General features: G+C 47.3%; 1 protein-coding gene across 4 annotated transcripts; it reads right to left on the bottom strand.

The window, feature by feature from the left end:
• Nucleotides 1-27,415: 27,415 nt before the first annotated feature.
• On the bottom strand, nucleotides 27,416-68,936 carry PLEKHO1 (pleckstrin homology domain containing O1). Of its 4 annotated transcripts, none has more exons than XR_003997714.1 (7): nucleotides 68,096-68,295; nucleotides 67,740-67,886; nucleotides 42,370-42,510; nucleotides 41,280-41,384; nucleotides 38,549-38,650; nucleotides 27,579-38,027; nucleotides 27,416-27,429 (listed from the first exon to the last, which is right to left on the bottom strand). XR_003997714.1 is itself a non-coding variant. In XM_030542571.1 (6 exons), exons 1-6 carry the CDS (start codon nucleotides 68,696-68,698, stop codon nucleotides 37,275-37,277), a joined length of 1,278 nt encoding a protein of 425 aa, XP_030398431.1. In that variant the 5' UTR covers nucleotides 68,699-68,936; the 3' UTR covers nucleotides 27,508-37,274. The 4 variants fall into 4 exon arrangements, 2 of the variants coding, with proteins under 2 accessions (XP_030398431.1, XP_030398430.1); XR_003997713.1 differs by lacking the exon at nucleotides 27,416-27,429 and having other exon boundaries at nucleotides 27,508-31,420; nucleotides 31,454-38,027; XM_030542571.1 differs by lacking the exons at nucleotides 27,416-27,429; nucleotides 68,096-68,295 and adding an exon at nucleotides 68,669-68,936 and having other exon boundaries at nucleotides 27,508-38,027.
• Nucleotides 68,937-71,635: the final 2,699 nt, after the last annotated feature.

Raw genomic sequence — 71,635 nt, 5'->3', positions numbered from 1 at the left:
AAAGCATGCAGCACTTGAAAGCCTTTGCCCAAACAGACTCTCTCCCTCTCCCGATTTCAGTGAATGCTCAGGCAGCCTCGTCATTTGGATGGTGCCAGATGGCCATAAATATGCTCACAATCCCTCTTATCCAGCTCCCTTCTATCTGGTACCCACATCGCTTTACCCTGTAGCAAGCACCTGGCCTGTTCCAATTCTGCCAGCCTCTTCCCCTCTCGTCTTTTGATCTAAATTGCTTCCTCTGGTTTTTATTTTCAGTGCAGATGTAAAGGGAAGCTCTCCAGGGCTGTGCTTTGTGCAGGGTGGTGTTCAATAAGAATCCTCATCATTATCAATTAATGAATAACATGTTGCCCTCTCTTGAAACTCTTTTGAGGCAAAGATCTCAGGGCTCTGTACAAAGGAGGGCACATGTCATTATCCCCATTGTGCAAGGGAAGATGCAGAGGTACAGAGGGTGAAATTCAACCCTGTGCAGAGAATCAGGAGAATGCTAGGCATCATGTGAATCCTATTTTGAGGACTTAGGTCTCATGCTGTCCTTTCGCATAGGGGTCAATTTCACCCAGAATAAACATGTGACTCATTCAAGATCACACCAAGGGAGTTGCGACAGGCCTGTACTCTAACCACAAGACCATTTTGCTTCATCTATCAGTGCACACTGTTTTTTCCCTGTAAGTTAATTATAGTCACTGTATTGCAACCCTTCCACCGTTAATCTTAGCTCTCATAGGTAAACGTCACTACTACTAGGATGTTTATTGGTCAATGTATCGCTTTCAGGTCCTGTCAGGTATATTTACACGGCAACTAGACACTCATGGCTGGCCCATGCTGGCTGACTTGGGGCTTGTGGGGCTTGGGCTGCGGGGTTCTTTCATTGCTGTGTAGACTTCCAGGCTCGGGATGGAGGCTGGGCTCTTGGACTCTGCAAGGTGGGAGGTTTAATGATCAAACTCCAGTAAGTGGCAGCCCTAATATAATAATAGAAATGTAGGGCTGGAAGGGACCTCAAGAGGTCATCTAGTCCATCCCCTCAAGCTGAGGCAGGACCGAGTATACCTAGACCATCCCTGACGGTGTTGTTTGTCTAAAACCTCCAGTGACATGGATTCCACAACCTCCTTATATAACCTATTCCAGTGTTTAACTATCTTTACAGTTGGAAAGTTGTCTTTAATATCTAACTTTAATCTACCTTGCTACAAATTAAGCTGATTACTTCTTGTCCTCCCCTTGGCAGTCATGGAGAACCAGTTATAACCACCTTTCACATAGCTAAAGACTGTTATCAAGTTCTCTCCTCAAATGTCTCTTCTCTAGCCTAAACATACCCTGCTCTTTCAATCTTTCCTCACAGGTCATATTTTCTAACTCTCTTATTACTTTTTTTTGCTTTCTACTGGACTCTTTCTCTCATTTGTCCACACATTTCTTAAAGTGTAGTGCTCAAAACTGTACACAATACTCCATAAGTCTTGCAGCTCCTCTAATGCTTAACTGAATGTATACGAACCTCTGCGCTGGAACCATCCTGGAAATTTCACAAGAGTGGATTTCCAAGTTTCTCTGAATTCAGGAGCCTTTTTTTTTTTGTTAGGATTACAATATTTGTGCTTTATTTTAGACAACTCTGTTACTAGTGGAAACATTTCAAGCTTGCTAAGCATGTCAGACTAGGAAGTAGGACTGGTGAGAGGGGGTTTAAGCTGTTTAAAAAGTTGTTTTCAAGAAATCTTGAAAGATACACAATTAGTTTTAAAAAAAAGAAATCAAGAGGAATCAAAGGAGATCGCAAGCTGTTTTCGGTGATTCATTATTGCTAAGGAAAGCCATACAGTCATTCAGAGTGAAAATTCATCCCTGTGCTGAGAAGCAGCATAAAGCCAATGTACCACTTAAATCCTCACCAAGGACTATATGGACCACTGGTCAGATCTGGAATGGTATATCCTATTTCTAATAAGCATGGACTTAAGTTAGAAATATGTGCAGAAAATGAGATTCAACTATGAAAAACGCAAAGGCTCAGATGCCCACTGATGGAAGCCATTTAGAAAGAAAGATGGGTCTAGGGATTGAGCATCTCTACAAAACCATAGAGATGCTGAAGAGAAAGAAGAAACCCACAAAGCATAAATAACGGAAAAGACCTGAGTGATAGCTGACCTGTTCACCTAAACTCCCCTTCCTGTTTCAGTTGGTTGTGGGGTTTTCCTTTCATTCCCACCCTCAGCTGTTATCAAACATTGTTGTGACCTGTTAAACAGCTGCCATGTCCCACCCCAGATGGGGCTGCAGTCCATTCTTAGGTGAATAAGTAGGGCATAGATCTGGTGAAGGACCTCTGCTCAGGGTTACAAAAGAGGTGAAGGGTGACCAGCATGCTGGAACAGACAGCCATCACCCTGAGAACATGTACTTTTTTGCTTCTTGTTGCCTAGCTGGTAGCTTAACTCTTCATTGCAAACTGTGGAGACAGCAGAGGGCAGAAGGGGAATTTGCTTCATGTACTTGTGCCCAATGAGACAGATACATTGATTTCCCTGGAAAATCACTAGGAATGTAGAGTTAAAAAGTTGTTTTGATGGACCTAGAAAATAAATACATAGCTCCTTTGGTTTGGGGAACATTATCAGTCTATTGATGCATATGAGTTCATAAACTCCTGTGTTTAAAAGTCACTATCAACCTCAAAGCAACACCTCTCTCCCCCTAACTAGGAAATTCTAGTCCCCAAGCATTTTAGATGTCATGGATTACAGGACTCCCCTCAACTCTGCTCTAATCAAAGGGAGACACCTCACAGATATCCTCCCTCCAGACTTGTCTACACCATGCAGCTTTTAGCAAGGAGGCTGTTTCGACACAGCCTTGTCACTAAAAGTCAGCGTGTGTAAACACACTTTGTCAGTACTTTGTCGGCACTTTTGCCAACAAAATACTTCCAGCCCCGTGAGCGGTGTTAGCTTTGTTGGCAGGAGAGCACGCCTGCCGACAAAGCTGTGTTCATGCTGCCACTTGCGTCAGCAAAACTTTTGTCTTTTGCGGGGGGGGGGAAGAGGGGCTTTTTAAAGTACCCCATGAAAAACAAAAGTTTTGTTGACAACTCTGCAGTGTAGACAAGAAACCTAAGAAACCCTTTTGTGTATGAGTAAATTCACTAGCTATACTATTGCTAATCTGGCTGGAGGAGCAGGGAAAGAGGCTCCAACTTTGGCCTAATAGGGGTGCTCGACTAAAAAGCTGTTGGGAGCTGGGAGAGGTACTGCACTAGATCTCAGGAAATATGAGCTCAGTTCCTGGCTCCGCTATAGACTCCGTGTGCAACCTTGGACAAGTCACTCATCTTCTGTGTGTCTGAGATCCTCTTCTGTAAAAATGGTGATAACAACCCATCTTCTGTCTTGTCTGTTTAGACTGTACGCTTTTTGGGGCAGAGACAGTTGCTCAGTCTGTGTTTGTACAGCTCCTAGCACAAGAGGGCACCACTCTTGAATTCATAGAGCTTAAGGCCAGAAGGGACCATTAGATCATCTAGTCTGACTTCCTGTACATCACAGGCCAGAGAATTTCCTCGAGTTACCCCTGTATTGAGCCCAATAAGTTGTTTGACTCAAGCACATCTTCCAGAGAGGCACTTTGAAGACATCAAGAGATGGAGAAGACATCAGAGGTTAGGGAACTTCCTTTCCTCGTTCTTCAATTTATTTCCATGAAATATTCAATAGGGAACAGAATATTTTATTATTTGTACAGAACTTTAAATATGAACCGAGCTTTACAGATCATTTAATAGGACTGTCACCTGGCCTGAAGACTTTATCCTATAATCACTTAGCTAGCTCATCTCCCACTGAAATCAATTGAAAAGCTTCCATCAACTTCAGGAGGAGTTTGATCATGCCCTATCTAAGAGGAATATGTCACATAGGGCAACCTCTGAGAAGGTGCAGAGACCTTGTCAGAAATAAGATGATAATGTTGCCAAATCTTGTGGTTTTAGCATGAGTTGTGCAATATTTGGTGGTTTTCTTAAAGCTCCAGCTTCTGGAGTCCTGTGAATATGTGAGATTCTCAGCTTTCATTTAAAAGAAAGTAAATTTCTAGCCTTCCTGATTGTGGAGAAAAGCTTGAAAATGTGACCCCAGTTGACCCCTAAAGGATCAGGAACCAGCAGGCAAATAAAAGAAATCAAAATGTATTTTATTTTTTTTTAAACAGAAGACTGTGTGATGTTTAATGCAACCTCATGATTTATGGGAGCCTGACTCATGATTTTTGACCACAGAGCGTTGGCAATGCTGAGCTTATATAGAACCAAGTGGGTGTGAAGGAGGAAGGTGAGGGTGCTGGGTTCACCAGAAGTGGGAGGGCATTTCAGAGAAATTAAGTGTATTTCCCATCTTGCACAGCCAGTCAGTACAGAAACCAGTTCTGACTCCCAGTTGTTAGCTCTACCCACTAGACAAGCAGTTCTTAATCAGGGGTCCGAGTCTGCCTGGGGGTCTGCGAGCAGATTTCAGGGGGTCCTCCATGCAGGGCCAGCGTTAGGCTTACTGGGATCCAGGACAGAAAGCCCCACCACCCCAAGCCCCGCCATCTGGGGCTGAAGCCGAAGCCTGAGCAACTTAGCTTCACTGGGCCCTGTGTGGAGTAGAGCCCCAGGCAATTGCCCTGCTTGCTACCCTCTAATGCTGGCCCTGGCTTTTATATGCAGAAAAACAGTTGTTGTAGCACTGGTGGGCCACTAAAAAGAAAGAAAAAGTTTGAGAACCCCTGCACTAGAACATACTGGTTCTCTCTCCTCCATTATCCAGTGGTTGTAGACAGTTTAGACTATTGGCCTATTATGATGTGTTATTAATTTCTCTTGGGAGGAGCTCAGATATTATGGTAATTGGCACCACTAAAATAATCTAGATGATATCCTGATAGACAGGAAGAATGGTTGGTCCAGTGGTTGGGGGTAGGGCAGGACTAGCTGGTTTTGGGACACTCAGGTGCAATTCCCAGCTCTGCCACCAACTTCCTGAGTGAGCTTGGGTAAGCCCGGTAGCCTCTCGGTGCCTCAGTTCCCCATATGTGCAGTGTGGAGAATAGCAGTGCCCCGATGAAAGATTGTGAGGTGCTCAGACAGTCCACTAATGGGGTTCTACAAGTAGACTGGACCAGAATCATGCACAGACAATGAGGAACTTAGCACAGAAAGAAGATGTTCTCGGTCATCAAATCATCCTTTTCCTATAGCCAGTCACAGAACCCAAACTGGTGTGTAAACCCAATAGAATTCATAACTTGGTTCCCGTTCATCGGTTCAGAGATACCTGGAAGGGATCTAGCTGAGCCATCTGCTCTGGGAATTGGATTTCCATTTCCTGATAGGGAGAAGCTAAAGTACCATCTTGTCCTGAAGCACCTTTCAGCTGAGAGATCAGCTAAATCGCGTGACTGATTGAGCCTCCTGGAGTCAAGATGTCTGGTATGACAGCTGTTGGGTATCTGTGGTCCTGACCTAGCATGGGTATGGCAAAAACAGGAGGAGAAAGCCTGTCTCCTTCCCACCACCAGAGATATCCAAGCCTCAAATTCACAGGCTTTTTAATTGTATTATCTATCTATTTTAGATACTCATAGAACCCTCATTACCATATTTGAGAACCTCACAATCTTACCTTGCTTCTAAGGATCTCAAAGCATGTAATTAAGCCATATAATAGCATGGGTAGTAAATACGGGATATGTGGAGATCAACTTCACCCACTGTTAAAATGCATCCACCTCTGAGGTACAACACAGCAGCTGGTGAACAGCAAAAAGCAACAGAACTAGTGTTTGCATTTCTTCTCTTACAAAAAGAGCCAAGGAACCTCCAAAGACTGCAAGTGGTCAGCATCTTCATTTTATATCTCAGCCATAGCATGGCACCTCCAATAGCACAGCACCTATCATCATCACGATAGGTCAATACTGACCAAGACCACTATGGGCGGCAACTTGGGTTTTCCTTGGTGGTCTCATATTCAGGTAGGCTCTTGGCCTGACCCTATGTAGCTTGTGAGATCCAATGTGACCATAGCACAAGGTGATAAGGTTTAAAAAGATATATACATGACTTTTAATATCATCCTTGGGAGGAAGAACAATGCTCATCCCCTAAAACGCAGAAGCTGGCCACTTCCCTGAGCATAATCATTCACTTCCAATGTATTAGCATTTTCTCCTTTAAAAAGCTATGATAAACATTTGCCGCCACTGGGCCCATTTGTTGAAACCCAGTCCCTTGAAGTACAATATCCACCATCTCCCCCCAGCAGTTCCAGTCAATGCCAGCACTTGTGCACTGTTCAGAATTATATTGTCAGTCACTAATTGTTGCAGCTCCGAATAATCACCCTCTGTCTGTGTGTGACGCTCGTATGAATCCTTTATTCTGACCACAGAGCCATAGAACGTCTCCTTCTCTTTTTCAGCCTGAAGGGAAGAATTTCCAGAAATATACAGCTCTTTTAGGAACAGGCAAAAGTCATTTATATGCATAACTCCCGTGCCACTAGCGTCATAAGGGTCGACCACCGACATTTAGAACTCTGACTTGTCCGACCCCTCCCATGCACTCAGGAAATTCAGGAAGGGCAAAGAAATTTCATTCGGTTTCCTCTGAGTTGAGAGATTTGGAAAGAGGCAAAACACAGCATTGTTTGGCTTTCATGTCATCAAAAATTAATTGAGTGGAAGACTCTATAGGTTTTTGAGTTAAGTAGTTTGTAGAAGTGCTCAAGAGACTCTACATGCCCAAAAGTATAGCAGAGGATTTCCTGTGCCGAGCCCTGTTGGTATAAATATTTTCAAAGAGAATAACCAACAGCAGTAGTTCTCAACCTTTTCTGTACCAGAATACCACGTTACAACAGAAGTTTCAGAATTCCCCCATCTAACCATAAAGCAAGAGAGAATGGTCATGATGCCTTGAGACCTGTTAATGACTCCCAGGAACAAGCCTTGAAAAACAACATTAGCATCTTCAAAGTGCTTCTTAAATGGATCATTCCCCCTAGGATCCCTGCAAGCTGGGTAAAGGATCATCCTAATTTTATAGACATGGAAACTGAGACAACTGAGGTCAAAATCTCTTGTCCAAAGTTACAGAGGGAGTCAGACATGGTTAGAATTTAAGAGTTCCTGGCTAGAACTGTGGAAATAATGGATTTTTCAGTCACTGGCAGTTCCAAAAATCAGAAAGAAAAAAAACATTTTTTTCAGTTCGACCCTATAGTGAAATGTTTCTGAATTTTTGGCAAATTTAAAATTTAAAAAACTTTCATTTTGAGTCAAATGAAACATTTCATTTTGATTTCAGTTTTTTTCCTCTTTTACATTTTTAAAAACTGAAAATAAAGTTAATATTGAAACAAAAAGTCATTTAGGATTGAAAAACCAAAACATTTCATTGCAAAAACACTTTGGGTTTTTTCTATCAAAACAATTTGCCAAAAACAGCACAAATTCACAAAATGTTTCAATCAACCTGATTCTGCATATTTTTCCACAAAAAAGTTTTGGTAGAAAAATTGCAGCCAGCTCCCAGTTCTATGTCGTGTTGTAGGACCACTGCCACCAAAGCCTACGAAGCATTTTGAATGCTAACTATGAACATCGGACTGTGGAACTCATTGCCACATGAAGCTGTTGTGGCCAAGAATTTTGTCAAATTTCAAAAAAGAATTGAACATACAGAGAATATCTGGGGTTATTGTAATTAATTTCAACAGTTCTAGAAGGGATATTAAACTCATGCTTCAGGATTTAAGCCAACCTCTGACTATAAAGAGACATGGATGAGACCTAATATGGGAGGCAGATTATTTCCTATCTACCTATTGATGAGTTCTTATACCTTCCTCTGAATTATCCTTTGGTCAATGTTTGATATAGGACATTACAAGGGAGTTGGGCCTGATCCACTCTGGCAATTCCTACGTTCCGATTAATTATCTTTTAAATTGTTCTCAAATTAGAGGAGTTGCTGTTTTAGGGCTATTGAGGTTGTAAAGAGACTTTTATCCAAAGGTTGCTGGTTTGAATTCAGTCCAAGTTCATACTATTTGAAAGGCAGAGGCTGTATGATGGCCGTTTGGTGGCTTATGTGAAATGTGTTCTTCTCAGTCCAGTTTGCAGTAGGAAGGCATCTACATCACAAAAGCCACTACTACTAACTAGCAGCCTCAGGGAAGAGCCCAAGGATCTGAATGGGTGACAAAGACTGTCTAGACATGTCTAGAGGTGCTCCTTGCAGAACAATGACAGGAGGACGTGGGTGGGGCTGGCTGTGGAGGAAGCATATGTTGTACCTCTTTTATTAGTAAGGGACTTGAAGATGGGCCAGTGGTTAGGGCCCTAGCCTGGGCTTTAGCAGATTAAACTTCACTTCTTTTCTCTGCTACAGACTCCTAGGTTATGTGTACGCTACAGCAGCACATCTGTAGCAATGCAGCTGGGTCACTGTCATATATATACTTCCTACATCGACATAAGGAGTTTTTCCGTCAATGCAGGCAATCTACCTCTCCGAGAGGTAGTAGCTAGGTTGATGGAAGAATCCTTCCATTGACCAAGCTGCATCTACACCAGGGATTAGATCAGGGGTTCTCAAACTGGGGGTCGGGACCCTTCAGAGGGTCGTGAGGTTATTACATGGGGGGTTGAGAGCTGTCAGCCTCCACCCTAAACCCCAATTTTATAATGGTGTTAAATATATTAAAAAGTATTTTTAATGTATAAGGAAGGGTTGCATTCAGAGGCTTGCTATGTGAAAGGGGTCACCAGTACAAAAGTTTGAGAACCACTGGGTTAGATCAACCTAACAACAGTGCTCAGAACACAACATTTTTCACAGCCCTGAGCAACGTAGCTAGGTCAACCTAATTTTTAGGTGTAGACCGGGCCCCAGTATCATGTTGACCAACTTGCTTAGGACCAAATGCTCAGAAGAAGTTAGGAACCTAACTCCTCCTGAGAATTTAGTCCATAATACACAGTTTCTCCTCTCTACCATGGAGATAGTAGCACTTCCCTATCTCAAAGGGGTGTATGAAGGTAAACACATTACAGAGTGTGAGATGCTCACACACTACAGCAATGATGGCTGGATAAGTATCCAAAGCCTTTCCTAGATGCTACATTCATTCCACCAGTTGTTAGACCAGGGTCAAATCAAACCAGTGATTCTCCTAACTTTTGTTTCACTCCTTTCCCAGACACACCTCAACTCTGTAAGCGCTCTGTATCATAGCTGGTTTGTAGGGACACACAGGATTACATATCACTGTCTATCTAGGCTGTGATCTGGTGCATTCAGTTAGGTTGGTACTCTGTCTCTCTCTCTCTCTCTCTTTTGTATGACACATGCTATAGATACAAAAATAAATAAGTCCGAACTATGCTTTTCTTCACCCGAGAAATTACCCTACCTGTATTTGTCCACAAAAGTATTAGCAAAAATGTCAATCCTAACCAAATCACTGCCAGCTTCAATAACCTGTGGTGTAATGAGAGACCCAAGCACACTGTTAAAACTGAGCCCAACAATGGGGAATTATAACAAAAGATGAATCAGTGCCTTTTTGCTTATGATGCTGTTTCCTTTCCTATAGCCCTGATTCAGGAAAGCACTTAATCACATGATGACAATTAAGCATTTGCCTAAGTGCTCTCCTAGGAGGTTTAGATTGGACATTAGGAAAAAGTTCCTAACTGTCAGGGTGGTTAAACACTGGAATAAATTGCCTAGAGAGGTTGTGGAATCCCCATCTCTGGAGATATTTAAGAGTAGGTTAGATAAATGTCTATCCAGGATGGTCTAGACAGTATTTGGTCCTGCCATGAGGGCAGGGGACTGGACTCAGTGACCTCTCGATGTCCCTTCCAGTCCATGAAACTATGAATCTATGAAAATATGGATGCTTTTCTGAATTAGAGTTTATATGTAGAAGCCCCTGATATAAAATCTCTTATTCTGGTGTAAGGCTAGACTAGGGATAAAAATACCCACTCAAATGGAATGGAAGCTCTCCACACATTGATTTACTGCATTTATTATTAATTAATTATTAAGTATTATTATTATTTAGATTCCAGTACACACCTGGAGGCCACCAATAAAAGACCATGGCCTGCTTGTGCTAGGTGCAGTACAAACATACTGAAAAGTTCCTTCCTAAAAAAGTTTACAATCTAATACCCACACAAATATCTATGCACATAGTCTGTATGTACACACATTCACACATCTGCTATACACAAATACACACACACGGACATTTGACATTTAATAATATTGTCATATTGGAGATTTTTTCTTTTTTAAGGAAAGGGAAGCTGTTCTCAAGGGAAGCTGAATCATCCACATTAATTCAGGAAACTAGTTAGATCTTGTTAAGTCAATAATTAGCACTTGTGAATATAGGTCAAAGGATCTCAGGAATATTCTCTCTCTTTCTCTCCCTCCAGACTGAGAAGAGACTTTCATTTGCCATTAGTCTATGGCATTAATCAACGAGGTTGCATAAGGATTCTCTACAGACAGAGCTGCTATCCTTTCCCTGAGTAGGGTGACCAGATAGCAAGTGTGAAAAATCGGGACGGGGCTGGGGTGTAATAGGAGCCTATATAAGAAAAAGCCCCAAAAATCGGGACTGTCCCTATAAAATCGGGACATCTAGTCACCTTATCCCTGAGAGGCTGCCTATCCCCTATCAATCAGATATCTGAAAGATCCCAGGAGTTCAGATAAATACTGTGAAATCCTTTTATAATTAAGTACTTTTTCCATAGGCCAGTTTCTTTCTCAGCGTGATATTTACTGCATATCTGCGCATTGCAGGCTCTTGAAACAAGCGGGGGTTTTCATAAAACTTACTAAAAAATGAGTTCCAGGACATCTGAGTTCAAATATAAGCGGATTTCATTGTATTGAGTGCCTTTCTCCATGGCAGCTAGGTGCTAATTTACTTATATTTAACATGATGCAAGAGGCCACCCACAATGGGTAAAATCGACTGTCCTTTTATCAGCAATCTATCAGCATATATTCCCAGCTACCTAGGTCTATCACTGCGGTGTTACATTCACAGAGCTAACACAGTGATTAAGAGGGGTAACCAGCTATAGAGGCCCGGTTCCAGAGATAGGCGAGCAGCTTGCTGACAAGGGGCACTGTGGCACTTACTTTTTGTTTTTCCTGCACTCTGATTGGCCTGTGGAGTTTGCTTGTTTGTTTTGTTTTCCCACCTGCTCACACGGAGGGGGTAGGAGGTGAGTTGCCGAAATCATTTCCCAACTTGGCCAGATGTCAGGAATGAGGGCCCTGCAGCTGCACCTGCCCAGTTGTCAGAAGGGCCAGCTCCAGCCAACAGCGCAGCAAGCAGGTGCCTGGGGCAGCCAATGGGAAGGGGTGGCACATTTGGCTCTTCAGTGGCAATTCAGTGGCGGGTCCCTCAGTCCCTCTCGGAGGGAAGGACCCGCCACCGACTTGCCTCCAATCGTGATTGCGGCTTTTATTTTTTTCCCGCTGCTTCGGGTGCGAAAAACCCTGGAGCAGGCCCTGGTTGTCAGGCAGCCAAAGGGCACTGCTGGGCCACAGCAGAAACACCTGGTCGGCTAAGGCAATCAGGTGGCTTGTTCTTAAGCTTTGCAGTTGCACAGAGTACTCAGCCCGTGCATTCTCTGCCTCCTTGTGCTCATCTCAACTCTGACTTCGGTTCTGACCTCCTGCTCCAACCACTAGGCATGACTGCCTACAACCTGCTGTCCTGGCTAGGGCCACTCCTGGGGTTCTATGCTTTACTCCTTCTTAAGTTGTATTGTACATCATCATGGATGGTAGTTGTAGTCCATGAGAATAAGAAAAAAAGGGGTTATTAGGGCCATTTTCCAGCGTCCCTCATGAAGGGAAGGCAAAAAGATGAGCTTTGCACTTTAATTTGAAGGTGGTAGGTGGGACCTGGACTCTACCTAAGCTCCAGAGGGAGGGGATTACATAGAAGTACGGGGGTACAGAGGGACTACAAGCAAATGGAAAGTAAAAATCCGATATATGTTATACCTATTAGGAGGAATGTCTTCCAGTGCCCACTCCTGTTGTCATTAGAGAGGCAGTGTATCCAAGTGGTTAGAGCATTAGAGTGTGACACAGGCGGCCTGTATTTCTAGTCCTGGCTTTTCTGTATGATCTTGGGTAAGTCATGTCCCTTCTCTGTGCCTCAGTTTCCCCATTTGTAAAAAGGGGATAATGATACTTCCCTCCTTTGTGAAATGCTTGGGCATCTACTGAGAGGTAGCTATTATTATTTTAATTAAACTTGGGCTCTTCCAGTGGACCATTGGGAGTGGATTACATTTGAAGGAGCCCTGCTGCCAGCTGCCTATTGTCAGGATGTCACAGCAAGAACATCCGAGCTCATTTCACCTGTAACAGTGGGGTATAAAGGGAGAGGTAGCCTTTCAGATTATTTTGGCTGAACCAACTCCACATAGTGGACCAAATTTCGCTCTCAGCTACACCATGTAAATGCAGAGTAATCCCAGTGAAATCAGTTGGGATACTTTAGATATATACATCATAAGTGATACACCATGCATGTTGCTAACCCAAAGTCTTCAAACATCCTGTGTCAGGCCTCCACAAAATCATAATTTAAAAAATAAATTTGGGGTGATTTTTATTTGCCTTCTGGTTTTTGAGCCTTTAGAGATCACATTTTTTTCAACTTTTCTCTGCAGAGCTAGAAACGTATTTATTTTTCTCTTAACGAAAGCTGAGATTCTCACATAGTCACCAGAATCCAGGAGCAGGGGCTTGAAAAACAGCAACACATATTGTGAGACTTGTGATTAAGTCATGAGCTTTGGCAATATTGTGAATGAGGCCAGGTCCCTTGATTGGTGCCTCTGGGAATAGTGAGAATAATAACAATAATAATTAATAATGATGTGGATGGCAGAATTCAAATCCTGCTGAATATATTTGGCATAAATTATTCCACTGTATTCTGATGTCAATGTTTGGAATAAATGGACTCAGAGCTCTTCCCCTGCTCCAGAAATAAACCATCTCTCCATCTTTTCAGCATACCCTGCTTTGGCTAGCAGTATAGCCAAGTAGATAGACCACTGGGGTGGGGACTCAGGAGCTCTTAGGAGTGGTCCCAGCTCTACCACTGACCTGCTAGGTAACCTGGGGCAAGTCACTTCCCCTCTCTGTGGCCCATTTTCCTCATGTATAATATGGAGGTGATATGTCCATCAAATGCTTTGAAATCTAGTGGTGAAAAGTACCATATAAAAACTAGAGATCATTATTGTACCAAAATAAATAAATAAATAAATAATCCCTTCTGGTGCTCTGTTCCCCTCGCCAGCGCACAGCAAGTACTCACAGTCAGATCAGAAACCTGCATTTATCCACCCACCTCGCTCGCTTCAGAAGCCTGATGGTGTGACTCACAATTGTTGATGCTGGGTGGTGGTTGAGTTTGTGTGTGTCTCGTGTTTGCTACTGCAGTGGAAGCCTCACAGACTGAACACTTCTGGAGGAATATGAAATTACCCACCCAAGTTTTATTACCATACACCATATTTTTGTAAGATGGAAGTGTAGGATGCAAAGGGTTTCTATTTACCACTCTAGCAGCGTAAGGGGACTTTCAGGTGGGTGTAACTTCTAGTCACACCCCCCTAAAAGCCTCTTAATGCTATAGGAACAGTGTAAAGGGGCCCTCGGGTACAAAAGAATCAGGCTTCTACTTACAGAGTACACAAAAGCATGACAGACGTTTGCCTCAACGTGTCTGTCTTGCTGTTGTATTCACCTCATCTCTTGAGCTGCTCTTCATGGAACGGACCGCCTGTCTCTGCTGTGTTGGTACAGGGCCTAGTGCAATGGGGCCCTGATTGCTGCAATGTGCTTACTATCTAGTCTAAAATATACTGCAGCACAATTACTCTGCCTTTTTTATGTGTGCGATGGGATATGTATCTGTCCCAGGCCCCGAGGGCACCTGGAGGGGGAATCAGGCCTAACTGAACAAGAAGCCTAGGCTGGATTTTAAAGCCAGGAAATTTTCAGCAGAAGGGGACTCTAGGGAAGGAGTCTGCAGTCCCTCTCTGGGGGCAGAGAGGAGGGGCAGGAGAAAACCCAAGAGGGAGAATAAACCCTGAGGTTGTAGCCCCGGAAGAAGAGTCAACCCCAAAGGAGTTGAGGGGAAAGGAAGCTTGAGAGGGCTAGGTAGGAAGAAGCCCAGGGAAACAGCAGCAAGGAGAAGGACTGTGGAGACCATGGCTGCTTGTTGTAGGGGCCCTGGGCTGGAATCCAGTGTAGAGGGCTGGCATGGGTTCCCCTACCACCCATGGGCAAGTGGCACAGGAATGCTGGAGATGTCAACCAGACAGCTGGTCTGGAGATACTTTGTTACCCCAGATCGGGGGGACTACACAGTGACCTGGCCGGAGGGTCAAGTCACGAAGAGGAAGCACCCCAAGTCCTGAGGAGAGCACGGGGCAGGAGTCACTGCTTAAGTAACCGACTGCAGAGGACACCAGGCTGGGTGAGAGCTGACCCCCAGAGCAACCACAAGGAGGCATCACCCACAGTGAGTGACCCCCTTCACGAGGTGACACATTTTTTCAGCTGTGAAACGTCTGTTTAACTAGGGTGTCGGTTTGAATGTGTTGATTATGAAGTGCAACCCATTGGTGAGCATATGTTATATGGCCCTTATGTGCCACAGCCACAGAGAATATCCGTCTCTTAGGCTATGGGTTGCATGTGAGTAGTTTTAGCTCAAGTTGCAGCAATTTATGCTTTTAGCGCTAGAGGTTCCCTACTTCAGTCTCCGGGGTGTTAGCCAAAGATGGTGGCTGTCACCTTAGCATCCCCAATATCTGAGTCAGAGATCCTGGAACTCTTCCAGCATGGACGCCATTTTAACACAAAGATGGTCACATTTGCCACTTCCGTTCCGAATTACAACCACACAGTATTCCTGGGCAGCGACAACAATGGCTCACGTGGAAAAGGAACATTAGGGGAGTATTTAAAGTGTGTGTAGGTTCTCAGAATGGAATTTAGGAGCAGGGAATCAGGAGGAGTTGCTAGTACCGTGTGGCCAGCCAGCTCTCTGCAAAGAACCCAGTCCCCTTGTGATCCACCAGTGAGTGTGTGGTACAGGTCTCTCTCTGCAGAGGTGCCCCCAGAAATTTTTCACATGGTACACCCAAGGACTCCCTTCCATCTCTTCGCAGGCTGGCTCCCTGATCCGGCCCATACCACTAGTTCTGTGGGCAGACCAGAGAGGACATGGGCTCCTGGAAGCGGGGTGAGGGCGGGCAGGGGGTAGCCCTGGTGCAGCAGCTGTTCCCACAGCACACCAATGAGGAGAAGCAGCACTGGCCACACCACTGGCTGCTCAGGTTTGGTCCTGTGGCCCCTCTGTCATGATGGAGTTGTGGGGCCAAACTCGAGCATTGTTGCTACTCACCGCTATGGGTGCCAATGTTTCTCTGGGATGATCTGCAGAGGATCTGAGTTTATTGCAGCTATGTTTTAAGGAGTTTTTGCTAAAGCTGTAACCACGCATTCTTTTAGCTCTGGAGGACCTGGTACATCAGCCAAAATAGCAGCTGGCGCTCTTAAGGGCCACATTTTGGGAACTTCTCTGCCATCTCATTTATTCTATAGTTTTGCAACTGAACATTTATTCTTTTTAATGAGAATTTAGTGCTTGTGAATTAATGACCCTGGAGACTGAATTCCAGTGGTGGAAGGACACAGTCAACAATACACAATCTAACAATCTTCCTCTGGCTGCTCTCCTTGCACCAATATGTCTCAGTCTGGTCATGGAGCTACCAGTGAAGAGACCGAGAGGAGAATCTTAGCCTGTGTGGTCTAGTCAACCTTGGCTAAATGGCCTAACAGTACCGAAGCTGATGGTGCTTATTGAGCTGTAGATACCCATCCATTGGGAACTGAACTGAGACTCATTAACGCAGTTCATATAGGTCAGGGGTTCTCAGTGCATGGGTCACAGCCTCCCTGTGCTAGGGGGCTGTCCTTCTCACGTTGCAAAACAGAAGAGGAATCCCAGTGGGTGAGAGGGGGAGTCCCCGGGCGGAAAAGGCTGGGACTAGGGCTCATAAAAATGTTCCCATTGAGACTGTTTGTTGATGGAAAATTGAGTTTGTGTGAAAGGTGTCTGCTTTCCATGATGCAGCACAGCCATGTGACTGCTCTGGTATACTCACAAGAGGGGAGACCAGGGTGCACCATGGGTGATGTGATGTAATCTAACCAGGTGGCCTGGCCTCTGGAGAGGAATGGGAAGATAAAGCACCCCAAACTACAAATCCCAAGAAGCACCATGGCAGCATTTCAGAATTTAAATATTTCGAGGTTTTTTTGTTTGTTTGCTTGTTTTTAGTTTTGAAAAACTTGAAATCTTCTGTGGAAAATTTTGCTTAGAAGAATTTTTTTTCCCCATCAAAATCTTCTGTGGGAAAACACCTCCATTTTCTAACCAATGCTAGCTGAGAGCCATGGATGTAGGTCACTGAACAGCCAGCAGATAGTAACAATTTCCATTCACTTCTGATCCAGGCTGAGGTCATGCTGCTGTTGGGTGAGCCCAGTTTCTGATTCCCCTGTGCCACCCCAACCTGTGCCCCAGAATGCTTTTCAAAAGGTAGTATAACTTAATGTTGCTCTAACACCCATGTTTCTGATACACGGCTCATTTCCAGCGGTCCTGACCTGGTGCTGAATACTTCTGATTTTAAAAGCAACAAAGTTCTTGGGTGTAGCAAAAGCCACTCTAGTTCTTTGCGTGAAAATAATGAAATATGTGTAAGAAGGTTTGCAGATGTTAACAAAGGGTTTCACATGTAAAGTTTTGCTTCCCTTCAATCTGGACTGGGCAGAATTTAAGGAATATGCAGTGATGACTCCCCCTTACCTCCCACCTCCCGCACATGGATATCACTGTTGTCTCCATGGCGCTGATTCCACAAGACAAGATGCCGTTTGCAGGAGCGTTCAGTGCATTGCTGACATAAGCTTTTTGCTGTGACAGGAGGTTATTGCCTTGCTTAGTAGATGCACGATTGATGGGACACATGGTAATGAAAGGTGACATTTGGATCAATTCAGCAATCCAGTGATGGGTGGCTTTTATTATTACTTGTGAAATTGAGACATGTGATCTAGGGTTGCTTCTCTTTGTATTTTTCAACCCCTCCGCCCCAGATTGTGTCTCTCAAATAAACCAGACAGTTTCCAGCAATACTGATGGGGGGGGAAACTACAATGAGGCACTGTGTCCAATGGAGGGCAGGTTACAAAAAGTTCTGCTTCAGTTTGCTGCTTGTTAGTGTCCCTTTTGCTGGTCAGGTGGCTGAGTTCTGTGTGTGTGTGTGTGTACATGCATGCTCAGGATTTCCTCAGCATTACTTCTCCTTATATGGTGCGGAGTTTGAGTCAGCCAGCGATTGGCTGGCTGGGCAGACAGACCAGAGGTAGTAAGACAGCAAAAGAGAGAAAAGAAAAGAAGAAGAGGGGGGAATGAGACTTAAGGGAAGTGAACTCACAGGCCACAGAGTGGCAGCTGACAAGCAAAGCAAAACGACCCACACACTCAGAATTTGTCAAGCAAATCCAAGCTATTTTAAAACCATGCACGTAGCCAGCACATTTCAGCTGATATCCCATGGTGTCACCGATGTTTGGAAAGAAGTGACCCTCCTCCCACTCTACCCCTCGTGTGTGGTTTTAAAACACAGTCATAATCATGCTCGTAATTTGTTGGCATGTGGAGATCTACCCAGACTGGCCCATTCTGTGCTATGGTGCCAGGCCGCTCTTTGTTGTTGTTGTTCTAAAACAAATGTCTGTCTTTGGAGCTGAAGTAATAGACAGAGCTGGACAATACAGCCAGCTCCCTGTGGGAACAACAGCCTCTCCTTGCTCCTCTTTGGGCCAAGTGTTGCCTTTGTGTGACTTTTATCCCCACATGTATAGAGTCGAGAAAATGTCAGTGCATGATGTTTTAAAAAAAAAAGTCTGTGCTATTTTTGTTTGCTTTTTTGTTGAGGCTGCATGATGGTTCACCACAAGACTTGAAATTCTTCAAAAATGTCTTGTGTCCATGCAAAGGCTAGGGATGGCATAAAAGGGCAGCATTGCTGAAAGCTCAGAACAAGAGGGAAACAAAATGGGGTGGGGTGGTTAAGAAGGCAGCCTGGGATGGAATAACAAGAGGCTGCAGTGGAGCTGCAGAGAGGTCTTGAAAGCGAAGACCCTGAAAGGAGAAGCCAGTGCAGCGATTCAAAGGATGGGGACAACATGGTCAGCGTGGTTAGGAAGGGGATTTTGGCACAGTCGTACTTAGTGTCGCCAACTGGCACAATATTTCATGCTTTTTTCTTAAAGACCCAGGCTCCTGGAGTCAGGTGATGATGTGAGAATCTCAGCTTTTACTTCAAAAATGCCCACAGGTTCTGGCCCTCACAGTTGCAGAGAAGAGATAGAGAATGTGACCCCTAAAGGCTCTGACACCAGGAAACAAATACAAAGAATTCAGAAGCTGTTGTTTTTAAAAAAAATGGCTTAAAATCATATCTCATGATTTTTTGGGGCCTGGCTCATGATTTTTGAATGCTAATGCTGCACCAATCAAAGCAGCAGAAATGACTTTCAGTTATTTTTCATTTTAGCGCTCCTGGGTTCTACGTGGGATCCAAAGCACTGAAATGCCATGGGGAACGAGTTAATTCCTCAAGTTTCTCCAGACCGTCTTGATGCAGGAAGGATGGGGAAATCTGAGAAGCCTGTTGCACAGACTCCCAGATTTCTGAGTGCTTATCCATATCAGACCCAAACTCTGAACCTTTTGAGGTTCTCCCACCGCTAGAAACCCCCTTTCATTCAGTGAATTGCAGTTAGGTGATGACAGATCTGCTGCGGTCACATGTGCCCTGTGGTCAGCCCTCTTTAGTAGCTCATCGTCTTGAAGGAACTACAGGGAAGCAGCTTATTTTACCCCCAAAATGAAGATGTGCAGAAGCTCCATGAAATCCAGTAGGGACATTGCAATTGCTGGGCATTCCATGTGCAAGGCACTCAGCTACTACGGTAATGAGCATCAGCATAAAAACTAGCTAGCTAGAGGGATGTGTATGGGGCTGGATGGATAACTGGATAAGGTGGTTTAAAGCCACTTTCTCCCCTTGTCGCCAAAGTGTGCATCTTAAACGACAGCTCAGAACTGGGGCATCTGAGAGAAAAATATGAGAACAGGGTTTATAAACTAGGTTGTTTATTGCAACATGGCCTTGCATCCTAAGTGTAAAATGTGGATTTGCAAATCAGGACTTTTCATTTAGGGTAGATTGGTGTGATTTGTAAATCTCTAATAGGATTTGTAAAATCTGCAGCAGGATTAATAAAACTAGACTCAGATTTGTAACTGGACGGGGGAGGATGTAAATCCTACATCCTGGCTCCTACATCTGGTGAATGTTTTTAGCTAAATCTGATATTTGAGAAAATGTTGTTGTTTTTTTATGTCTCTAAGAGCAAGCATAGAAATCTACCTAGCAATTCATGGGTAAAACATGTTTCTGTCTACTCAATATCCTTTTTTACCATAGGTTCTTCATATCTCAGCTTGTGTAAATGCTACCTGTAAAAACAGCCTATGCAGCTTCTTTATGAAAACTCCACTTACTGCTAAAGCAGTTACAATGGACCAAATTTTGCTCCCAGTCACACAGGTGTAACCTTAGAGTAACTCCAATGAGTCCAATGAAGTGAAAGGCCCATTCATGGAGTTGGGAACCTGGGCTTTGGTATCTGGGTCTCAACTACAAGTTATTAAGCTTAAGGTAGGAATCACTGGATGAAACTCACTGGCCTGCGTTATGCACCGGACTAGATGACTGTAATGGAACTGTTTGGCTGTCATATGTATATGGAAAGATTCCAATTGACTTCAATGGACTTGGAATGAAGCCCTTACTCTGGGGTAGCTGAGAACAGACCCCCTCTTTGTAATGGCGGGAACTTACCTCTGGAGTACCCCCTGGCTGTCGGGTGTGGAACTGCAGTTATGTCTTTGCCTCTGTTTCCCCTAGTGGGCTTTCATTAAGTACAGTGAGGCTTGTCCAAAGTGAATAATGCCCCTTCAGGGTATGTAAACAAGCCTTCTCCTTCCACTATAAGACTCACGCTTCTCCAGGGCCTGGAGTTCTGCAGTCTCTTTCCTGCAGACTCAGTGTATGTCTCAGGCCCCGCTACCTGGACAGCTTTGTAATCTCTCCCATCAGGAGCTCTTTCTCTTTGTGATCCATGGGCTGTTCATCTCTCTGGGAGCCTTTGCTCTCCAGGGAGACATCGCGGGGAATAGCTTCCTACCCAGCTCCCCTGAGGAGCGCTCGTCTCAGGATTTTCTCTCTGTGTTTTAACATTTTTATCAGTGACCTGGAGGAAGACATAAAATCATCACTGGTAAAGCTTGCAGAGGACAGAAAAATTGGGAGAGTGGTAAATAATGAAGAGGGCATGTCACTGGTACAGAGCAATGTGGATTGCTTGGTAAACTAAGCGCAAGCAAACAATATGCATTTTAATAAGGCTAAATGTAAATGTATACATCTAAGAGCAAAGAATGCAGGCCATACTTACAGGATGGGGGACCATGTCTGTCGTGGGAAGCAGTGACTCTGAAAAAGATTTGGGGTCGTGGTGGATGATCAGCTGATGTGAGCTCGTAGGGTTAATGGAATCCTTGGATGCCTAAATAGGAGAATCTCGAGCAGGAGTAGAGAGATTATTTTACTCTGTATTTGGCCTGTCTCAGGGAGCCTGGATGCATGATCTCTCCAAGGGCCAGTTCCCATGACAGTCCTGTGAAGTGGTGCAAACTATTATTTGAGTGGTTCAGAAATATTCTGCGTCCTTTAAGTTATCAGGAACATCAAGCTCTATGGTATTATTATTATGGAGTGGTCTCCCAAAAGAAGAAGTGGAAACTCTGTGGCTTGAGTCATCTAACAGGAGTGGACAAGGCACTGGGGAATAGACTGCCAGGATTAATTACCCCTGGAGGATGGAAAAGATGAGCTAATACTGCCACTCTGTTCTGTTCAGGTGCTTATACTGTGGCCTTCATCATCATGGGATCCGAGTGCCTGTCGGGTGGGTCTTTTCCAGCTTTAATGTCTGTGATAGTTGTATGGCATAATGCCAACATCACAATTTAACTTATGACTACATGTATTTCACCAGTGCTTTGAGGCCCCACCTGCAATCAAGGCCCCATTGTGTCAGGCGCTGCATAGACACGGAGTGAGAGACAGGCCTGTCCTTGAACTTGCAATTTAAAAAGTAAAAGCCAGTAGGTAATGAAAAATGCTGCTGTCTGATGGCTGCCTGGAGGCTTATGTGAAATAAATTGTTGGTTCTCAGGCAGGTTTCTATCACTAAATCACAATTGGTATTAACTTGTCTCCTGGTGGGTGGCATTAGAGAGAGGCCAAGGGCTGGAGAGAGATTGGGCTGGGTAGAGATGGAGCCTTCTTAAAAGCAGAGATGATTAGTGGGAGCCAGGCCTGTGGCCTATCGGTAAAGGGCAGCATATGAGTTTGTGCTACAGCCTGAAGGCTACGTATTGCGTGGATGGGCAGAGAAGGTCTGTCCCCAGAGCTGTCAATCCCCCACTTTTGACAAGTACTAAACCCGCCCAAAGCAAAGAAGTCCTGGCTTCCTTGCTGGTGATTCCAGCAGGACTAGTCAGATCAAAGGGGGCTTTGTTCGTAAAACAGAAGAAAACAGAGTATTGCTCCCTGCAACGGTTTTGTGCTTCCAATCGAAACCCAGAGTGAGATTAGCTGTAAAGGATGGAAATAAACATTATAAGTCCTCACTGAGCTCCCAGCTACTGTTTGCCCTCTAGTAACCTCCCCCCTTTTAACCCCCCCTCCTCACTCCCTACACACAATCCCTTCCTCTGTGGAGTTAATGAATCCTGTCTGAAAGGCTGGTCAATGGTGCTCTCAGACTCAGCAGGTACAGAAGTATTACCAGACGCCGATGCCCTTCCATGCAACAATGAGCAAGCAACTAGCCTACCAACCTGCTGCTTTGCAAATCTCCAGCGTGAAACTGAGTTGGTTTTTGAAAGCTTCCAGTCATAGCAACACAGTAATGGGCTGTTATTTTTTATTGATTGATTTTTATTTTTTTTGCTGCTCTCGCAGCTGAAAGCTGCTGCTATGCTGGATTTTCCCCAATAAGTATAAACATACTAAGAGCTTGGACAGCACGGCCGAGTGGAGGGAAATTATTGCTCTGTCCCTGAATCGTGACGGGGCATATTTTGAGGCTTTCCATGCATCAAAGGGGCCTGCTCCATTCAAATTCTGTGTTCCCTTCTGCACTCTTCCCGGGCCTCCAGCCAAACACACAGCAGACTTCCCAATGGAGAAGCCATTAGCGAATAAGCTCCGGCTTTGAAATATGAACACTCTCTGAACCCATGAAGTCGATGCCAGTAGCTGACCCAGCATTTGGATACCATGCATTTGGTTGTGTGGGTGTCCCCAAACCCAGCATCTTTTAGGTACTCTCTGTGGCTGTTAAAGATCCCAAATTCCTTTTCTTAATTGTGTTCATGCCTTGTTTGAAAGCAGCAGCAGCAGCAGCGGTGGTGGGTGAGATGTAGTGAAAGCTACGAGATGGAAACAATCACTCCATCCAGCAAAGGCTCTACCACCTACTGAGCAGAGTTGGATCCAGATTTCAAGCAGCCCAATGGTGCAAGGTTTGGGTGAAGCCCATTGCAAGGAGACGACCATTTTGCACAATTCCAGTCATGGCTCAGGTTTCCCAGAGTTTGGAAGTGTTCACTCTTGGATTTTGGTCCACAGGATGTGGTGTATAAACCCCACACTGGCTAAGCATGGGTTAACAGGAGCCTGAGCCCAATTAGCTCGTTGGGTGGCACCTGTGGAGGGGTGTGAGACATAACTGGCAATCAAACCCAGCTCAGGAGGAGTTGGGGCTTCATAAAGGAAGGAGCACAGGGAAGTGGGGGAGGTCTAGGTTGGATATCAGGAAACACTATTTCACTAGGAGGGTGGTGAAGCACTGGAATGGGTTACCTACGGAGGTGGTGGAATCTCCTTTCTTAGAGGTTTTTAAGGCCCGGCTTGACAAAGCCCTGGCTGGGATGATTTCGTTGATGTTGGTCCAAGGGATTGGATTAGATGACCTCCTGAGGTCTCTTCCAACCCTAATATTCTATGATTCTATGAAAGGCCAGGTGAGAATTAGCTGGGAGTTTCCTCTTTTGGCCTAAAGGCTGAGAAAGGCCTGAAGCTCGGAGCCACAGCTAGTGGGGCCTGAGCTAGGAGGAACCCCTTGCTCTGAAATAAGAACAAGAACGAACTTTGCAGACATTAGGCTGAGCTCCAACAAGAGGCCTGAGGAAGGAGTGGGGAAGAGGGAGGGAAGACCTGGAAAGGAAGCCTGGGAAGATCACTGGAGGGTGAGAAAACTCTGGGCAGTTAAAAGGCAAAGGTTGCAGAAAATGGTGATTGCTGCGGGCCCAAAGTGTGACCTGCTGAGTTGCAAGATGAGGAGGACCACCACAGGCCCATCATGACCATTACCAGGAGTGCTAGAGGAGTCTGCTATGCCACAGCCAGCCACAAGGTCATGTACCAGTGGTGAGTCGACCCCTCTACAGTCCACTATTATGTATTTGTCCTGCAGAAGCACCCAGCAGCCCTAGCCCTGGACCAAAACTCCCTGTGGTGTGAGGTGTTGTACAAACACAACAGAAATGAACAGCAAACAATCTAAGTGTTCGGTCCAAGCCCATATCTGTGGCTGCTGCACAATGCAACGCTGGAACTTCTAAAAGGCAAGTGGTATCAAAGCAGATTCACAGCAGGCTTAAGAAGATATAGTCAGCTCCCTCTCCTGTATGGGTATTGCTTAGACTCAATCTGCCCCCACCCCCGCCAGCGAAAAGAACTCTCTTCTGTTCTCTCTCAGAGGCCTTTTGGGAATCGGTAAGTTATGGGTTCACAGACAATGGACTTGGAGCCCTTTAAGAGCACAGGGCATGCTGCAGTGCTCAGCAAACCGCTTGTTAGATGAAAACCAGTCTCCATGTTTATTATTACCAATTGATCAGCAGGGGCTGGGGAATTCACCATGTGCGCTTCTGAATAAGGCCATATTGCCAAGCCGTTCTTCTCCTTGCTCTGCTCAGTAATTGGATGTCTTTCCATCTACATAGTACAACTACAAGGATAGTTAAGCACTGGAATACGTTACTGAAGGAGGTGGTGGAATCCCTGTCATTGGAGGTTTTTAAGAACAGGTGGGACAAACACCTGCCAGGGATGGTCTAGGTTTACTTGGTCCTCCCACCGCACAGGGGGGTGAGGTGAAGGGGGTGGACTAGAGGATTTCTCGAGGTCCCTTCCAGCCCGACATTTCTATGATTCTATGACTGCAGAAATCAAGTTTGTTTCACATGCTCTACGTTATTGGCATGAAAATGTGCCTCAAAGGGAGCTGCTGGACGGGCACCCACACACCGACATCTCGTTGGAGACGTTCTGGGCTGCACCTGATTTTTTTGGTCTGACACCACAAATAAACACCCGCGGCCTCATTACTTGCATCGACACAGATGGGTGACTAGAAATGGCTTATTGCTTGCATTCACCATTAGTCGAGATCTGCAGCGCGTCACAGCCTCTGACTTCAGGCTGCGAAGGGAGTTGCCACAGGGCATCATTTGGCCTGATTTTTTGAAAAGCTGGATTCCGAAGGGTTACCCTCCATGATATGGGGCGTGTGGCTGTACAGAGGTAGATTCCAGATCATTTGCCATGTCTCCCTTTGTAAGCAATACTGTGTGTTCCACTTTGTTATAATGCCCTCTGTCTAATTACCTGTTCCAAAACAAAGTGCTATAACTGAGAAATGCTCCTGGGAAAGAATTTGATCCATCCATATGGAAAGATGCTACAGATGCTCAAAGTATTATACCTGGAAAGAAGCATCTGTATTAGTGAAGCAGAACTCATTAAAAAAGACACTTCTCCTTTTTTTTTGTTTTCAAATTTTCATTTTATTTTATTTTTTTCGTCACAGCCTTAAAATCAATCAAAGTAAACAGAGCTGCAACAGACTGGAGCAATGTCCCAGAGTCTGTACACGTGGGAGGTTTATTTTACATAAAAATCAGTGCAGATTGTTTTCCGAAAGGAACACAAAAAAAGCAGAGAGGAAGAGGGAGAACTTTAAACACAAAATACAGATGGGGAGAAAAGAAAAGAATTGATCAATCAAGCAACAATATAATCCTATTAGAGAGACACAATTTGGATGAGGTACTATCTGTTACTGAACCTCCTTCTGTTGCTGAAAGAGACAAACGTTTGAGCTTCAGACCTGAAGAAGAGCTCCGTGTAAGCTCCAAAGCTTGTCTCTCTCACCAACAGAAGTTGGTCCGATAACAGAGAGCACCTTACTCAACTTGTCTCTCTCATACCCTGGGACTGACACAGCTACAGCAACACTGCAGATAGAATCGTATCACATTTGTAAATACTTCATTGAGTGGCTGTAGCAAAAGGGTGTAGCACCTTCAAAGCCCCTGGATATAATGCACTCTTAAGATGGCGTTTTCCAAGACAACTAAAGGAGTAAGTGGTGGAATTTTCCTCAGTGCCTAGGGCCCAGACCCTTTATGGTATTTAGGCACCTGATTCCATTGAAATCAATGAGTTAGGTACCTAGATACCTTTTGAGATCTGGGCCTCAATGACTTGACTTTCAATAGGATCTGTGCTCCTAAATCACTTAGTTTGGAAAATCCCTTCTTTACTTTCCCGTTAGCCTCCTTTGAAAATCCCACCCTTCTCTCTGAGCCAGGACTTGCTATTTGAGTTGGGGGCAGAATCATGAGGTTCGTTAGGCACAAGGTATTGTAATCGTGAGGGACTGATTTTCATTCACTGTCTCAGTTCTCCCGCACGTGCGTCTAGGGCAGCAGGTGACAGATGGGAAATACATCGGGGAAGGAAGTCAGCAGAATTTTAATTACAATAGCAGGGATAAAGATGAGATGTGGAAAGTGGTATCTGATTCCTTCAAGTACTGGATATACAAAAATACACTTGTCTGTTAACAGTAGGGTGAAAAAGGAAAAAGCTGCTTTATAATACAAAACACTCTAAAAATGGAAGTTATTCCCAGGAAAGGGAGATCGGGTGGTACTTTTATTAGAGATGGGTCTGAACCAAATCCCAATATCCAAGTTTTCTTGCACTGTGAAGAAGTTACAATGGGATCTAAGCTTTGCAACTGGTCTCTGCTTCTATAATGTGCTGAGCCTAAGTCCTGGAACCGAAACCCAGTTATATCCTCTCCAAACTTGGTTCAGATCAGAATTTTCTCCATGTGGCGTATGATGAGTGGGACTGGAGATAGAGGGTCCAATTCCAGGAGGGACTCTATTTGGTGGTTCAAACAGGTGACCAGAGTATGACTGGACACACACTGGTCTTGATGTAACATTGGCATTGTGGCATGCTCAATAAAGATCTTACCTACAATTCTGCCTGCCTACTGCATCCCTCCCAGCTAGTGAAACACTCTGTGCCTCGTCTCGTCTCTAACCTCAGTTTAGGTTGCAGTACTAGGGGATTGTTTGCAGGGAGGGGTCTATGTCCATTCAGTTCCCCCCTACACACACACACTCAGAATGCTAATAGTTTTCTATCTGGATGCACCACTCTTAAAACAATCTGGGGCCAGATTCCCCAGCTGATATAAAGTGACATGGCTGCATGGAAGCCTGCAGTTCACCAGATGAGAATCCAGCCCATTGTTTTTAGAGCAGCTGCTACATCGTAACCAAAAGAATTGGTCTCTTTATTTACCAGGTGAAGCCAGATCGTGAGTTTGCAACCTGTAAGAGGGGCTGCTGGAAATGTGCAGTGCCCGGGCTGTGGTGGCAATTTGTCATGACCTCAATCAGCCTCTGCTTTTGTAACAAATAAATAAAACTCATAGGGCCCCGAGCAACACCCGCACTTGACAGATGAACAGAAATGGCTCATTGGAGGAGTTCAGCAGCAATAAGAACCTGTGACGAAGTGGGAATGTTCTTAATGTTTTCTCTGAGTACTGTGTGGGTGCCTCAGTTTCCCCTCTGCAGTTCTTAAGTATATAGGTGGTGGGAGAAAGATGTGTGATTGTTGCAGAGCCCTAGAGGGCAGGGGTGTGCAGGGGTCTGCACAGAGAATGGCTGACACCTTGTCTCCTGGCATCTGAAGGCCTGGGCCCCTCCCCTGCAAAGGTGCCAACTGGAGGTGTTGAAGAACCAAGAGATCAGGTGGCCTCCTACCCCGGGAAAGAGACAAAGGCCAGAGGAGGGGCTGGAGAGTGTCAGTTTGGAGCTGGCTGGGGAAACAGAGGGAGCCCCAGGGCTGGGGTCTACAAGATGGACGTGACTGAGGGGGGTCCTGTTGCCTGTACCTACAAGCTCCGTTTTGGACTGTGTTCCTGTCATCTAATAAACCTTCTGTTTTACTGGCTGGCTGAGAGTCACGGTGAATCGCAGGAAGTGGGGAGTGCAGGGCCCTGACGCCCCCACACTCTGTGACATAACTACTGGCCAATCAGCATTGTCCTGGCTTTCCTGGGATAGCCTGGCGGGAGTAGCTGTGGGTTCCATTTGAGGGGCCTGGTTCAGTAAAATACTTAAGCAGGTGCTTAAGCACATCCCTATCCAGCAAAGCATCTGAGAGTGAATTGCTGACTAGGGGTGGACTGCTGCAATGGGACCAAACTTAGCCCTTGGGCCTTGCCCTAATAGATCTGTGTGCGGGTGTCTCCGCTGCTTGGAATATACTCTTAGCCCAGCACTGGCTTTGCCCACTGCACTCAGTTTCCCTCTGTTTCTCTAACCATGAAATGACACCTTCGCTTTCTCTTCCCTTCTCAAACCAGCTTGGATCCATGTGCCTCCTGTCAAGAGATTATCCCACTTCTCCTCTGGCGCTGGTGCTTATTTGTATTCTCGTTTCGTTGTTTTTAAAGAGTCCTATTGCCTTCTCCAAAAGCTCTTCTCTCTCACCCCCAGTGGCTCCCCCACCCCATTTGTATCATAATCATCCTTGTCCCTATGTTCTGTTCCTCCAGCAGCCTTTTGTTCTACTGTGGTTTCCTGCAGCTCAGCTACAACCATCTCCCAGTCCTCTGGAGAGCCAGTCAATGTTTATTGGGAGGGGGAATGGGACCATCACTTATTCCTCAGTTTGAAAATTGAAATTCAATGTCAGTTTAGCAGAGGAGGAGGCGCATATGGGCAGAAAGCTAAACAAATCACTTATGGGTCTGGTGCCTGCCTAGACTGGCAGTGTCCAACACTACCATTGAGAGAGTTAAACAAAAATAAATAAATAATCCTCCACCAAGATTGCTAGGAATACGAGTCTGCAAGAATCAGAGGGGCCCAGTCTGCTGGCAGAGGAAGGAGAAAAGTTGGCATCTTGTTTACTGGCTCTGGGGTATTTGTGTTTGTTCATTCCCACTAGACAGAGACATTTGGAGAGGCCAAAACAGGGATGTATCTGTACTCCACTGGGTTTAAGAGGGATTTTTTTGGAGGGATGTGAGTGTTTAGGAGTTGGGGGGGGGGATATTTCCCTGAAAAAGGAATACAGGGAGCGATTCTCTGAAATAAAAGGATAGACAGCACAGAGTAGGAGATTTAGGCAAACCAGAATCATTCCTAGGGTACTGGTTTAAGGACAGGCAGTTCTCTGAGAGCACCACAGGCATGGCTGTGTGAGGACATCCTAGATTTTGGGTTTTGTTACGAGTCCTGAACCTGAGTCAGGTTTGTTGAAGTTAAGACCTTCTGAACAAGGCCAGTAGGGCTGGGTTTCAGGTGAGATCGGGGCAGAATATGAAGCCAGCCGGAGGGACAAGTTTTAGACAAGCCCAGGTCTGGTTTATTGCTAAACTCAGTGAAACCCACTAGATACAAAACCACAATAGAGCCTCGTCTACACTAGCCCTTAAAAAATCTCCCACTGTTGCTCTAGCATCAGTGGTGTCAGCACTAGTGTACTGGTGTTTTCATCTCCATGCCATGTAGACCTCTACTGAACAGGGGTGGTATAAACCCCTCTTTGTGCCTCAGTTTCCCCATCCCACCCCTTGTCTGTTCACACCGGGGGTTCTTTGGAGCAGGAACTATCTGTGTCTGAGCAGCACCAGGCACAATGGGGGCCTGATCTGGGTTGGGGCCTTTAGGCCCTTGGTCATATACGTCAGTAATCCCTCGCTCTTCACAGCAGCTTTCAACCCTCTTTACCAAGGAGAGTCAGGTTTACAGTGATCTTTTTGCACAGGGTGGGAGAGGGGAACAGAGGCACAGCAGTGACGTGACTGGCCCAAGGTCATGCAGCAGCAAAGCCAGGAATAGAACTAAGGTTTCAGACTCCTAGTCCAGCCCGCTAGCTACTGAGTCAATTCTCTTAGACAGTAGCAACAAGATGCAGGCAACAGTCCCAGCTTTTAAGTCCACCTTGCCCACTTAATGCCTTCTCTCGTGACCCAACGAACACGCTGGTGGAATGGAGGCTGGGGGTAAGATTTCAAAGTGAGCTGCACCAGAACAGAGCTTAAGAGTCACTGCTCTGCCATGACACTCTTCTCAGCTGCGCTGCACAGGAAAGCACCGTGGTCTGGTGATTTTCATTGCTGAAGAGTACAGTAGTCTCTGGTGGTTTGGTTTTTTTAAGCTTTGAGCAGAGAACGAGACTAGCTGGGGAGTGGGTGGTTTGGTGACCAGTAGCTGCCGTACTGCAAAGGGGAAATGTGAGATAGAGTAGTTCTGCAGAGAGCTAGGGGAGATGTAAACAGAGGAACAGCCAGATGGAGAGCTGGGCAGACCAATTCTGATAGAACCATATTCCACGGGAATAGGAGGTTCCCACAAAATGGGATTGATTTTTCTGGAATTTCATTTTGGGAGGGGAAAGCGGGTGGGAAAAATAGCAAAACATCCTGTTTTGACATGTTTGGAATGAAAAAATTCAATATTTCAGTCTGAAACAACTTTTTGTTTATATATAATACAACTCTGCCAGTGCCAGTCCCAAGCCCAGATGAAAAAGGAGGAGGTTTCCAAGCCTGGATCAAAAAGTAGGAGAGTTGATCGATGGGACGGCTTCCCGTCACCATAAAAAAAAAGTTCTAGCTACAGAAACTACTCACATAAACCACAAAAACCAAAAATCACGGCCTGAGGAGGATGGAAAGTGTTGACAGTGGATGATCAAATCCATTGGGAAGTCATCCACTCGGTGGTCCAAATTCTGATGGCCAAAAAGAGTACATCCATAGCTACCTGGAATGTACAAACTCTGAATAGTGCAGGAAAATTAGCACAGGTAATCAAAGAAATGGATAGATATAAAATTGACATCTTAGTACTTTGTGAAGTTAGATGGAAAGATCAAAGTATGATAACATCTGGAGAAAAAACAATGTTATATTCAGGTGGAACCAAACATGAGAGAGGTGTAGGAATCATCAGGAATAGTGCTGAAGGAAATCACTTATGAATTGGCAGCCAATATCAGATAAGCTACTGGCAGCTAGATTCCACTCTTGACACATTAAGTGCACCATAGTCCAGGCATATGTTCCAACAAACAATGCAGATGAAGAGGACAAAGAGCGATTCTATGCAGAACTAAACAATGTAATGAAAGAAACACCAAACCACGATCTTGTCCTGGTTATGGGAGATTTTAATGCCCAGATCACAAGTGAAAGAAGAGGTTGGGAAACAGTCATCGGCCCACATAAAACTAGAACAACGAAAGACCGTGGCATTGTGCCAAAAACAATCTTAGCATCTGTGATTCTTTTTTCCAACATAAAAATATACGCAAAAAGACATGGATTTCACCAGATGGCAGAATTCTTCTGTCGACTCAGCTGCTTCTACACTGGGGGTGAGGTTAACCTAAGTGTAGTGCTCAGGGTGTGAGATTTTTCAGGGACTGCATTTGCCCCAGTTCCAAACCAACCCTCCAGATGCCTCCGCTCCCTGGTGTGTCGCTGCACTGCTGTGCTCATGGGAGCCATAGACATTTGCTGTGGTTTGGCGGTGCTCCTGTCAAGTGCTCTCCTTCGTGGGCTATGCCATTTTAGCCAGCTCAGGGCTGGCATGAAGGGCTCTATGCAAAATGGATCTCGTTTTTTAAATCAAACTTAATAAAAACATTGAATACCCATTTCTTTTTAACCCTTTGACTATACCTAGCCACCTTGCTATTTTCAGGGAGAACCCACCCACTGTGCTGAATGCCCAGGTACATACAGGTGCCCTCCACCTGCCAAACCCAGGAGGCGCAGCCGGGGGAACCAGCAGTGCCTGCCATATATAGCAATGATTTCATTGCAGTATGATTGGGTTTTGGCAGGTGCAGTGAGAATCAAGGAGCTAGCAGTAAAAGATTTAAGAGGCATGCAAAAAAAAAATAGTGATTCGCTTCTGGGCATATTCTCCCCTTGAATTGATCTTAGTGGGTGGGGAGCAAGGATATAAAAGACCCCTTCACGTAGCGTTTTCCATGCTGCTTTGTTCATGACCCCTTTTTTTCAGTGTTAATGAAAATTTGCTGGTAATTAGAGCCATGAATATGTGGCTGCCCGGTGCCGGGGGCAATTCTGGACCCATTTTTTTAACGAAGTTAATTAATTAAATAAAACCACCGTGGAGTTTTAAAGCTGAGCCTGCTGCTCTGTCTTTTTAGCTTAAGCTAAACACAAGCTCGTCTCCGCTGGCTGAGCGCAGAGCTGACAGATGGGCATACCGCCCTGAGTGAAAAACTAGCTTTGAAGCCCCCAAGCTTGATTTTTTTCCCCCAATCATCCTGCACCCCATTTAGACCAGTGTAAAGTGGGTGCAAACACTGTTGTTCTGATTCGGTAGCATTATACACCCACTTGGCACAGGGGTGAATCACACACGGTGCAGGCAATGGAGAACCAGGCACCACGGCCACCACGTTATTCACCGTACATTTTGGGTCGTGGGAGTCACAAAATGCCATTTGAACAGGGGAGCTTAAGCCATATTTCCTCACCCTCCTATTTCATAGGCTCCTTGAGTTTAAGGCCAGAAGGACCATCAGATAGATCATCTAGTCTGACCTCTTGTATATCACATTTCACCCAGTTACTCTTGTGCTGCTCCCAAAGATTTTAGTTAGACCAAAACATTCCAGTCTGCAGGAAACGGAACTGCACCACAGGCAGAGAATGAGTGGGACCAAAGTGCCCCCACTACCCCAAGCTTCTGCAATGGCAGGGAATTGATTAGCTGAGATATATGGATGATCCCTGCAGGCGAACCATGCTACAGAGGAAGGTGGGGGGAAAAACTCTGAGGTTCCCTATTCTTCCGACATACCCCCAGAATAGTTTGCACTGATTTCAGTGGCAGTTCAGTGAGAACAGGAGAATGATTCCCTTCCCTGGACGATTGTTGGGTTTGTCTTTTGGGAGTTACAGTCCTTCAGCTGCAAACCCATTTGTAGCCCTTGGTCCCGTAGTTTGCCCATGGCATTGATGTGGCATGAAGTGCAGGACTGGAATTTGACCTCAGGAGCATGGGATACAGTATAACAGAGAAATGAGCATGCAGGCTTGCTCTGAGGGCCATCTGCCACTGGCAACCTTGGTCAGACAGTCCCTTAGCTGTACAATGAAAACAATGTCCATGCAATCGCTCCAGAACCAGAAAACCTAATACCAATACAAACGTTCCACAGTAATGTGCAATGCCTTATAAACCCGAGAGCAGCTAGTCATAGCATCATGATATGTAGCTCTTACAGAGCACTTTTCATCAGTAGATCTCCAAGTGGTTTACAGAGAAGGTCAGTATCTTTTCCCCCATTTCACAGCTGGAGAAACTGAGGCAGAGAGTGACTAGCCCAAGCTCACCCAGCAGCAGATCTGGGAGTAGGATGCAGATCTCCTGAGTCCCAGTCCAATGTTCTATCCACTAGGCCATGCTGCTTCCCAACATGCACAGCTGGATTGAAAAGATCTGACTATGGAGCATCAGTGAAACTGGCTCAATTTTTTGTTTCTTGATGCACAGAAGGTTTGAAACCAAAAATTGCAACTTGCTGTGAAAGATCAGATGAATCAAAGACACACAGGATGTGGGGCCGGGTTTTCTGTTTGCCCTGCCCCTTGTTCAGTCAATTGTATCAGCGCATAACGGGTATAAAATGCACCCGCTTTGCATTGACACAAATGACTGCACAAAGTGCAAGGGAAGGGAGATCACAGCCATTGGTTTCTTTATCCCCCTCCTCCCTCCGCAGACCCCTAGTCATCCCGAACATTCCTCCCACACATTATCTCCCTTCCCCACCTCAACTCCTCATGCTGTTTTTAACTTGGGAAGATGTGCTCGGGAAGGAAGGTAACAGTGCTAAACTGATTGGCATGTTTTCCCCACACATGCCACTCTCTCTTGTATTTGACTTTTCTCTGTAATCCCACAAAAGGGATTGACAAATGGGGAACATTTGGTGAAATTTAAAATAAAATAAAAGATTAAAAGTGAATGGAGGAAGAATTATGTCCCATGTTGGGGGCAAGGTGTGTCTCTTTGTCTTGTGTTTGTACAGCACCTAGCACCATGGGACTTGACCCATGACTGGGACTCTTAGGCGCTACTGTAATAGACCAACCAGCAATAAAAATGTACCGCATCTCACACAGTGAGTCCTGACACCTGACCAGAGCTGCGTGGGAACTGGAATTTCTGTTTTGCAGGAAATTTGGTGATCTCTAAATTTGCATAGTTACCAGCTAGAACAAAACCAAAGAATTTCAGAATTTTCCAGAAAATGACATTTCTGAAACAGTTTTGGTTTGGGGCCAATTGAAATGTTTTAGAGCTCTGTGTAAGCGCAAAAGCTTCTCTCTCTCACCAACAGAAGTTGGTCCAATAAAAGATACCACCTCACCCACCTTGTCGCTCTTGTTTCAGTGATGGCATTTTAAAATGTGTTTACATTTTTATAATATAAATTTCAAAACTAAATACTGATGTGTTTCATTCTGAAAATGTCAAAACAAAATGTTTTTAACTCATCAAAACTTTTGTTTTCCCCCTCACTTTTTTCCCCCAGAAACAAAATTTTATCAAAATAGACATGTTCCCATGGGAAGTTTTGGTTTCCAAAGGAAAAACATTCCATTGAAAATTTTCCAGCCCGCTCTACAAATCATAAATGATAATGCAAATGTGCTGTCTTACCAAATTCTCTGGCAACGCTGCTGGGTAGGGGAAAGGCCAAAGGAGTGGGACAGGGCTGGCCAGCTTTGGGACCTCTCTTTGTGCCACAGCATGGGATTGTAAGAGCCAAGTGCTCTCTAGGCTCATCGACCAGGGAGGGAGAAGGAGAGATGGAGGTGGGACATAGAAGGGGAATGAGCACCTCAAAAATAACCCCTTTGTTATTGGCATTTTGGAGGAGCCCAAGGCACAGAAAAGTCAAAACCATGGCGATGTTCATGACCCAGGCGCAGAAGCAAGGAGTGGGAGGTGGCCCTTCGTACCTCTTCCCCTTCCACCTCCAACAGCCCCTCTGAGGTCATGGCCAGGGGGGACTTTAGGAATTTGATTGGATGGGGAGGATTCCAATTCCTTTGAGTTGCCACTCATCCCATTTTTTGATTGGGTAATTTTTGCATCCCTACTTTTTGGGATGCTCCAGGGTAAGAGCAATGTCACTGTGGCATGATGAGGAGACCGTGATCTCACAGCATCACATCATGACTTTGTGCTGATGCAGAATCACGGTGTCCGGACATAAATGCCGTGGCTAGAGCTGTATGAAACTTGCCTGTTTTGGTTTTCAGGGGCACTGGTGTGATAGTTTCTTTTTTGAATTCACTTCACCGGGTTTGTATCACAGGAGTTTTGGGTTGAACCAAACCCACAGCTGCCCAATTCGGGGGTCAAAACCATACGGAATGGTTTTGTCCACAAATCATAACTCCACCTGCCCCCATTTGCCCAGAAGTCCACCCTAGGTTAGCGGGAAGGTTGATGAAGCTTGGCAAAACCTGGTCCCAAGCTTAGAATCCGTTGCAAAATATTGCCCAGCTCTAACTACTATGTGACATGTGAGTTTTCATTGTAGGACAAACCTGCTTCCAAACCGACAGGGCACTGTCAGAATGGCTTAGGTGTCTGTTTTTTGTTTGTTTGTTTGTTAGTTATTTGAGGGATGAAATTTGATTCCACTGACTGTAAAAATGCACCCGTTGAGTGGTCCAACGTGTTTAAAAAACATAAATCAAGAAAAGGATACTTGTAAATTCTGTAAAAGCCAAATCTCCCCACTTCTATCATGACAGCATGACTGTGTGACTTTGTGATAAGAACTGAAATGAACCAGAGATTCATCTGCCATTTGAAGGACAGGTTTTGAAAATAGATATGAATAACTTAAAGGGACATTGTCAGATGAAATTGAGCCCCAAATTTAAGCTTTGCAAACAACCAGCTGTTAAAGAAGCTCGGGCCAATAGAAATATTGCCACCAATGTTATTTAATTCCAGCTGGTGGGAGCTTTTAAAAAACACAGATCAACATTTCCTTGCAGCATTTGCAACCCAAACATCACAGCCTTAGCTGGCAACATGAGTGAAACTGACCAGACGCAGACGTCAACATAACTCATCTCATTTCAAATATGTGAGAGGTACAAAATGTAAACAGTGAAAAGGAAATTAGTCATTTAAAACTCAGTTGTTTTTAATATTCTCAAGGGTTCTTTGCAACATAGGCAAGGAAATTAGATTTCTTGGAAAAAACAACTGATGTTAATTTGCCAGTGTACTTTAAGCCCTGAGAGAAATCTTTGCCTATTTCCCTCTTGTCCTGCTGCCTAAGTGCATGAAAGCTGAGCCACCTATTTAGAAAAGTGCTAGACATCGGCGAGGCGAGGATATCTGAGCTGTAATTTGGAATCCGTTTGAGTTTCAGTGGGCCTGATACTGACCTCATGTCAATGTCAGCTAAGAGACAATTGTGTGAGGCTCGATTGTGTAAACGGAGTGTGAGCGAGAGCAGAATCAGTCCCATTAAACCAACGGCAATTCTCAGCTTTTCTGTTGCCCTCAGTGCCAAACCCTGACTTTCCATTTCACTCCAGCCTAAATGAAGGAAAGAACAACAAAAAACAAATAATGACTGCCCGTTGGACTCCAGGCTTTGATCATCTGCACAAGAAGGAAGACATTGTGGTTGCTAAATCTCATTGCACCAGGCCAGGGGGTGTCTCCGAAGTATCGGCTGTCGGCTGACAGACAGGGTTAGTTTTAACACAGATTGCATACCTGTTGCCTCCGTACGGAAGGCTGTATATGTACCACATGTATTAACAGCTGCCTGCCACAGGAGTTTGCAAAAGAGGGTTTGGGATCAGTGCAGGAACAACGCCAGGGAAGAGCCCTGTTAACTGCAATCCAGGAAGGAGCGCCCGATGCCTCACGACATGTCAGACTGCATTCCAGGCTGGGAATCTCCTCGTTCTGACAGCGGAATTCCAACCCTGGCTTGGATGTCACTGGCAAACATCTTCCAAACAGTTTTTGGATAACGGGGACCTCCACGTGCTGACTCTTTTTTTTTAAAGAGGAGGAAAAACATAAACCAAGTTGCCAATGCTCTTGATCAAAGAGCTGTAACGCAGGACACAGAACCACAGCTCTGGGTTCAGAGCAGCAAACCCAGGGCTTCTATAGAGGAAGAATATCTACCCGTGCTGCTGTGCGTATGTCTCCACAAGTGTGCTGGGAGCTTTCCAGGTCTTGGTGATCTTCCATGCTGCAAGCATGACATGAGCAACCCAAGAACGCAGAGAAAGGATACTTGGAAAAAAAGTAGGAATCCAAACTGATTTATTGGAACACCTTCTGTTTCATCTGGGGACGGGGGGTGAGGGGGAGATCTGGGGAGGGGAAGGGATGAAGCTTGAGGAGCAAGTTTTGATGAGAACAGGTACGTTGTACTGTTTCAAACACTGTAAATAATAATAAAAAGAAATCACCACCACCCCACCCTGAAGCACGCCTTCACATCATGCTCTTCCTGTACTGAGACTGTGAGATCTGTTTGGGTTTAGGGTCTGACGGTTGCAATTCTAACTGTTTGTACAGGTCCCTCAGCTCTTTAATCTCCTGTAACACCTTCTTGGCCTGGCTCCAGGTTGAGGAGGCCTCGCCCAGCAACCTCTCTGTCTCCTGCAAGATGCTCTCAGAGTCTGACTTGGAAGAGGAAGAGGTGGTGGTGGCAGCCGCGTCAAAATCTTTTGTCTTTCGCTTCCCTTCCCCATAGCCCTTCACCTCCGCCAGCAGTTCCTGAGTTTTTTCCAGTTTCAGTGCAACCAGTTCCTGTATCCGGGCCAGCTGCTCTGGCTCACCCGAAGCAAACTGAGCCTCCAGCCCCTTCCTCAGCACTGCCCGGTGCGCAGAAGAGTCCCGGCGAGACAAAATCTCCTCCATGGAGGCACATTTGTTCTTTTCTGAGTGCGAGAGCTTTTTGGGGACCTGCGGGGTGTACATGGTCCCTTTCTCGAAGGCATCGTTGCGTTTCCCAGTTTTGTCCCACGAGATCGCCTCCCGTCTCGGTAGGCTCACTGACCGGCCTTTCTCCAAGGACTTGACGTTCTCCGAATCCGACCGGCGCCGGCTGGCAGTGAGGTGCGCCACGGATTTATCCAGGTCTACCCGGAAGCTCTCTTCACAGGTCCCATGATCCTCGGGAGAGGTGTCTTCCTCTTGGATGAGGTCCAGTGTCAGCATGCCATCCGACGTTGAGGTAGATGCCTGCAGACCATGGAGAGAAAGGCGGGAGCTGTGAACAGATGGACGCAGAGGTCGCCCACCCATTACTTTGAGCATCATAGCAACAATGGCATTAATCAGCCTCTCTGTGGATTTCTAATGAGCCCATCTAGCCCATCCCTGCCAGCGTGTAAACAGGCACCAGGAGGAATGGTGTGGGGGGCGGGGGTAGACTAGTGGCTGAGGCGCAGGACATATGGGTCCAGTTCCCAGCTCAGACACAGCCTCCTCCTGTGACCTTGGGCAAGTCTTTCAAGCCACCCCGTGCCTCAGTTTCCCACCTGTAAGGCACTTCTGTACTAGAAACTAGAATAAGACATGCCTTTTCAGTTCACACAGGCCAGGAAACAGCCATCAGTCCTCACCAACCCGGATTGCATTTCAACCCAGAGATAAAAGACTCTGTATCTTCTTCCATCCATTCAAAATAAATAAATATATAAGGGATTGCTAACGTCGGAGATGATCTATCTGAACTTGTGCCCAGGGTTTAGCCTACATACCACAGCCATCAAGTGTCCCCGTGTCGGAGGCCGTCTGGAGTGCTGGATTTTCGCTCTGTCACGGGTCGGATGGGCGAGATAGCTGTCCTCCTCAACAGTCACCTGCAAGGACAATAAAGGTCATCAAGCATCCCAGTGCCTGAGAAATGCAAACCGCAAGCCTGCCTCTGCAACTGGAGCTGGGTCGATAATTCCTGGTGCATAATTTATTTAACCAGTTTTGTCTTTCCATCTGTGATCTGTCCACGAGCTGATGGCAACATTGGAAAAACTGTACAGAAAAATTTGCTCATTTCTTCAGGGTGGAACTCTCGGCCGGCAGGTTGTTTGAATTGCAAACATACAATTTGCAGGTCACCTCTGGCAAATATGCTAGCTAATAAAACCCCCAGCTTTGCATTATGAAATGCACCAGCGACACCCAAGAGCTCTAACGTTCACTGAACACCATTTGAATCAAAACTTGCTTTGAACTGGAATCAATTATTTGGGTCAGGCAAAAGAATTCCACTGACGGTAACTCATCCAAACCTTCCAGACACTGGCAAAGATTCATGGGATGTGCTGTCTGCTCTTGAAAGGATTTACAGAGAGCTAACTGGTAGAGCTTTCGGTGGAGCCAAAGGCAAGAGAATTAGGAGACTCTAACCATCTATCTGAGGTTTTTATACTGCCACCCATCACCGTAGTATCTGACCAGCTTCTGTGTAAAACAATTCACAGTAGGGAAGTCCCTATTTGAATGATGGGCTGGGTTGATCACAGGGCATCACACCTGAGTTCTGGATGAGGGAGAGGCTAATGTAAAACCACCTGCTAGACTATTAAACAATGCTGAGGCCCTCCTCTGATTTGCAGACTCCATATCTGCCATGGCAAGTCATATGCAAGAGCACTGCTTTCCCAGACTGAGAGCTGCTTGTACCAGTTTAGATAAAGGTGCAATTTTATGCTGATGTAGTTAAACAGATGCCACTTTGCGTGTGGACACTCCTATCAATTTAAACCTGGTTTGCATCAGTTTTGCTTGGGTTGATAAATGTAGGCCTTGTTTGCATGGGAAAGTTGGACCAATATATCTTTGCTTTTTCCAGCAGAAACTCCCTTGCATCCTCACACAAACAGCCTTGTTTTGGTTCATCCTGCACTTTAGTTCACAATAATTCAACCACTTTGGAAGTGACCGTATTCTAACAGGATGGAGTGAGATCATATCCCCACGCTGGCCTATGCCACTACAGTTCGTCCTCTTGCTGCTATCACACAGCGTGCTGTTGAACAGCTGGATTGGTCTGTCCAGTTACCTGTGCGCATACCACGCCTACAAGCGCAAGCCGAACGGAGACAGACAGCTTTAAAACGATAGAAGTGCACTGTGAGGTGATGAGTCATCCCGGAACTCCACAAGGGGATGAGTCATTCCTGTGTTAGGCTCCAGCCAATCCCCAAGCAGGGAGCTGGTCAGGTGACTCTCAAGACAGGTATATAAGCCTCAGGGGAGAAAGAGCAGCTCAGTATGCCCAAGGTAGCTTCATGGCTTGGAATCGTCCTGTGCTGGAGAGAGGTGACAGACTTCATGGGCCTTAGCCTGCTCCAGCCCAGCTCCCAGCCCTACTCTTACCTTGTTCCCACCCTGCTCTTGACTCCTGATTCCAGCTCTGACCCCTGGGCCCGACTGCCCCACTCCAACCTCTAGGCCTGACCCATCCTCGCCTCGGTCTCTGACATGCATCCACACATGTTTTTTCACTGGCTTAAAAACCAGCCTGGTGCAAATTCTAGGTGCAGGCAAGGCCTTGCTCAGGGCCTCATTCTCATCTTCACCCCATTGCATCACACTTACCATAGGAAGGGACCTTAAATGGGGAGGTGGGAGGGATGGGGCGGGGAATGCTACTCTCCGGGGAGTTAAAAATACAAGGCCCAAATTCATCCTTGGCTATTAGCTAGGCCCTGCACAGACACTTATCTAGAGCCAGTCCCTGCCCTGAGGAGCTCACAGTCTAAACAGACCAGACAGACAATAGGGTGGATTCCTGTGCACTTTAGTGAGGGCAAGATGGGCCTCACATCTCATCTGTTGCCCAGGTGACCCCCTGGGTGATTTATGGGGCTCTGCCTCAGGAGGCTGTTCTCCCAGGATAGACAGCCCCTGGAGATAACCTAGGAGTTGCTTGAGGCCTATGGAAGTCATGCAGCACGGCACGCAATCACTGCTGGCTTATTATGAGCTAGATAGTCACGGAGCGTCCACCAGAGCTAGCGTTGAGAATGCCGATCCCCCCACACGCCGATTGCCATTAGCCAAAGTCCAGCAGCTCTGCACTATTGGTTTCGAGGCTGAGAAAGAGGGACGTGCTTGCGCTGGGGTCGGAAGTGCGGGGGGCCTTTCCCACAACAGGTTCGTCTACACAGCCAGCGACAGCTCGCAGCAGCCAGCCTCCCGGGCTGACAGAGTCAGGATCACAGGGCTCATGCTACTGTGCTAAAAATAGTTGTGCCGACTGTGCTGTTAAGTCGTGGCTCGTGTTCTGAAGCCCGCTCCCCACCTCAGACTTCACAGCCCGAGCCACAAGCTCTACACAGCTATTTTTAGCACTCTGCTGACCCAGGCTGGGAGACTGGCTGCTGTGCAGAGGTGCCTTAGGCAGGAGAGCTAAAGCCAAAGGCTTCCCTGAAGATTAAAGCTGGGACAACAGAGCTGGGGCCCAGCCCCGAGAGAACTTCTCACCTCATCTAAGATGCGGTTTTTGGCTCTGGTGATGGCGGAGTTGAGGGCGTTGATCCAGGACTCTTTCTCTTCCGGACTGACGGCCAGGAAGATCAGACTGGGTGCCTAGGAGAGAGGGAATTCATGTCAGTGCTGTGTGCAGCGCCTGGCCGTCGGCTCGGTCCCCGGCCACTGTGAAGCCACCAAGAAAAGAGTGTGGGAATATGCACAAATCCCAGATTCTCCACTAACACAAGCCAGCGCAGCTCTACCCAGCCCACGATTTATGGTAGCAGAGAACCAGCCTGGGGGCCTGTTTTATTTCTCGGAAAGAAGCACACCCAACCAGCCAACCCACGACTGCCACTAACAGCTGAAACGTTTCCAGTCTCGCTAAATGGTTCAATTATTGGTGAAGGTTCTGGTCCACGCTGAGACAATCCCAAATGCTTTCCCTGTCCCTTATTTAGACTACATAAGAGTGGCCATACTGGGTCAGACCAAAGGTCCATCTAGCCCAGTATCTTGTCTTCTGACAGTGGCCAGTGATAGGTACTTCAGAGGGAATGAACAGAACAGGCAATCATCAAGTGATGCATCCCCTGTCACTCATTCCCAGCTTCTGGCAAACAGAGGCTACAGACACCATCCTTGCCCATCCTGGCTGGACCTATCCTCCATGTATTTATTCAGTTCTTTTTTGAACCCTGTTATAGTCTTGACCGTCACAACATTCCACTTCAAGGATCTGGAGTTAAATGATTGGCTTATTTAATTAGAGAGGCCAGAGGCCTGATTCTGCTGCCATTACAAGTCAATGGCATAATTCGTCACTGCAGGGTCTACTGCCTCCAACAGGTGGAGGTTCATAGGTCTTAAAGCCAGAGGGGACCATTGTGATGATCTAGGCTGACCCTCTGCACGGCGTAGGCCAGAGAATTCCTCCCAGGGATCCCTGTGCCCAGCTCGATAATTTGGGAGTTGGGGCGGAGGGGACACTAGATCTTGGAGAAAGACAAAGGAGGGAATTGGGCTGTTGACTCGTGCTGCCATAGTCAATACAGCCTGATCTCTTGGTGAAGGTGAGCACCAGCTGCCTAGGAAGCCGTACCGTGTTTCCAGGCTGTTTGGAGTGTGCTAGCATGAACTTGCTGTGGTTCTTTTTGCTTCTGCTTTTGGACTTCCTGAGCTCTTCACATTTCTCATAATCACTCAGGTCAAACACTTCCTGGATGTTTTTTTCATCTTTGACCTACGAAGCAAAATGTAGCAACTGTCAGTGGTGGGCCGCAGCCAACAAAGGTCTTCTGCTCCAGACTGGCTACTGGTGGGATGGCTTTGCTGGAACCACTCAGGTTTTATACATTTATAGCATGTGTGGTGTAACGCTCTGTGTGTGCTTATAATTGTTTTCTATTGTTGGAGCTGCACTGCATATCTACAGAGCCCCATGCCTGATGCTAGAGCACTGTCTGTAGTCCACCCAGTACTGCTGTCAGAGCAGTAACTCATTTATTTTTGAGGGTGCTTTCCAGTGGCACACTTTGGAGTTAGGTGCCCACCTACCCTTTGAGAGGAAAGATGGGGTTAGAACACTAGCCTGGCAGTTAAGAGACCTGGGTTCAAATCTGTGATTTGCTGCTGGCTTCTTGTGTGACCCTGGACAAGTCACTTTCTCTGCCTCAGTTTCCCCTCTGTATAATGGCATTCGGGCATTGGGGGTTGTGAGGATCAGTATATTAAAGATTGTGAGGTGCTGCTCAGGTACTACAGTGATGTGGGGTCATATAACTATCACAGGCACCTGATTCCCACTGAAGGTCTGACATAACCTTATTCCCAGATTCTGGACCTTAGCGTCCAAAATTTGGGGGTTAGCATGAAAACCTCCAAGCTTAGTTACCAGCTTGGACCTGGTACTGCTGCCACCACCCAAAATATTAGAGTGTTTTGGGGCACTCTGGTCCCCCTGAAAAACCTTCCCTGGGGACCACAAGACCCAAATCCCTTGAGTCTCACAACAAAGGGAAATAATCCTGATTCCCTTCCCCCCTCCAGGTGCTCCTGGAGAGATACACAGACACAAGCTCTGTGAAACTACGCAGAGTGAGTCCCCCTCTCCGTTCCCAATCCTGGAACAAAAGCACTTTCCTCTTCACCCAGAGGAAATGCAAAATCAGGCTAGCAATCCAACACACAGCTTTCCCCTGATTTCTTCCTCCCACCAATTCCCTGGTGAGTACAGACCCAATTTCCCTGAAGTAAAGAAAAACTCCAACAGGTCTTAAAAGAAAGCTTTATATAAAAAAGAAAGAAAAAATACAAATGCTCTCTCTGTATTAAGATGATACAACACAGGGTCAATTGCTTAAAAGAATATTGAATAAACAGCCTTATTCAAAAAGAATACAAATCAAAGCATTTCCAGCACTTACATTCATGCAAATACCAAAGAAAAGAAACCATAGAACTTACTATCTGATCTCTTTGTCCTTACACTTAGAAACAGAAGACTAGAAAATAGAACTACTTCTCCAAAGCTCAGAGGAAACAGGCAGACAGACAAAAGACTCAGAGACACACTTCCCTCCACCCAAAGTTGAAAAAATCCGGTTTCCTGATTGGTTCTCTGGTCAGGTGTTTCAGGTGAAAGAGACATTAACCCTTAGCTATCTGTTTATGACACGCCCCCCAAATTGCAGACAGTGGGGAAGCTCACTGGCGGCAATTTCCTTCTAGAACTTGAAAATAAACAGATTAATACAACACATGCACCTTTACATATACTACTAAGTATATAACTAACAGACTTTTACATTTTAAGAACACTTTTTAACTACTGGATTCTGGGAAACTCTCACGGGAGAGTGCATCAGCAACTTTGTTAGAAGCTCCTGTGATGTGTTGAATTTCAAAATCAAAATCTTGGAGAGCTAAACTCCAACGAAGAAGTTTCTTGTTGTTCCCCTTGGCAGTATGAAGCCACTTTAGTGCAGCATGGTCAGTTTGTAGTTTGAACCGCCGTCCCCAAACATATGGGCGTAGCTTTTCCAGGGCGTACACAATGGCATAGCATTCCTTTTCACTGACTGACCAGTGACTTTCCCTCTCAGACAGTTTCTTGCTGAGAAACACGACAGGATGGAAGTTGTGATCTGTTGCTTCCTGCATGAGCACTGCTCCTATACCACGCTCAGATGCATCTGTGGTTACTAGGAATGGCTTGTTAAAGTCCGGGGCCCTGAGCACAGGGTCAGACATGAGCATCGCCTTAAGCTGGGTAAAGGCCTCTTGACACTCATTAGTCCACTTAACGGCATTTGGCTGGGTCTTCTTGGTTAGGTCGGTCAATGGGGCAGCGATTTGGCTGTAGTGTGGTACAAATCGCCTGTAGTATCCGGCCAAGCCTAAGAAGGATTGGACCTGTTTCTTTGACCTTGGGACAGGCCACTTTTGGATAGCATCCACCTTGGCCTGTAGGGGGTTTATGGTTCCTCGACCCACCTGGTGCCCCAGGTAAGTCACTCTGTTTTGGCCTATTTGACACTTTTTGGCCTTAACAGTTAGTCCTGCCTGCCTGATGCGCTCAAAGACCTTTTCCAGGTGGAGTAGGTGTTCGGGCCAGGAGTCTGAAAAAATGGCCACATCATCGAGGTAGGCAACTGCAAATTCTCCCAGTCCAGCTAGTAGACCATCTACCAGCCTCTGGAAGGTGGCGGGTGCATTTCGAAGGCCGAAAGGAAGGACATTGAATTCATACACCCCCGCATGGGTGACGAATGCTGACCTCTCCTTGGCAGGTTCATCTAGCGGTACTTGCCAGTACCCCTTGGTTAAGTCTATTGTAGAGATGAACTGGGCACGTCCCAACTTTTCCAATAGCTCATCAGTACGTGGCATCGGATAGTTGTCCGGACGAGTTACAGCATTTAGCTTACGGTAGTCCACGCAAAAGCGTATTTCCCCATCTGGTTTGGGTACCAGAACCACTGGAGATGCCCATGCACTGGTAGATGGGCGGATTATACCCATCTGTAGCATGTTTTGGATCTCCCGTTCTATAGCAGCTTGGGCATGAGGAGACACTCGGTAGGGTGGGGTTCTGATTGGGTGAGCATTACCTGTATCAATGGAGTGGTATGCCCGTTCAGTCCGTCCTGGGGTGGCTGAGAACAATGGGGCGAAGCTAGTGCACAGCTCCTTGATTTGTTGCCGCTGCAGACGTTCCAGGGTGGTTGAGAGGTTCACCTCTTCCACGCCACCGTCTTTTTTTCCGTCGTAGTAGACACCGTCAGGCCACTCAGCATCATCTCCCTGGACTGTAAACTGACAAACCTGTAAGTCTCTGGAATAGAAAGGCTTGAGAGAATTAACATGGTACACTTTAGGCTTTAGTGAGGAACTGGGAAATGCTATGAGATAGTTTACAGTTCCCAGGCGCTCTTGGACCGTGAATGGCCCTTCCCATGATGCTTCCATTTATGGGCCTGTTGCGCCTTCAAGACCATAACCTGGTCTCCTACCTTGAAGGAACGTTCTCTGGCATGTCTGTCATACCAGGCCTTTTGCTCTTCTTGAGCATCCTTTAGGTTCTCTCTAGCAAGGGCTAAAGAGTGTCGGAGGGTGCTTTGTAGGTTGCTTACAAAGTCCAGAATGTTAGTTCCTGGAGAAGGCGTAAACCCCTCCCATTGCTGCTTCACCAACTGTAATGGCCCCTTAACCTCGTGACCATACACAAGTTCAAATGGTGAAAACCCTAAACTGGGATGTGGTACAGCCCTGTAGGCAAACAGCAACTGCTGCAACACTAGGTCCCAATTATTGGAGAATTCGTTGATGAATTTTCTTATCATGGCCCCCAAAGTTCCATTGAACCTTTCCACCAGGCCATTGGTTTGATGGTGGTACGGGGTGGCAACCAAGTGATTTACCCCATGAGTTTCCCACAGTTTTTCCATGGTCCCTGCCAGGAAATTAGACCCTGAATCTGTAAGGATGTCAGAGGGCCAACCTACCCTGGCAAAGATGTCTGTTAGGGCCAGGCACACAGTGTTAGCCCTGGTGTTGCCTAGAGCTACTGCTTCTGGCCATCGGGTAGCAAAGTCCACTAAAGTCAGTACGTACTGCTTTCCTCTGGGCGTCTTTTTTGGGAAAGGGCCCAGAATATCCATAGCTACTCGCTGAAATGGGACCTCAATTATGGGGAGTGGCTGGAGAGGGGCCTTGACCTGGTCTTGAGGCTTTCCCACTCTTTGGCATACCTCACAAGACCGGACATACTTGGCAACATTTTTGCCCATCCCCTCCCAGTGGAAGGACTTCCCCAACCGGTCCTTGGTTCTGTTCACCCCAGCATGGCCACTGGGATGATTATGGGCTAAGCTTAAGAGCTTCTCCCGGTACTTAGTTGGAACCACCAACTGTTTTTGCGGCTGCCATTTTTCCCGGTGTCCACCAGAAAGAATTTCCTTGTATAAAAGTCCTTGGTCTATAACAAACCGGGATCGATTAGAAGAGCTGAGAGGCGGTGGGGTGCTCCGTGCCGCCGCCCACGCTTTCTGAAGGCTGTCATCTGCTTCCTGCTCAGCCTGGAACTGTCCCTTGAGGCTGGGGACACCAGTTCTTCCTCAGACTGTGGACTTGGGCTTGGTCCCTCTGGAAGCGATGTAGGTGATGGGGTTGTTTTCGTTGCTGGTGAACCGCTCTCCGCTGGTGCACCTGAGGGTATTTCAGGCTCTGGCTGAGCCTTTTGGGTATGGCTGTCTTTTGCTTCTGCCAGTTCTGGCTTGCTGGCGCCCTCTGGCGTTGAGTTTGAAGATGTGGTTGCACTTGCTGGTGCTGGTTGCTGTTCCAGTTCCGGGCCTGGGACTGGAGATGCTGTGGCTGTTTCAGTGGTAGGCATGGAATCCGGGTCCACTGCCTCTGTCTGGGTCTCTGGTAACACAGACGGGGCTTCTGTGGACGGCTCAGGAACAGGAATGGGTCGGGAAGCTTGCCTGGTTTGGCTACGGGTAACCATTCCCACTCTCTTGGCCCGCCTCACCTGGTTGGCCAAGTCTTCCCCCAGTAGCATGGGGATAGGATAATTGTCATAGACTGCAAAAGTCCACATTCCTGACCAGCCTTTGTACTGGACAGGCAGTTGAGCTGTAGGCAAGTCTACAGCTTGTGACATGAAGGGGTAAATTGTAACTTTGGCCTTTGGGTTGATGAATTTGGGGTCAACGAAGGATTGGTGGATAGCTGACACTTGTGCCCCCGTGTCTCTCCACGCAGTAACCTTCTTTCCGCCCACTCTCAAATTTTCCCTTCGCTCCAAGGGTATTTGAGAGGCATCCGGGCCTGGGGATCTTTGGTGTGATGGTGGTGTAATGAATTGCACTCGCATGGTGTTCTTGGGACAGTTGGCCTTGATATGTCCCGGTTCATTACACTTAAAGCATCTTCCATCTGATGGGTCACTGGGCCGAGGTGAGTTACTGGAGACTGGTGAGGTTGAAGAGTAGGGTATCTGTGGCTTTACTTGGGTGGTATGGAGGGTCTTTGGCTGTCCTCGGTTGTAGGGTTTATGGTCTGTGTGCCCCCTGGGGTAATCGTTCCCCTTGACAGTAGCTTTTTTGCTTTCTGCCAGTTCCATCCATTTGGCTCCAATCCCCCCGCCTCAGCGATAGTTTTGGGATTTCTATCTTGTATGTACCGTGTGATGTCTTCAGGAACACCATCCAAGAACTGCTCCATTTGTATGAGGAGGTTCACTTCTTCCAAGGTTTGAATGTTGTTTCCTGTTAACCAGGCCTCATAGTTTTTTGCAATGTAGTAGGCGTGTTGGGAAATGACACCTCTGGTTTCCATTTTTGGGTTCTGAAGCGCCGACGGGCATGATCTGGGGTTATCCCCATCCTGTATCTGGCCTTGGTTCGAAAAAGTTTATAGTCATTCATTTGCGGCTTGGGCATTTCAGCTGCCACCTCTGCTAAAGGTCCACTGAGGTGTGGCCTTAATTCTACCATGTACTGGTCTTCGGGGATGCTGTACCCAAGACAGGCTCTTTCAAAATTTCCAAGAAGGCCTCGGTGTCATCACCTGCCTTGTAGGTGGGAAATTTCCTGTGCTGTGGAGCAATAATTGGCGCCGGGTTGTTAGGGTTGGCTGGCACATGCAGCCCAGCTTTTGCCAACTCCAGTTCATGTTTTCTCTGTTTTTCCTTCTCTTCATTCTCTTTTTGTTGTTTTTCCATTTCTTTTTGTTGTTTTTCCATTTCTCGGCGGTGGGCCACCTCTTCTTCTTCTAGTTTTCTTTTGTGTGCTGCCTCTTGGGCTGCCTGTTCTCTTTGGAAGGCTGCCAGTTTGATGCTTTCTTCCTTTTCTTTTATCTCCATCTCTTTTTGTTTCATTTCCAGTTGTCGCCTGTGTTCAGCTTCTTTGAATTGGTCTTCGGCCTCCATTTTTGTCCTGGTAGACATGGTTCCTGTTTTCTTGTGTTGGGGTGCCCTCCGGTGTTTATCCTCTGAACTGCAGGTTCTCTGTTGCCTCCTGAAGTCTGCCTAGCAACAGTGCTTTTTTCCTTTTCTCTTTCTAGCTAATGTTCAATTAAGGGAAACCAGAAAAACCACTTTATTTGCATGCATATAAGTGCTGGTACTTTGCCTCCTAATGGGAGGGCTATTGCATGACAAAAGACCCTTAACAGTCTTCTCGCTTAACATGCAAACCACAAACTGCTAGAGAGAGCAGAAAAAAAAATTCTCTCTGGTTCCCTTTTAAAACCAAACTGTTTCTCTCTGCTAAAAAACCCTTAGCAGAGAAAAGAAAAATATAATATTCCTACTGGCTTCTGGATTCTGTCTATATCCCACCGCTGCCACCATGACATAACCTTATTCCCAGATTCTGGACCTTAGCGTCCAAAATTTGGGGGTTAGCATGAAAACCTCCAAGCTTAGTTACCAGCTTGGACCTGGTACTGCTGCCACCACCCAAAATATTAGAGTGTTTTGGGGCACTCTGGTCCCCCTGAAAAACCTTCCCTGGGGACCACAAGACCCAAATCCCTTGAGTCTCACAACAAGGGAAATAATCCTGATTCCCTTCCCCCCTCCAGGAGCACCTGGAGAGATACACAGACACAAGCTCTGTGAACTACGCAGAGTGAGTCCCCCTCTCCGTTCCCAATCCTGGAACAAAAGCACTTTCCTCTTCACCCAGAGGAAATGCAAAATCAGGCTAGCAATCCAACACACAGCTTTCCCCTGATTTCTTCCTCCCACCAATTCCCTGGTGAGTACAGACCCAATTTCCCTGAAGTAAAGAAAAACTCCAACAGGTCTTAAAAGAAAGCTTTATATAAAAAAGAAAGAAAAAATACAAATGCTCTCTCTGTATTAAGATGATACAACACAGGGTCAATTGCTTAAAAGAATATTGAATAAACAGCCTTATTCAAAAAGAATACAAATCAAAGCATTTCCAGCACTTACATTCATGCAAATACCAAAGAAAAGAAACCATAGAACTTACTATCTGATCTCTTTGTCCTTACACTTAGAAACAGAAGACTAGAAAATAGAACTACTTCTCCAAAGCTCAGAGGAAACAGGCAGACAGACAAAAGACTCAGAGACACACTTCCCTCCACCCAAAGTTGAAAAAATCCGGTTTCCTGATTGGTTCTCTGGTCAGGTGTTTCAGGTGAAAGAGACATTAACCCTTAGCTATCTGTTTATGACAAGGTCAAATTCTATCTAACTGTCCTTTGCAACTTTGAAAACCTGCTCCTTTGATTTCTACCCTAGTCTGGGATTTTCAAAGTCAATCTGCCTTGTGTGCCTCTATTTAGACCCTTATAAAAATCTCCTCCTTGATTCCTGGGGGATTGGGAGGCAAAGTGCTCAACTTCCTTAGGCCCCTGAAAATCACAGCCTCAGTGCTAGGCACTGTTACAATTTTTAAAAGCCACACACACAATGTAAATTGAAACACATGCTGTAAGGAAGCTGTTAATGCCCCCCCGCCCCATGGGCTTAGTACTCATGGCCAGTGTTTCCTAATGTGATGATGGGTATGGGCCTCCTCAGTATTTCATAGAATATCAGAGTTGGAAGGGACCTCAGGAGGTATCTAGTCCATCCCCTACTCAAAGCAGGACCAAACCCCAGGCAGATTTTTGCCCCAGATCTTTAAATGGCCCCCTCAAGGAGTGAACTCACAACCCTGGGTTTAGCAGGCCAATGCTCAAACCACTGAGCTATCCCTCCCCTCGACTTCTTTTAGCAGCAGTGAGATCCCCATGTCAGACAGCCTGGGCAGGGCTTCTACAACACCAACGGAAGTCACCGGCAGAGGCAGCTGCTCAGCTCTGAAAATCAGGCTCCTCGGGAGTCTTAAACTGGGCCTCCAAAATCAGGGCCCCCTCCTGGACCATAAGTCCCAAGAACCCCCTGCCCCGTCCAAGAGAACCAAACCTTTCGCCCCGTTTTGTGAGATGAATAAGATCCGACTCCTTGGCTTGCGGGGTGGGTTTGCAGAGAGCTCTGTGCCAGGCAGCGGGTTACACACACACAACGGTGGCCATTATCGGCATACAAACATGTCAGAAACAGCTACAGTTCTCCCTTGGACTCTCACAACTGTTCATATTCCTGCCCTGGCTGACACCCTCCCTGCCACTTGTGCATTGGACCAGGCAGCGGACATAGGCTGGAGGAAAAAATATATCTAGGTCGGTGCTGAAAAACGTGACTTTGGTCTTGTTTCCCTGCCTCAAAAATCAACTCCAAATGGTGACAAAGCACTGCACACGATCTGCTGAGCTAAACTTCAGGCACACTCCACCTTCCGTATCATTTTTACACCAGTGTCCCCTTGTTGACCACGCCAAGCCAGACTGCTCCTGAGTCACACCAGCGTCAGCAAGGGGCGCACCATCTTTGTGCATACGCTTGTGTCCCTTTGTGTGTGTGTGCGTGCATGCACGAGCCAGAGCATCTGCATTCGAGTGGGCGTGTGTCTCTAGATTAGCATATGCAATCACATTAGCTCTCAGTGTCTTTCGGAAGATGGCACAACAAAAGTTCTGGAGGATCAAGATTAGCACTTTCTATTTTTAACCTGGCTGTATTATTACAGCACGCAACAACAGCTGATTCAGGAGCCGGTCCCAGGTTTCTGATACGGCAAAGAAGCCACATCCCCTGTTGCTGAGCCTCATCCATCATGAAGAGGTGATCAGGAAAACACCATCAAAGCACAGGCTACAGCAGCCTGGAACCCACACAATTACTGGTGGACATGGACTGCTAGCCTAGCTCATCGGCTGCTTCAACCCATAGTATGTTTATGCAACCCCTTCAGAAGAGAATGCATTTTCAGGGCCTGATTCTCATTTATACTATGGTCTCTCTATGCAGCATCTACCTTACCTATGTACATATCTGACCCCCATTATCACAGACTTTAATGTATTTATCCTCACATCCCTCTGTGAGGCAGGGCGGTGCTACTATCCCCATAGTATAGATGGAGACACCGAGGCACAGAGTGAGGGAGTGACTTGCCCAGAGGAAGTATGTGCTAGAGTAGGAACTTGATCCTAGGGTCTAGGCTAGTTCCATAACCACTGGGCCACCCTTCCAGTGCAAAGGGCCCTTAATGTGGGTATAACTAATTTACATCCACAGGCAGGCCTTTATGGAAGAGGGGATACCTGGAGTGGAGCAGTGGCTGTGGATCAGCCTGTGCATTCCTTCCCAGGGGGATTCCCGACCTCCCAGGTGGATAGACTGGGTTGAGGGCTGGGGAAAGGGTTTGGCCTCTTGCATACAACAGGGCCTGAGTCCTGGCCAGGCTCCTGGGACTCCAGGCTTCATCTAGTTTGAGCCTGCCCCCATTATAGGATGGGATTTTCAAAGGAGCCTATGTGAGTTAGGCGCCCAGCTTCCACTGATTGTCAGCAGGAGCATTATTGGGCCCTACAAGCAGTCATGGGGCTTTGTAATGGAGTTTGAGCAAAGATTGTCATGGAAACCATGTGACTATCTATCCAGACACGAACAAGGCAGTATATGAATAAAACCCAACTGTGGGTTAAATCCCATAGTCTGTGCACCGTAGAGGTTTCATGTACTGCCAGTGTCTTCTGAAACACCGTCTCTTTCAAGGGATCCAGCTGATCGCTGCCCTGTTCACTTGCGATGGGCAAAGAGACCTCCCCTGCTGTCACACTCCAGCCAACAAATTACTCCTAATTCCAGATGTTGGCTCTTTTAGGCCCATGGGACTTCACTGACCCATAATTCCTTTCATGCACGCAAGTGCTCTCCCCATCGCTGTCAAGTTTGCCACCTGTCACGGACGATGGAGAAAGCGCATCTCAAATGTCTTGCTTCTGGCATGGATTAACGCCTACAAAGTTCTAGAGAACACAAGTGCACAACAGGCCCAAACCAAAACCCTGGATTCAGCCACCCTTCTGGGGAGGTTAAAAGTCCAACATGGGATTGGATTCACAGTTTGCAAATGGCCCCTGTCTTGCTGATGAGTTGAACGAACACCTCAATATCAGGGCACCCCTGTAGCTTAGCACACTGCAATCCAGATTCAGCCAATCTTTACGGAGAATGCAGCACAGTGTATCACTAGAGTAGACAATGGCATGAATAACTATAATACACAGCAGCAATTGTCAAACTGTGGTGGTTGGCTTAATCTGGCTCCTTTTTATAACACAGTCCTCAATTACATGATCACTGTCTTTAGTTCCATGATCACTGACTGATTTTCCCACAGGACCCCGGCCTCAGTCAGCGCACAGAATGGAGGAGGCTCACTTAATGAGCAGCAAGTCAATATTTGGTTTTCTGCTGGTTACTTGCGCCCGTTGCTCCAGCTCGATGCCCCCGGAAGCACTCCCACTGATTTCTGGGGGCAGGGGGGAGGGGGGCTTGCTCCCATCCTTCCTATGCAGGGATGGGATATTGGGGAGCTGGCTGCTTTGAAAATCCCAGCTTGAATTTGTATCACTATAAATACCCCGGGCCTGGTTCTAGTTTATACCAAGTCTCTGGCAGTGGAAAGGAGACATAAGCTGAGTGGAGCTGTGATTTAGTTCATTTGAAGGTGGCTTTGTGCTGCCAGAGTGGTGTGAAGGGGACATGGTGGCACTGAGAAATCTGGTCCCTTCGCAGTGACGCACTTTTCACACTTGTGACATTGTTTTCAAAAGGTGCCCAAAGCCTCGGATCACAACAGGACTCAACAGCTGATCCCTCCCACCTCCCTGCTGCCTCGAGATGTAGCGAGAGAAATAAGCAGAGAAGCAAAATGAGCTGGATGGTGGATTCAGTGAGCAAACTGCAAGGCCAAAGAGGGAAACATCCACTTAGGTATTTCAAAGGTACCAGCCGGCCACCTCTGCCCCATGCGGGAAAGTCAGACTGACACAAAAAAGGAGGCAAGTGGGTGGAAATGTATCACGTCCATGAGTCCTCAGCCACATTTCAGAGAAGGGAACACTGACAAATATACTCTCCTCTGAAATGAATCACCTGACACAATCACCCTCAGCAAAGCCCGAGTTATCAAATCCCAGGGAACTGAGTGTCCCAGTTGCCTGCAGTTTGGTTCTGTCCCTTAGAGCGGCCACCGCCTTTGCCTGAGAACCTCCCAGTCTTTTGTAAAGAGGCTACTCTGCAGCCAGCACAATCGCCTGAATGCCAAATAGTTCACAAGGCCGGCTATCTATCGCCTTAAAGCTGGGGCTCCATGCATATAGCCTCTTCTGAGCCAGTGTCTCTCTCTACTTTGCACTGTTCCATTCAGTAAGGTATTTTTGGCACAATCAGCTAGGCCCACTATTCAGGCCAACTCTCAGTTTCTCCAGATTCCCAGTGCTCTCTGAGACGTCCAGATGAAGAGGGTTATATGGGATATGCCCAATTCTCTTCTTGTGTAAACTGGAGTAGTTCCACTGATTTGGATGGACCTCCAATGGGCCCAGCAGAGAACCTGACCCTATGTCTTTTCAGATAGTCAAACAACACACATTTCTTTGGAAGAATATTTCAGGCTGCCTAGAGGACCTAGGAAGGAAGCAGCCAAAGAGGCTTATTGAAGTACCGCGGCTATTCCTACCAGGGAATAAAGTGTAAATTTTCCATCAGCTCCAGTGATCTATAAGGAGAACAGTGAGGAGTGGAATAATGCTCTTGATTTTTGCTTTTCTCAGGATGACCCAACCCAGTTAATCGCAGCTCTGGTTGGCTCTGCCTCTCCGGAGTAAACCCCAAACTCATAATGTTCATTAGGCTTGTTCAATTTTTTTTCTCAGTTGAAAGAGTTTGTGGCTCAGATTTTCAAAAGTGAGTAGTGATTTTGGGGACCTCTTTTCTGGGGAGCCTAATCTGAAACCCACTTATAGGGGCCTGATCTGCAGAGAGTGCTGAGCCCCATGCAGGGGTCAGATCCTTAGCTGTTGGAAACTGTCATAATTGCTAATGGATTTAAAGTGCCTCATGTTGGACAACCAAAGTCACTAGCCACTTAATTCTTTTGCAAGAAACAAAATAGAAGGTAAAAACCTGATGATTTATGATTAGCATAATTCTAATCTATATTCTTTGTACTACTCTAATAGTGTAATCCAGATAAACACCCATGGTCTAATCTCTCTATCTAATCTGATCTGGTTCCTTGAAATGTTGTAAAGCAAGGAAGGCTGTCCCTGAGGATTGGGAATGGGATATGCAGCCTTTCTCCTTTAGCATTTTGTCTTCGAATTTTGCCCCATTCAGTTGCTGAAATCTTTGCCTGTGTATTGGCTTATGTGAAATGAGTTTGGTTGGGTCTCAGCCCAGATCCTAGGGGGTAATGCCACTATGAGAATCAGCCTGACTCTTTCCAGGCAAGGATGCAAATGGAGATTGAGCTTCCCCCTCCCTCTTAAGAGGGGGTTCTCTCCCGGGCAGGGTGAGACATGTAACCAAGGCAGGTTGGGGAGGATGCTTGCCCTGCTATTGTATTTGGTCTGTTGAGGCCTTAGACCTCCAGTGCTATCTATCCAGCATGTTTCATCACACTAAGATCCACTGCCATCCATGCCACTTCCCTGAAGCCAATGGATTTGCACAGGTTTCCCTTCGACTGGTAGCTCTTTGGGGCAGGAACGGTCTTTGTGCTCTGTGTTTGTACAGCTCCGAGCTCAGAGGTGTCCTGGCTAATGGCTGGGGCTCCTAGGCATGACCACAACACAACTAATACCTAATAAGAATAATCTAATCAGGCAGAACGTGGCCCAAAATGAACAGGAGTCTACAAGGGCAGCTTCCATCAGCATTACGTGGGTATTGGTCAGGCAAGCAATGAGCCACGCCTACACTGTGTTAATTTTGTTGTCTCATCCTCATCCCCCACTCTGTTTGTCTCCTCTAGCTGCCCGCTGTAGTAGGAAGAGACATAAGCCCTTGTATCAGAGGCCTGGCATGAGGCAGGACCTGCTCACAGAATCTGGCAAGAACAGGGCGGATATTGCAGAAATACACATTGCTAAGAACTGCTAAGCACAGAGCGCTCATGTAAACACATCCCGATATCAAGTGGTACCAGAACATCCCGATATCAAGGATGGTACAAAAACATTCCCCAAGGATAACAGGAACACACTGACCCCTCCTCAAAGATAAGGTCAGGATGTAATCGAGATCTTTTAATCAAACCAGGACAGTATGTACAAGATGATGGATGATAACTAGCAACATCAGGGGGCAGTAACTTGTTGTGTCAAAGGGGCAGTATGAACTTGTTTGTATTGGGGTATAAAGATGTATCTTGGAGGGAGTATCTTTGCCTGGCCTTAGGGAGGAATGGAAAGTCCTGCCGTTCACTGAGCTGGTCCATTGTTACAGGCATACATGTATTAATGGTCCAGTCTGTGGGATACTAGTACCGTGCTTTGTTGACAATAAACCTGGCTGGCTGCCTTCGTCCCTTAACGGATCTTGTGGTCATTGGGTGGTTCACTCGAGGTCTGCCATGCCAATTGTCTGCGCAGGGCTGGGGCAGCACACAGAGGGAACACACACACACAGCCAAACATCTATCAACATCTTACCACACCCGTCACAGGTCTGACATCTGGGCTGTAAATGCTCTGTCACCTCATACACGTCACTTCACCTTTCTGTGTGTCAGTTTCCACATCTGTCTCGTGGGAAGAATAATATTAGCTCTCCTTTGTAAAGTGCTGTGAGATCTGCTGATGGAAAGTGCTTGATGAGATATCAGGATTCTTATTAGAGTGGGCCTGGTCCTTGATTGGAGTCCCTGGTTCTTAAAGCTAAAACTCAATGCATTGAGATGATGGTGATTTTATTATAATAGCCACTGGGAGTCCCAGCCATAGGCCAGGACCCTCTTGCTGGGACTGGTACAAACACAGAACAAAAAGACGGCCCCTGCCACACAGAGCTGAGAATAGAATTCACTGGTACCAAGGCGAGAGGCTTCCCTGCTTCTCCTTTTAGCTTTGGAAAACAGCTTAAGTAGCTAAGGATTTTCTTTTCCTTTGCCAAGCAGATCCAATTAGGTGGACAGAGAGGTAGCCAGTGTAAACAATACAGTGATGAAATGACCTAGTGAAGAGCGATGTTATCCTTACAGCAGCTGTGCCATTAATCCAACCTGTAAGTTTGATGCTCAGTTGTCTGACGTGTGAATGCACTATGCATCTGTAGGGCCCTATCAAATTCACAATCGTGAAAAACGTGTCATGAACCATGAAATCTGGTTTTTGTGTACTTTTACCCTATACTATACAGATTTCACAGGGGAGACCAGCGTTTTTCAAATTGGGGGTCCAAAAAGAGGGTTGCGGGAGGGAGATGTCACAGGGTTATTGTATCAGAGGGGTAGCTGTGTTAGTCTAGATCTGTAAAAGCAGCAAAGAGTCCTGTGGCACCTTATAGACTAACAGACTTTTTGGAGCATGAGCTTTCGTGAGTGAACACCCACTTTGTCGGATGCATGCGTGGGGTCGCAGTATTACCACCCTCACTTCTGTGCTGCCTTCAGGGCTGGGGAGCCGGAGAGTGGCAGCTGCTGGCCGGGCGCCCATCTCTGAAGGCAGCAGCAGTGCAGAAGTAAGGGTGGCAGTACCATCCCATGCCATCCTTACTTCTGCTCTGCTGCCTTCAGAGTTGGATCAGAGTTACAACACCATGACATTTCAGATTTAAATATCAGAAATAATGAAATTTCTGATTTTTTAAATCCTATGACTACGAAATTGACCGAAATGGACTGTGAATTTGGTAGGACCCTATGCATTGAGCTACCCGCCTACCTGCTAGCAGAGGATAACCAGAAAAAAATACATGAATAATAATAGTCCATAACTCTCATCTAGCACTTTCCATTAGTAGATTTCAAAGTGGCTTACCAAGGAGGTTGATATAAAAGATCTGCTCTAGGAATTATTTTGGGGAAGTTCTGTGGCGTGTGTTATACATGAGATCAGATGAGATTATCACAATGGCCTTGGAATCTGTGATAGCATCAGATAGGGAAACTGAGGCACGGAGAGGGGCAATGACTTGCCCACAGTCACCCAGCAGTCCAGTGACAGAGCCAGGAATAAAACCCAGGAGCCCTGAGTCCCAGTTTAGTGCCCTGTCCCATAGGGCACACCGCCTCCCTGAATGATTTAAGTTACCCTATATACATAACGAGACTACAGTATATCTTTAGAACAGAAGACTAAGCCTCATATTTATCTGGTGCTTTGGGTCCCAGATGTTCCCCCAGCACTGAAATGCAGGCCCCTTTCAGAGGAATATGTGAGCTGTTTAACGCCATGCAGCAGTTTCGGGCAGGAAGTGAAATGAATACTGTCACCATTCGAAACTCCAGGGGGAATATAGGAAGACAGAATGTAAACCCCTTGAATTACAGTTTGGCTAGGACACACCAGCTCTTGTGAAAAATGCCCTAGTGACTACAATGACCCCCGGGATCTAGGATCCCACGTGTCCTGGGTTTTTCACATCTCTTTCAAAAGACAGCAGGTCTGAAAGAAGCCCAGTGCCTCTTTAGATTTACATATCCCTGATAAAGGCCTGCAGAACAAGGAGCGGGACAGAGAAAGTAGATCACATGCTTCAATTGACCCTTTCTGATAAGACGAAGGAGCTGCTCAGTGCAACCAAAAGGCAATCCTGCTGGAAACCGATCAAAGGAATTTTTTTTAACAAAATCCAAAATTTTCCTTTGGAACCCCCAGCCACATGATCTAAATGAGTTCAAGAGCTTAGTGGGCCTCTAAAAAGTCTCTTTACTAATGAGAAATCCAGAGTTACATTAGCTCAGGAGTCCTGGGTACATGGTGCCACGGTGATTCTCAGCACGTCATGTAATTCCTTCATGCCTCAGTTCCCCCATCTGTACAATGGGGAGAATGACACTGCCCTACCTCTCAGGGGACTGTGAAAGAGAATGCTGCATCAAGTGGAAACTCCACAGGGGAGTCAGGAAGGCAGGATACAACCCCTTGAAAGACAGTTTGCCTCAGATCACCACATTGGATCCATTCCCACTTGGGAGCGCTCAGGTGCTCCCATCACTACGAACAACCCTCTTGCTTCAGACAGGTCAAGCTGCTCAGATGAGGAGAGCCACAAGGAGTAAGGGGGTTCTGAGGACAGCCTGCTGTGCTCCGCTGGGGGAGGAATACCTTTGTTTTGTTGTTACTTTGTGAGCTTTTCCTTTGGAAAATCAAACTGCGCCCTGAGGGAAGGGTCTGAACAGACTGTAGGGGTGGTATCAGCCAGTGCTTAATTTGTAATGAAAGAGGTGCCCGGGCTATGCACTGCCAAGCCTAGAGGTGCCAGCCCTGGCAAGCCTCGGCACAAATTAAGCACAGCTATCAGCCCTCACAGGCCAGCATCTGCACTAGGCTAAACAGCTGGAAGCTCTTTGCTGACAGAGCAGTCCCTAGGTGCACGGTTTAGGGCTGTGAAGTGCAAGCATCATGCAGCTGAAGGCTCTGCATATCTTGCATCTTTCCCTGTCTCCTCCTCTCCCAGTCCCGCTTTCTCCCTTGGCTCGGCTATTTCTCTTTCTTGCACGTTCCTTGTCAGCAAAGGTCGTTTCCAAGATCACACTCAGCCCAGCAGGGCATTTGCAAAGACCCATGTCAGCAGCAGGGAGAGAGGAATTTTTCAGACCCACCTATGCTAGGGTTCTCCGTGGCATCCCACACTGTAGCAACCCAGAAGCTGAATGGCTCAGGGAACTGGGAATGGGATTTTGGTTGGGGGTCATTGGTTCCCATCTGGTCCTGGTTGGGACGGGCTGGCAATCACTCCTATCTAACAGCTGTTGGGTGTAATGAGTTGGTGGGTCTCAGCTTAGCGCACAGGTCGCACAGGGTATGTCTATGCTTTGAGCTGGGGGGGTGATTCTCATCTCAAGCAGGCCTACTCGCACCAGAAAGAGAGTGGTACAGAAGGGGCGGGACAGGCTAAGTGCCCTGAGTGTGTGCCTAGCGTCTGGGATGAGGACCAAATCAGGGTGGCTAGCTTGTCCCACCGCCAGGGCTAGCCCGGGGGTGTCTCCTCCAGCGGGAAATCACGCCTTCAGCTTGCTGTCAAGGCCCCCCCCTCCATGCGGGCCATCCCCGTAGTAAGGCCAAGGTGCGAATGGGGAAGCTTGCTCCCCTGCTCTGTGCATACGAAGGGATTCCTTCTCCAAGGGATCAATCGGGCACCTTTCACAAGCACTGAAATAACAAATAATGAGGGCTGGAGGGTGGGGGAGTGTTCCATGAATGGAGCATCCACTAACGAGGATGAGGATTTATATTACAGGAGCTTCTAGAGAGCCCAGCCGAGGTGCAGGCGCCAATGAGCTGGGGGCTGTGCAGAGACATAGGACCAGACCCTTAAAGGGGTTTAGGCACCTGACTCTATCTTTAGGTGCCTAAATCCCTTTAAAAATCTGGTCTGGGAGAGTTTATAATCTAAGCAGAAAAGACTGACAAAGTGGAAAGTGAGGCGCAGAGCACACTTGTCCAAGGTCAGTAGGGGAGCTGGGAATAGAACCCAGAGCTTTTGAGTCCTCGTGTAGTGATTGCGTCCCTATCCACTAGGCAGCATTGCCACCCCAGCTGTGATAGATGGGATACTGCACATACCAACCTGCCCTAAACTGGCATCTGGTGGAGGGAGTCCATCCCCCATCCCCTAAAGGCAAATCCGCATCTCCTTGGTGCAGCTTTAGGACACAGGATGAGATTCTGTGCCTTCCCTCTAAAGGAAGACGGCACAGCACTCACAATCCAGGGGAAGGGAGGGCTTCAAGCCGCCTTTACTGGCTCCTGCCCCTGGGCTGCTCTGGGGATCAGAGAGTCCCCCCTCCTCCCTGGGAGCCTGCCTGAGTTACAGCAGGCTCTGCCACACGGGCTGCGGTGCTGCATCCTTCCCCCCCCCCGCCCTTGCCAGGGTGTGTGATGGAGTCCTGTGCTGGGCCTGCCCTAGTGGAATCCTCTCCCGGTCAGACCAGGGGCGTTTAGGGCACTGAAGTCCAGATCTGGCCCTTGTCGGCAGAATAGAGAGTCCACACGTGGTAATTTGGTTTGCTGCTAGCAGGTGGTATTTTGCTGAAACCATCACTCATGCGTTATTAAAACTCCGGCAGTGGGTCAAATCCTCCCCATTCCTCATACACACACACACTCCCCGCATTCCACACCCTTCTCATTTCCTCCCGCTGCCCCTGAGCACTGCAGAGTCAGCCCTATAGTGCAGCGGGAGATAATATCCCCGGCTGGGCAAAGGGGTACAGGGATCTAACTACCTGGCCCAGGCCTTGTTGGGCAGAAACTTGGGACAAGGAAGCAAAAAACCTGTTCTCAAAGGCTGCTGGGGGCAACTGTCAAGTGAACTAAATCTAGAGGGCCTGGCACTCAACTACACGAAGCCCCAAATGCAGCTTACACTTGAGACAGACAAGAGGGAAACTGAGGCACAGAGCAGGGAAGTGGTTTGCTTAAGATCACCCAGCAGGTCAGCAGCAGAGGCTGGAAGAGAACCCAGGTCTCCAGAGGCCCTGCTGTTATCAATGAGGCTACACTGCCTCCTAGCTTAGAGCTCCCTTCTTGCAGGGAGGAGTCGTTGTGGAGGGTTTGCTAACACCGTACCGGCTGTGAACAGAGCAGCCTTCGGGCCGGTACCTTTCGCCAGCAAATGAATGATATTTGTGCAGATTCATGCTCTCGTAACTGCTGCTCCATGCAACCTACGCGAGCGGGGATGCCAGCTACCGTTTCTGCCAGGATGATGCCACGCTGTCTGCAGTCTTCCCTGAATAGGACACGGTGCCCCCTTCCCGAGGTTCTACGCCAGCCCTCACTCCCGGATCTGCTACTCAGGTCTCCTACATCATCCCCACCAATGCTGGGGCCTGGGACCACCATCAGGTGTCCCTTAGGGCACGAACAAGGCTCTGCCATGCACATCTACCCTGGGCTGCTCTTGGCATGTCCCCTCTGTGGGGAAGTCCCATACGTTTTCCCGCTCTGATGACTTTTTGAGCAGCAGCATTAGGGTGGAGACAGGACTTCAGTGTAGCAAACCCAGAGGAAACTGTTTGCTGAGCAGGTTAGGTAGAGGCTGGGTTCTCTAGCCCTGTCCCTAGGGAGGAGACGGGAGGGTGGGAGGTGCAGACAGGATAGAGTGTGGGATCTGTTACAGAGGGCACAGCAGAGGGGTTGATAGAGGGGAAGGGACTAGACTCTGAGAATGGAGAGGTGGCGGGGAGGGAGTAGGATAAGGAATAGTCCAGGAGGGGGGAACAGTTTCCAGCCCCCGTGCTAATTACCTAGCAGGGCTGACCTCAGTCATGCTGGTCCAGAGGACTTGGTGGGGAGTGAAAGGTGGGCCCATTCAGAACTGTCACACCCGTACACACTCACACGACACGCGTCACCTCTAATGCCTTCCAATGCAAAACGTGCACAGGACGTCTGCCATGCACGTGCCAACACCCGTGAGCATACACCAACACTACAAGGTACACTCACGCCACGCCCGAGGAGACACGGCACCGCTCCCACAATGGGCACATTCCTCCAAACACACACAACAAGCCCACTCTTCAAAAGCAGCAGCGCCACCACGCACACACAGTGCACAGAGTCAACACACGCTACACAACAGGGGCTGCCGAGTGCCAGTTAAAGAGCACAGCTGCAACCCCACGTGCCAGGTCACACCACCAGTCACTCAGGTTTGGCCCAGCCACCCCACTGTCCTGAATGGGCCGGACCAAACCTGAGCAGCACCGCAACCTAGTGCTTCAAAGTGGGTCGGGCTCTGGCCCGGATGGGCTCTCCAGCCTGTGCTGTTCCAAACACACACACAAGCAGCACCACCACGTACACAACACACACCTCCCAGGCAGCACATGCAGCTCACCAGCATTCAGACGTGCTGCAGCAAACACTAGCCAAGAGCACAGCCAACTTTTTGAGGGCTCTTGTGCTTGCTGAGGCAAGGCTGTCATTAGCGGCTTCAGGAAGCCCACCAGAAAAGCACTTCCTCATTAACATCTTGTTAGCACGGAGTCCATTCTTGATGGCCGTGGGCTTCCTGGCAGGAAGTGGTAGGAGCCCAGCTCTGTGCTGTGTTAGTCTGACTGTTATTCCCGAGTGTAAGTCAATAACAAAGCAGTGCTAGAAAGAAGAGAACAATTACCAGAAAGGTGGGTTCGGGGAGGGGGATAGGGGAAAGAAATGCAAAATGCCTTGCCACTTACCAGAAATCAACTCCAACCAGCCTGTGTTTTGTTACTGGGAACTTTCTGGCCACCGACCAAATGCAAAATAACAAAGGTTTTGCATAGTTTATGGGACCAATTTGCAGCACTGGCTAAAGATTTGTGTGTTAGGTCGAGGCAATAGGATACACAAAGCCTTCGGCCCCTGCTAGCGTTTGGTGTGCCAATGAACCAGCAAAAGGTGCGTGGCTTTATTAAAGGGGGCACTAGAGGCAGAAGTCTTGCACTGTTCTCATTTCTTCTTGACAGAACTCAATACACTAGGGCCAGGGGTTTCAACCCATAATGGGGTTCAGATTTCAGAAGAGCCCAGCTCCGATGTGGGCCCCTAAATAATAATCCCTTGTCCTTACCCAGCACTTTTCCTCAGGAGATCTTACAGCCCTTTACAAAGGAGGTCAGTGTCATTCTCCCCATTTTACAGAAATTGACAGGCAACATCAAGGTTCACTTCCTAGTTAATATGAGATCTAAGAGCACGAGACCCAGGTCCTTGGCTGGCGCAAATCCACATAGCTGCCTTTAATGGAGCAATACTGTAACAGACCCCAATGTCTAGGCAACCTCTACAAGCTATCCCCGCTCACATCTCCTTGAGGGGCCTGCTCTTCCGATCCCTCCTCAGCTGCATTGTCTCCCTTCTCCTCACCAGGGTTGCCTGTTGGCCTTCCTAGTAGCCGAGTGTTGTCAGTGGAAAGCTATCTCAACTCAGCAGGAATGCACAGCAGTGGCTCCATTTCCTCCACTGGGCGTAATCCGGTGTGTGAAAAAACAAAAGAGGCTGCGTTCTGCTCTGCTCGACCAACCCAGATTTATTAATCTATTTGTAGGTGCTGCAGGCACCTGCTTCCATGAAAGCGAGCATGCACAGGATGGCCAGCATAGAGGGAGACCCATGGTTCAGGGAGGAGATGAATGGGGGACTGGCTACAAGCCTGCTGCTTGGAGGGGGTGGAAATGCAGCCAGAAACGTCCTCCCATCCATTCTTGTGAGTTCACATTTGTGCTCAAGAATGTCCAGAGATCCAAAGGCCAACCGCGGCCAAAAGAGAGCAACAGCGGAGTCAGATCCTAAACGGCACAAGATCTGGTTTAAAAAGTGTGTTATCTCTGGAAGTCCAGAGAAAAACCATTTTACGCACGTGCAATGCACCACACACAAATGCACCACATGCACACAGGCAGAACACACAGATGTTGCTTGTTTGTCCGCAGAATGTCACATGAGGGAGAATTGCTCCACCCTACACATGTTCATTCATATGTTGAGACTCACAGAGACATATCCCACCTGCATGTGCCCATTCCTCATTCACGCAAACACACACACACGTTCACAGAGACAAATTATTCATTTTGATGCTGACATACACAGCCAGATGTTACCCCTTTAAGACACATATATCCACAAACAAGTTATTCTTCCAGGTAGACACATACATGTTCTCTAACGCACATTGTTCATACCCAAATGCACATGTTCGTTCACACACATTGCTTCTTGTGACACACGCCTTGTTGTTCCCTACTATTGGATATATGCCTGGTCACTGACACGGATACACATTACTCATTTAGAAACTGGCACTCACATGACTGTTCACATGCCTATTCCTCATTTAAACATCTGCCCAGGGCACACCAATACTATGGTGATGGGCGCTGGATAGATGTGGTACTTCTCCTTACGTTCATGTTCGCTGACACGGACACACACACTATGCACTGAGACACTGACACAAACTTGTGAGTTCTCAGACAGACGCACAAGTTACTCCGCTATGCCCAGGGACTTTGCATGGCCCCCCCATCCCCGCGTGGCAGAGTCTTGGGCCTGTCTACCACACAAAGACACGGACGGGAGCCGCCCGCCAGCAGCTCCTCAACCTCTTCTTAGAGCCTGCCCCTTAGCTCCTCACCCAACCCCATCCAGCGCTACTATTCCTGGCCCTGGGCTACTCAGATGTCAATGCCAGAGGCCGGGCAGGGCCTTTACATTAATCCTTGACCAATCCAGCAGTAGGTCGCTAACCAGATGATCCATCTATTTGCCCCCAGTGCTCCAGGGGCATGCACGGGATGGGGGAAGTTGGAAGCGGGGAACTCTGCCTGCTATGGAAGTTCTAGACACAGGGAAAAACCCAGACCCCATTGCAATCAATGGGCGTGGGGAAGGGGGATTCCTCTCCCACACAGTGGGCTCACAGACAGGACAGCTGCCACAAAGCTCACAAGAACAAGGCTGTGCACTGGGGCCTCTCAGCTCCTGGCTATTTCAGTCTTTCCCTGCAGACTCAGGAAGGTTATGCAATATGGGTTACATTCAGGTCACCCCTGGGGAGGCTTCTTCCTCCCACACCAGGGCTAGCATGCTAGGGTGAAACCCTGGCCCCAGGGAAGGCCATGGGGGGCTTGCCATTAGTTTTGAAAGAGCCAGGATTTCACCAGACATTTCTGATTCTGCACAATCTGATGGGCGAGCCCTCCCCAGCTCTCCGTCCTCGCTCCTGAATCATGGCTTTCTGCCCTTCTGCCTGGAAATGCACAAACTCAGCTCCACCACTTAGACTGCTACAAATGAGGAAATTCGTGAGCAGTCCCGGTGATGTTACCGCAGCTGCTCGGAGAATCATAAAGCATCCTGCCAGCGCCATTAAACATCTGCCTGGGTGTTTCGGCATGATCCCTGCAGCTCGCTGTAAATTGACCATTATTGTCTGCCAATAATACAAGCTATTCCCAGCCCCTGCCTACCTGCACCGATGGGATGGCTCACGGTATTCGGGGGGAGCAAACAGCGCCCCTTTGGCCTATGTGCAGCAAAGTGAATTTCTCTTCTAGGCCCTGATTCAGGAAAACACGGAAGCACGTGCTTAAATTCCATCCAAGTCAACTGAGTTGAAGAAGTTGATAAAAGTTAAGCGTGTGGTTACGTGCTTTCCTGAATCAGGGCCCCCATGCAGAAGAGCAGTTCACATGCAATGGTTGGATGCTGGGCAGTGAAAAGGGAAACATTCTCTCAACCATTTAATGCAATGATCTATCTATGTCTCCATATCTGCATATCTGTCTGTCTGTTCGTACAGCACATGATCAGTATCAGTCTTTCCATCTAGAGTATCTTGACACAGTAACTAATCTACCTCTCTGTCTATTTTCTCACTGTCTATGCATTTCTAATGTGCTGATCCCCTAGTTCCCAGACATAATTTAGTTTCCAAGGAATAAGCCTCAGCCATGCCCTGTTTCTGTGGCCATCGAGAGCACGTTTGGAGTGAGTTGTGAAAAGCTGATAGATGGGAAGCTCAGACCAGCCGCCCCCCAGTTTGTTGTTCTCCAATCATCTCTCCATTGCAATAAACTCAGATCCATACATGCTCTGCCATGCTCAATGATGTCAGCCTCTTTGCCAAAGGATCCTTCTCTCTCTGGGCCCTGTTGTTTCTCTTCCTCTTTATTCGATATCCTGGGCGATGTTAACCAGACATACAGGCAGTGGGACCTGCCCTTGGCGGTACACACATGAGTAAGCGTTGCTGGTCTGAACTGTGCTGCGAGATGGGGCCAAGGGCATACGTGCTGGAACTAAGGGTGCAGGGGATGATTTTGCACCCATGGCTTGAAGTGGATTCCATCATATACAGGGTTCAATGGCTCTCAGCACCCCCACTATACAAATTGTTCCAGCACCCCTGGCCGAGGGATTTGGTTGGTTATCTACATCCTGGCCTATCTTTGCATCCTCATTCACACCTGTAACCCCAGTCCGGACACTGACACCCTCCTCGCTTCTTGTACACGTGGCACCAATTAACACCAAGATTTTGTTTTGAAAGATCCATCTGGTTTAAAACAAACAAACAAAAACCCCAGTTGGGTGGATTTACAGATCCCAACATCTGTGAAACAGGGAAGGGATGAGCCACCATCAGCTAGACCAGGACAGTCACAGATTGCAATACCTGTGCTCAGAAAGCCACATCTAATTAAATCCAATACATTAAACCCCAACCCCTCAGATTGTTGGAACTGAGACAGGGGCGCTTTGCCTACCCTCTGCGCTAACAGGATGCCAAAGCAGTGGTTAAACTTTCCTTGTGCCCCTTGCTTTGGAAAAACATCTGAGTGATAAGGGACTTACTGGGCTTGGAACCTAAAACCCCCACTTGTAAATCGGTCGGTCTGGCATCCTAACCCCACTGTTATTTCCATTTGGAAAACAATCGGGGCGCGAGGCTGCAAGCCAAGCCATTGTGGAACTCGATAACAGAGGGCAGACATAAGGAAATACATGACTATGGGGAAAGGAGAGATGCCAAGCAAATTGTTTCATGTATTGGGACGCTGGAAAAATGTCTCCTCGCCAGTCCTCTCTGGGAGACTTCAGGGCACCGTTGTGGCAGTTGTTGTTGTTAGAATCGACACACAAACCCAGCCCAGGTCTCGTTTGAGCTGACAATGCAGAGCCAGACAGAGAAAAGAGAATTCCCCACAGAAACTCTCCAGCTAGCAAATTACAAGATGGTTAATAAACACCACGGATGGAGACTCCCGGGTTTCCAAGGGGAGTTGGATAAACACTTTGGCCGCACAATTTGCTTTTGAAAGGCAAAGGGAGGGTGGGGGATGGGGGAGGAGAGGCAAATTAAACAAATCCTACCTCTTTCTCTGAGATATAAAGCTGATCTCCCTTCAAAACCACATAACGGTTTTTCCAGATTTCCCTAAAAATGCCTTTCCCGCAAAATTTCCGAACCCAGCCGACCTTCTCTGGCTGCATGGATTGCTGGTTTCCATCCTGTGGCCCCTGACACAAAGGGGGGGGGAGAAGAGAGAGAAAAGGGATTATTAGAGGTTTTATTCCCCTATCCTTCACCCTGCCTTTTTCTCCAAGTTTGTCCTCCCCTCACCCCCAGCTTGCCGACTCTCCACCAATGCTGAGACTTAGGTACTTTGCCAGTTTCACTCTGCAGAGATTCCCCCCCTGCAGACACGAAGCAAAAATAATAATAATACCCAAGGCATGGAGCAAAAATCACAAGTTCTGTCTCTTCTGTGCATGAGACAAGAACCGCTGTGATGTTGCATCCATCTCAACCAACATGCATTTGCTACCGGGGAGGGAGGAATTGCAACTAATTGATTTTTTTACTGCAGTACAAATTGCATATTTGAGCTTTTGATGAAGAATTTATTCCTGGGGGCGAAATGGAAGCCCCAGTTTTTATTTGCCATCTCTCGAAAGGCACTCAGATAAATCCATAGGTACACTACACAGAGACTTTCCATATGGGAGATAGACACAGAGAGATACACAATGTCTGTTATGTGTGTTTCATGCCTTCCTTGCAATCAAAATGAAAACCGCATGATCCTACATCCTCTTTCACACTACACAACAGGACTGGATTTCCTGGCAAATTGAAGAGACTGGGAAACTGGAGAGAAAGGAAGAAGGGGTGGGTCGGGGTTTTTTGTCGTTGTTTAGTTTTCTTTTTGCAAAGAGGGGTGGGAGGAAGTCTCAACAGAACAATAAAGAAACCCCCCCCAAATACCCCTCACCCCGAAGAAGAAGCCGTTCCAACTCACCCTTTTTGCAGAATTATTTTTTTTCATCATTCCTTAGTGTGATCAGGCTGGAGGGGAGAGGGGGAGGGGTGTGGGGTGGGGGATCAGAGAGGCGCTCCTGCCAGCAATGAGGCTGGATGGGTTGTGTCTGTTCTTGGCTGCTGGGGGAGGGTATAAGGGAGCTGCACAGGGTCCCTCCTCTCCCTCTCTGTCTCCTGGCCCTTTGTAGCTCACAGCAGCCGCGCACACACCTCCACGGCCCGGCACGTGGGGTGGCACTGAAGGGCTGACTCGGACCCCACAGCTCCATCTATAGCCAGGCGAGTGTGACGTCCCCGAGTGGAGAATCAAGGGCGAATCGCAGCCCACAAAGGGGTTTCTCCTTTGTCTCTGACTCCCTGCTGGGGGGGGGGGGGGGGGGGCTGGGGGCAGGGCTGGGAATTGTCAGATGTCCCAGGAGAGCAAGACGCTTTGCCTGGTCCCAGCTTGGGAGCCGGGAGCACCCCGCGCTGGCTCAGCGGCTGGCGCCCCGGGGTGCTGCAGCCAAGAGCGGGGCTGCGGTAGCTGAAGTCTAAGCAAAGGCGGGGGGCAATTCCCTCCCTCCTGTTGGTTTTAAGGGTGGGTGGGTGCGAGGGGCACCTCGGGGACGGGAGGGGGCATTTGCGCCAGGGCTAGTGCCTGGTAAAGACGGGATCAGACGGCAACAATTCAGAGGTCGGTTGTCAAACTCCCTGAGAAGGGGGGTTGGCTTGGGGGGTGTTGCCTGGGATTGGTGTTTTGCTCATTTTGGGGGTCTTTCATCGGGGTCTGTAATACCCGAACCAGCAGGATGGGTGCCATGGTATCTTTGGGGCTCACATACCTTACTGATAGATAGATAGAGGGGGTGAATGGGGATGGATGGATAGATAGATGGGTGGATGGGGATTGGGGATGTATGGATAGGGGGTGAATGGGGATAGATAGATGGGGTGGATGGGGATAGATGTGTTTGGGGATACATAGATAGATAGATAGATGGGGTGGATGGAGATAGATAGATAGATGGATGGGGACTGGGGATGTATGGATGGGGGTGAATGGGGATAGATAGATGGGGTGGATGGGGATAGATGTGTATGGGGATACATAGATAGATAGAGGGGGCAAATGGGGATAGATAGATAGATGGGGTGGATGGGGATAGATGTGTATGGGGATACATAGATAGATAGAGGGGGCAAATGGGGATAGATAGATAGATGGGGTGGATGGGGATAGATGTGTATGGGGATACATAGATAGATAGAGGGGGCAAATGGGGATAGATAGATAGATGGGGTGGATGGAGATAGATAGATGGATGGGGACTGGGGATGTATGGATAGGGGGTGAATGGGGATAGATAGATAGGTAGATAGAGAGCCCTACAGTAGAAATGTTCAACCTGATTCTCCAGTCTGGCACACACCCACCCTTTGCTGATAGCTGACTATATTTTAACACGAGTACTTTGGAAGTAATGCCATGAGAATACTGATGATGTTCTTGTGTGGTGCTGTTAGCATCCTCTTAATACATTATGTGCTGGAAGCAAAAATTGACGTAGAGCACTTGGAATATAAAGTATTTCAAGGCCATTTGCAGAGGGAGCAATGGGTCTTTTGCCCCCTTTTCAGTGGCTAGTATGTCTGTGGAGACTCCCGGTGCTGGAGTGTGCACCCCATGCCAGCCCTGGTGGGATTAAGGAGGGCCAGAGGGGCCAAGTTAGGTTACTGGGCATTGCCTGGGAGAGGGTGGACCAGGGTTAATTGAAAGTGAAGCCCAGCTGGGGAAGGGCTGGGACAGTATTTGAAAGACAGGAAGCTGCAGGCAGACTCTCAGGGGAGAAGTTTGTGGGCATTCTCTGGGAGGCTGGGCTCATTAGGGGGCAAGGGGAAATTTAGGGGGAGAGTCACCCCGAGACCCTGCCCTGGACTAGGGAGTCTGGTAAGGAGCTAGAAGGGGGTGCGGTAGCCACAGGGAGCAGAGTACACGCCCATGGTAAATCCAGAACCAGGCACGAGACGATGGAGAGGCTTGGTAGAAGGAGTGACAGCGATGGGCACTGAACAGAGCTGGGCTGCTGCTTATAGGATCCATGGGCTGGACCCTGCTGTAGGGGTGGGGCTGGCTTCCCTTACTAGCCAGCAGTATGGTGGCAGAGAGCCCCACGCTGGGGCTGACCACCATCCAGAGAGGGCATGTAGACAGTGGTCCTGCTGGACTTTGTAACCCTGGACCGGGGGCGGGGGGAGGGGGCCGAATGGCCAAGTTACCGAAGGGAGGCTACTGCAGAGCAAGCCAAGGCAGAGGGGGGCACGCAGTGCAGTGACACTTTCCCAGACTTTAGGGTTTGTCTACACTGACAGGGCTGTAGCATTCAGTGAAGACGAGAGCGCGTGGGTACCCCGCCTCCCCCAGAGGTGGTAGCTATGGCCACAGGAGAAGCTCTCCTGCCGGAATAGTTCTGTCTGCGCTGCGGGTTAGGTTGGACTAACTGCGTTGGATTTTCCACACTCCTGACTGATGGAGTTACACAGCCATAAGTTTGCAGCATAGACCACTACCCCCGTCTCATGTGCTGTGGGATACACAGAGTATGTGTAAGAACATCACAGACTGCTAACTAAGATGGAGCCCTACACAGATTGTCAGCTCCCTCTCTGGGGCAGGAACCGTCCATTAGTACTTCGTGTTGTACAGCTCCTAGCACTCAGGGGTCCTGGACCGTGACTGGGGCTCCTTGGTGCTACTGCAATGCCAATCACTAAAAATAATAACCATGATGCATAGAACAATACAATATAGAACAATGCATATACAGTAACCACAAGCTACAATACAGTGAGACAAAACAAATAATAACGGTAATGATCTACTTAAGGCCCTGCTTGAATCACGGGATGATTGTCAAATAATTGCAGTTGAGTTGTGAATAAGATATGGAAAATCACAGAAAAGTAATAA

This window comes from Gopherus evgoodei, chromosome 24 (assembly GCF_007399415.2).
Source record: "Gopherus evgoodei ecotype Sinaloan lineage chromosome 24, rGopEvg1_v1.p, whole genome shotgun sequence".
NCBI classification, from domain to species: domain Eukaryota; kingdom Metazoa; phylum Chordata; order Testudines; family Testudinidae; genus Gopherus; species Gopherus evgoodei.
Note: the sequence above shows the minus strand (reverse complement) of the source record. Positions and strands in the feature narration are given on the sequence as shown.

Bases quoted from the DNA above. Each gene is read 5' to 3' on its own strand.
- PLEKHO1 (XM_030542570.1), bottom strand. From the start codon at position 68,167: ATGCAACATCACAGCGGTTCTTGTCTCATGCACAGAAGAGACAGAACT. The intron at 41,385-42,369 runs GTACGGCTTCCT...CCTCTCTCCTAG, and splicing joins CCAAACAGCCTGGAAACACG to GCACCCAGTCTGATCTTCCT. The intron at 38,028-38,548 runs GTATGTAGGCTA...CATGGTCTGCAG, and splicing joins GGGGACACTTGATGGCTGTG to GCATCTACCTCAACGTCGGA.